Source organism: Chelmon rostratus, chromosome 11, assembly GCF_017976325.1.
Source record: "Chelmon rostratus isolate fCheRos1 chromosome 11, fCheRos1.pri, whole genome shotgun sequence".
Classification (NCBI taxonomy): domain Eukaryota; kingdom Metazoa; phylum Chordata; class Actinopteri; order Chaetodontiformes; family Chaetodontidae; genus Chelmon; species Chelmon rostratus.
In genome coordinates, this window is record NC_055668.1 from 25,555,872 (window position 1) to 25,627,960 (window position 72,089).

The window sequence follows — 72,089 nt, forward strand, 5'->3', positions numbered from 1 at the left end:
TATCAGAAAAAGAAAAGAGATTGCTAATTTCAGCTATCACTGATAAAGTTAGATTTTATGTGAAAAACACCGGTAGAGAGAAACAGAGTTATTCAGGGTTTGGGAGTTCCAGGTGAACTTGTTAAAGCCATAGCCACTCAAAGTACCCGTACTGTAACTGCATGAATAGATGGGCATCAAAATCCAGTTGGCAGCTCTGATAGCTGATGTTAGCTAAGGTTATGAAGGTTAGCTAAGGTTGCTGCCAGACCAGTATAGTCAGTTAGTTAGAAGTGAACTTGAACCCAGACCAGTTTCAGGTGAAGTCATGGAGGAGGAGTGACGTTTTCTCATTAGTACACAGATATGCAAATCACAGTCTCTCTGCCCCTCCCCACTGAGCAAGCAACGTCTGTGGACATCCAAGACAAGTTGATATCACGTCCGTCTGTCCAGGCTGAAATCTGGGCGTCCACGTGACATGCAGTCAATAAATGACATTGAGAAAAGAGTTCGGCCTGGCCTGATTTTAGATGTCTACAGACAACAAGAACTAGTCGAAAATAGACGTTCCAATAGGCCACAATCTGGATTTTCATATGACATCCAGAGTGAGTTGATAAATGACATTGAGAAAAGAGTTCGGCCTGGCTAAATTCTGGACGTCTACCAAAGATTAAAATAAGTTGAAAGGAGACATTCCGACAGGCCACACTCTGAATGTCCAGCGGCAAACACAGTTGGCATAGAATACTGACAAGATATCATTTGGACTTCCACTGACAACCAGAATCAGTTGGCAAATAATTAAATAACACTGAGAATTCAGCTAGGCCGACAAAATTAACATCAAACATTCTGACGAGCCACAATATGAAAATCTACTGACAACAGGCTAGTTGAGGAAGAGGGCATCCACTGACCAGAAGATTGTGAGACCTAATCGAGTAATATCTAAAAAAAAAATATATTTTCATGCAATGTATGATAATAACAGTCATAGGCTTTCCTGTAGTTCTTTTTGTAGAACAATATTTGTGTGTCTGTGTTTATGTATATACTGTATATGTATGTGTATATACTGTAAGACATATGTCTGACTGGTGATTTGGAAATAAATGTTCCTATATCTTTATGTGTGTATTTTTTGTCGTAGTTTATCTGCATAGTATTGGATTTTTTTTTTATTTACCCAAGATGGGTGAGGAACCGTACATGCTAACATCTTTGACTTTGATTTGCAGCCTAAATCTAAAACTTTTTTAAAAATTCAAAAAAGACAAAATATCTTCTTATATCCTCCAATAACACTCCAGGGTTGAAATTTTAAATTTCCAAGTACTTTAATAAGTGCCCTGTGAAGGGTTAAGTATGCTTAAGACAACACCCAAAGCCACAGTATGTTCTCCCTGCTGGCATCTGGCAAAAAATACAGATGCATCCACACAACCAACTACAGAGCAGCTTTCTTGCCCCAGGCAATGAGAGTCCTCAATTCATTGCCTGCATTTTGCTCTATAAAATAGTCTCTTTTACTTATCCTCCTATAGCATAAAAGGACAATGATAAATAAATGAACATTAAACTCCTAAATGTAGATTAAGTGTAACTATATTTTTTTTCTCACGGTTCAGCGTACAGTTTTTCAATTAATTTGTCTCATTTACAAAGTGCAGTGTTTCCTACTGAGGTAATTTGGTATGCAGATGAGTGAGCACTTCAACTTGAAAACAAACAAACAAACTTTGGTTTTCTACCCTACCCTTGAGGGTGCTGCACGATCGGTTCACTTATGAGGGTCCTTTTAACTGGACAAAAAACTATGACACTTTTTTTCTTGACATGTTCCAAAAAAAAGTGTGAATTAATTAATGTACTGTCACATTTAGATTTTGCTTTTTAAAGCATTTCAGGCTATATTTGTTTGAAAAGTACTACACAGTATCCATAAAGTTGAGTTGAATTAACCACGTTCATGTTCATGTTACCAGGCTGATAGCCATCCGCTGTGAAAAATAGTTCTAACTTTATGGTGATTGTAACAACATATTTTGGAGTCATGGCAGTTATCATTGCTTTTAACGTTTTCTTTTTTAACCTTTTATAACATGGTAGTGAGCTTTCTAGTCGACCCAACATTCCAGGAATGTATCAGTTTTTCTCTATTTCAGTCGCGGATGGCTATGATGATCTGCATGAACAAAGGCAATTTGCACAGGAGGCAATCCCGCCACAGGAAGACTTGCAGCAGGACTATTTTAAGGTCAGAAATTAATTAATAATTAACTTCACATAACTTTTAGCGTTCGTAACTGTTTGTAAATCACACGCGAGCTAGATAGACATTTTATCAAGTCCTATTGACTCCAAACGACTTGGAAAAATAACGGTTGCTTGTTTTTTAGGAGCCAGGCCACCTAAAACTTACCGCTTCTCATGACAGTTACAGCGTCAGGCCATTCAATGCCAATTTAATTTCTACCTAAAGCTGGTAAAGACTGTTATAAGTTAAATTTGATAGTTACTTGGCAGTTGGTGAGTACAGCTAAAATTACAACAGCAAGTATTTATTGAGTTATGTAATGCTGTCATGCCCTCCACCTCTGGCTCCGCCTAGTGGAGCATTCATTGCCTTGTTCATGCTTATTCTGACGAGCTGGAGGCGCACCTGTTCCTAGATCCTAGCACGTTTGTCCCTCTGGCTTGTGAATTGTTCTGCTCTAACCTTCGTTTGTGCTCCAGATTCCCTCCTCGCTGTATCATCTCACCTGCCATTCAACAACCTGTTCCACTACCTCTACTGGCTCCAGTCCACCTTCATCCACCTTCACCTCCCGCCATTCCAGTCCATCATCTCCGGCTCTCCTTACTAGTCTCCATGTGTGCTTGTGTTTAGATAGAGTTCGTCCTTACAATAAACGTAGTTAAGGGATATTCCTGTTAGTTATCAAAGTGTCTTGGTTCTGGATTGATTAAGTGTTTGATTGGTGGTTGCCCTTATAGGTTCCCACCAGCCTGTTAGAGGACTGTGTTTCAGTTAGTAGTATTTTCGGTTTATTAGTAATCTTCCTCCCCTTTCAGGGAATGAGCAGTATTTGGGAGAAGTGTTGCTGTTTGTATTCAATACTCACATACTTTTGCAGTTACACGGAACATCTCTGTTGTGCATGAGCACCCCTAATACACACAGACACATACATAAACACATGCAGCCTACCTGTTGACAACAACAAAAGGGATAGTTCCGCAACAGAGGCCCGGATAAGGACTGCAGCAGCTGAACACCTCAATCATGCATCCTGTAGAAAGCCAGCAGAAGGCTGACTTGTGCTTTCTCATCCATGCACAGTTAACCTTTTATTATGATTTCCTGCATCTCCAATTCCCTCATTTTATTAATTCTCATCTGTCTGTGTGTTCCATACTTCCTACAACTCATATATGTGCTCCACTGACTCCTCTTGCTGACATCCCTCACACAAGCCTGTCTGGTGTTTCCTGACCATTTTCAGTGATTTGTTTTGTGCACAGTGCCCCAACCTCAACCACAGACCTCACTGGTTTGCTTTTCTTGTGACTGACTGAAGGACTTCATACAGCACATGATGACACCAGCCTGTCCTCACCTACAAAATAATGGTGCAGGTCGACTGTGTAAACAGGTTGTTCCAGAACATATTTATATCCATTGTGTGGCTGCAACCTTTAGTGGCTGTAGGAATCCAAGTAACTCCACTTTCAGTCCCAGCTGCTTTACTCTGTGAATATTGTGAACTATTGTAAACTGAAAAAAATCAAATTAAAGGTGCATTAGGAAATAATTGTTGAATTTCTGTACATGCTTTAAGCATATGATCTCAATCTGCTCAATAATGCAAGTGTCATGAGACAACTTTTGTTGTGATTTGGGGTTATTTAAATAAATTGCATTGTATTATTTGCCTTAAAGCTGAAATGATGTTGTTTCTTTTGGGACCAGCGGTTAAAAACCAACAAAATATTGGGCAACAAAACAAGATGCTCAAAATGCATGAAGGCTTATGTTCTGCCTGTAAAGTAACTAAACTTGACACCAGCTATTTTCACCAGAGGGCATCAGTGCATCTTCAAAGTGGACAAGGTTTTTGTTTTTCCTGTCTATCTGAAAGTTCATGCCTCTTTTCAAAAACACTCAGCCAGTCAGTAGTTTAGTCAGTCAGACATCAGCAGGTGGGGAAGACAATCAACCAGTCCAACATGGCTGTCAACATCCCAGGAGTGATAGCTATGGTGTTTTTCTACCTGCTGGTCCTTGGTACCGGCATCTGGGCTTCTGTCAAGTCCAAAAGGGCACAGAAGAAAAGTGCAGCTACTGGGATGGAGATGGCCCTGCTGGGAAACCGGAGCATTAACTGCGTGGTGGGGGTCTTCACAATGACAGGTGAGGAGAGCACAGTTGACAGAACTAGGATGGAAACTGTAAAGCTCGGTATTCCAAATATTCATGATTATATCACTGGTATAAAAATACTTCACCAAGTTCCGACTCGAACAGCCCACAAAAGCATAATGAAATATAGGCTACAAAATATTAGAGATTAATCAGGTTGTTTAGTTTTCTAATGCAGTTTTAAAAAGCAGAGCTTAAAAATGTCTTTTCTATATAAAGCACTTGGTGCATGTGATTTCCTTGTTGAAATGCACTTGATACTATTTTTAAATCTATGTTATTGCTAGTCTTCAGTGGGGTGACAGTTCTATCATGTTATTTGTTCACCTTTTAAATGACTGTGGTGTGTGTTTTTAAACCTCACAGCATCAGAATGGAGTGGTTCTTTCTTGGTCAGATTTGGGCTATGCCTGACACAATTAATACCCACAGTTAAACCCATCAAAAGATGTTCAGAGAGAGGCTGAAAAAGGCTTATTTTGACTAATCAAGACCAGTGGTGAATCTGCGCCCATCGAGAAATTGGGAGACTCTGTTTTGCTTGTTTGAGAGTTTCAGAAATGCTGTTTTTTAGAGTGTGCACACAAGGCAATCATGCTTAAATATTAAATCTCAAATTTTTGACTGCCATTGTAATAAAGGATAGAGAGAATTTGGTGATTGCTTAACACTTCTATTTTAATCCTTAGTTTTATCTAATTTTTCTTAATTATCAAGTGTGTTTTATTCCCCATCATATTTTACATTAATTTTCTATCCCTGTTTTATGTTCATTCTATATGTTGTTGTTTTTTAATGTAAAGTACTTGGTGCATGTGATTTCTTTGTTGTTAAGCACTCAAGATTATTGAGTGGTTTTAGATTATTATGAGGAATGTGCAAATAGGGTTATAGTTGAGGTTGTTAAACAGAATTTAGAAACTCAAAGACAGAAGCACTTCACAAACAATGAATAATTCAGTTTTCTTGCACAATTAGATATAATCCTGATTATTACTTTTGTTCATGTGGACAAGATGGAAACGACTTCAAAAATCACTGTGACCCACTGTAATTCCACTACAAGTGCAAGACAGATATATTTTCGTTCTTTGGTGCTGGTGCTTTGAATGTGTGGAACAAAACATCTTGTCCACTAAATTACTGTGTGTCGCTGTGTGTTAATCAATCCTATAGCTTCGTGGGTCGGAGGAGCCTTCATTGTTGGCATAACTGAGATGGTGTACACTCCCTCCATGGGACTTACCTGGACAGTGGTGATATTGATGGCGTACAGCTTGTCTTTTATTATCAGTGAGTGTTTCAAATTACTTCTGAAAGGCTACTGTATGTCTGCATGTGTGATAAAAAAAAAAATTTATTACTGTATATTACACAGGATAAATATTGACCATGGCTACCTCATAACTTGACAATAAAAAATCCAATATGGCTGCTATACCAAAAACAAAATTAATCACACTTTGATCCAAATTTTAACCTCCAACACTTCACCCTGCGATTCTAAAGGGACCTAAGTGATTGCAAGTGAGGGAATGTTAAAGGGAAGTTGAACTGGAACGAATCTGTGTTGAGTAAACATCAGCAAATTGTTATTGCTGCACATACTGACCCGCAAAATTTATTGCATGTATGACTACATCCTCTCTGGAGGATGAAGTGTGCCACTTTCACAGCTGGTTATGCAGGGCTAGAGGGACAGGACAAAACGTAGCCAGAGGAGGCAGCAGGATGATTTCAATGATTTAATGACAGTATAGCTCACACAGAGGCACAGGTTGGCCGACAGGCAGATATTGTTGGTCCAGGTTCAGGTCAACATGAAGATAACAGTCACTCAAACAGAAAAGCAGGAAGCCAGAATGCAACAAACAAACTATGACAAACTGACAAGGGGTGAATGAAAATGGGCTAGTGACATACCTGGAGGACTGATGAGGAAAGGGGACAGGTGAGAAGGGGGGTGGGGAAGTTCAGGTAACTGCAGGGCTGATGAGAGAAGTGGGAACAGGTGAGTCTATGGGTGGGGCAGTCAGGTGAAAGCAAGGAAAGTCCAAAGGCATCTCGGCGGTGGTATGAGCAAGTGGGAGTCTGGCTGAGAGGAACAGAGAGGCAGACAGATGATTCATTGTCCTTTTAGTTAGAATTAGATAACGGTCTATTTCAAACCAAACATCGAGTGTGTAAAGTATTGTTCTTGCTACTCCGATTTCAACATATTTTGACTCAAATGTAGCTTAACCATGTCATGTCATCAAAAGAGATAGGATAATGTTCCCACACTGGGGAAAATAACTTGTTATAACAGCAAGAATAAAAAGGAGAAGGTAGACAAAATAACAAATAGACAATAAAAAAGACGCAAAATAAAATCAACTATTGAGGCTATGTACATTATATACAACAGAGTATGAGAGATATTGCCTTGTAAAAAATGGCTCATATTTTTTCATAAGCTCAGAATACTTAAAGTAATACTTAAAGAAAAGTACTTCTGGGAACAGCAGAAGATTGTAGATACGCATTTAATATCCAGGAATTGACATTAAAGACACCCTGCTGATGATCTGTTTCATAGTTTGGCCACAATATCAAACACTGACCATACATGGTCCAGGCAAATACATGGGTGGTGGTGGTATAATTTTCTTCGACTTTACATTTGAAAGGTTGAAAACAAACTGATATAAAAAAATACATTTGTCACTGGATATGATCCTTCTTCCACCTTGACTTGATTTTTATTCTAATTGTGATGTGGTCTGTCCTTTGTTAACTCAAGCTGGCTTGGTGTTTGCCAAGCCAATGAGAGAAAGAAACTGTGTGACGATGCTGGACCCTTTCCATGTCAAATATGGAAAAGTACTAACAGCTGGACTGAGCCTGGTTTCACTCATTATTGATGTGGTCTGGGTGCCCACAACACTAATTGGTTTAGGTACAGTACATCCAAATGCACTTTAAATATATATATATATATATATATATATATATATATATATTACATATACATATATTTGTGTGTTTACACTTCTTTTTTCAGTTCAGTACAATAAATATATACACAGATGTAAATTTCTACCTATTCTGTGTCGATATGACTAAAAACAATGAGTATATGTGATATAAACACAATGACTGATCATAAAGTTTCACTGATAATATGTGTTTGGTGTTTGACAGGAGGAATCATGAGTGTAGTCCTGGATTTGCCCTACTCTGTGTGCGTCTGGATCTCTGCTGCGGTTGCCATTATCTACACACTGCTGGGAGGCCTCTACTCTGTGGCCTACACAGATGTTATACAGCTTGTCCTCATATTCATAAGTTTGGTGAGTTTACTGTACTTTTAGGTTTTACACTGTCTGCCTCTGTTTTCTGAGGAACTTACACAAGGCATCAAAAACTCCAAAGCATGCCTTTAAAAGTTGTTCGTGTTCGACATTTGAATTTAGAGATTATTTGTCTCTGCAGTGGCTCTGTGTTCCCTTTGTCATGATGAATCCTCACACCATGGACATCAGCCAGACACTGATGAACAACACCTTACATGCTCCCTGGATTGGTAAACCAGAGCAGAAAAAGACCTGGATACTGATTGATGACTTCTTATTCTTTGTAAGGAAGCAACAATACAGCCTATATCAAATACAGTTCAGTGTAGTTTTAATAAGGTATCTTCAGAGAGATAATAATAATAATAATAATAATAGCAATAATAATAATAATAATAATAATAATAATAATATTTAAATAGTAGACTGTTTTTCATTGTAACTAAATAATCCGAGTGGTTGTAGGCTAAGGCTATTATCTGAAACAGTAAGTCTGTAAATGTCAAGGTTAAATGAACTATTCCACGAGTGTAATTGTAAAGTTTAAGAGCACAATGATTGAATTAACCCCCTATCTGTTTTACACTTCAGGCTCTGGGGTCTCTGGGGTACCAGTGCGTCCATCAGAGGACCTTGTCAGCTTCTTCCTCAGACACAGCCAAGCTCACATGCTTTGTTGCTGCTTTCATCTATCTTGTATTTGGGATACCCCTTATATTGCTGGGGGCAGCCACTGCATCCACAGGTATTTACAGCTTCTACATACTGGAGTAAACTGTGAAAACGGATTTGTATATAGTAAAGGCCAAAAGTTTGGACACACCTTCTCATTCAATGCGTTTTCTTTATTTTCATGACTATTTACATCGTAGATTCTCACTGAAGGCATCAAAACAATGAATAAACACATTTGGAGTTATGTACTTAAGAAAAAAGGTGAAATAACTGAAACATGTTTATATTCTAATTTCTTCAAAATAGCCACCCTTTGCTCTGATTACTTCTTTGCACACTCTTGGCATTCTCTCCATGAGCTTCAAGAGGCTTTCACCTGAAATGGTTTTCACTTCACAGGTGTGCCTTATCAGGGTTAATAAGTGGAATTCCTTGGTTTATTAATGGGGTTGGGACCATCAGTTGTGTTGTGCAGTCAGATCAATACACAGCCGACAGACCTACTGGACAACTGTTAAAATTCATATTATGGCAAGAACCATTCAGCTAACTACAGAAAAACGAGTGGCCATCATTACTTTAAGAAATGAAGGTCAGTCAAACTTGTAAAAACTTTTAAATGTATCCCCAAGTGGAGTCGCAAAAAACATCAAGCGCTACAACGAAACTGGCACACATGAGGACCGACCCAGGAAAGGAAGACCAAGAGTCACCTCTGCTTCTGAGGATAAGTTCATCAGAGTCACCAGCCTCTTTAATTGCAAGTTAACAGCAGCTTAGATCAGAGACCAGATGAATGCCACACAGAGTTCTAGCAGCAGACCCATCTCTAGAACAACTGTTAAGAGGAGACTGCACGAATCAGGCCTTCATGGCCAAATAGCTGCTAGGAAACCACTGCTAAGGAGAGGCAACAAGCAGAAGAGATTTGTTTGGGCCAAGAAACACAAGGAATGGACATTAGAACAGTGGTCTGATGAGTCCAAATTTGAAATCTTTGGTTCCAACCGCTGTGTCTTTGTGAGGCACAGAAAAGGTGAACGGATGGATTCCACATGCCTGGTTCCCACTGTGAAACATGGAGGAGGAGGTGTGATTGTGTGGGGGTGTTTTGCTGGTGACACTGTTGGTGATTTATTCAAAATTGAAGGCACACTGAATCAGCATGGCTACCACAGCATCCTGCAGCGAAATGCCATCCCATCCGGTTTGCGTTTAGTTGGACGACCAATTACTTTTCAACGGGACAATGACCCCAAACACTCCTCCAGGCTGTGTAAGGGCTATTTGACCAAGAAGGAGTGCTGCAGCAGATGACCTGGCCGCCACAGTCACCGGACCTGAACCCAATCGACATGGTGTGGGGTGAGCTGGAGCGCAGAGTGAAGGCAAAGGGGCCAACAAGTGCTAAACACCTCTGGGAACTCCTTCAAGACTGTTGGAAAACCATTTCAGGTGACTACCTCTTGAAGGTCAAGCCAAGAGTATGCAAAGCAGTAATCAGAGCAAAGGGTGGCTATTTTGAAGAAACTAGAATATAAAACATGTTTTCAGTTATTTCACCGTTTCTTCTGAAGTACATAACCCTTCAGTGAGAATCTACGATGTAAATAGTCATGAAAATAAAGAAAACTCATTGAATGAGAAGGTGTGTCCGAACTTTTGGCCTTTTCTGTATTTTGATCATATAAACAAATGAATGATTTAAAGGATAACTTCCGTTTTTTACAACCTGGACCTTATTTCTAGCATTAAATACGACCATTTACTCACCCAGACAACTTTGGTGGCATTTGGAGTCGTTTTGAAGAAATTAGCACCAGAGGAGCGGTGCGTATATCCGTATAATGCGAGTACTCGGGGCATCCATGCGCAGCCTCTATATAACGCATAATCTGCCTTGAGACGTCAGATGTTGATAACATGCCACCACGGGCTCAGAGCGGAATAGCACCAGCATATCATAACAAAATATTGGAATATGAAAGAGTTTTGCCACAGATTATGCGTTATATAGAGGCTGCGCATGGATGCCCCGAGTACTCGCATTATACGGATATACGTGCCGCTCCACTGGGGCTAATTTCTTCAAAACGACTCGATATGCCACCAAAGTTGTCTGGGTGAGCAAATGGTCGTATTTAATGCTAGAAATAAGGTCCAGGTTGTAAAAAACTAAAGTTATCCTTTAACATTTGCATTAAAAGTCAACTGTCCATCTAGAACGTCTGTGTACAGCTTTAAGGGCACCCACCATTCCCTCCACTGATGTCTCCTTGAGCAAGGCTCTGAATAGGTAGATCTGTCTCTGCTGGTTTCCAATCTCTTTGTGGAGGGGCAGGAACTTCCTCTGAGGCATCAGTAAAGCAATAATCAACAAATCAAAAACACTTAATTAATTAACCCAAAAACAAATTAAAAAAATATAGTTATCTGCAGCAATTCCAACACATCTCAGTTCAGCTGAAAATAAATATAAAAATTTAAAGAAATAATGTGGTGCCCCACTTTGTTGGTGATCCAAACTGTGTTTAAGCCTTAACACTGCGTAACAAAAAATTGTCAATTCTCTTGTATTTTACGAACTAGTGTTCAAGAAAGAACAAGACACAAAGAAACACCCACATCTTGACTTTGACATCAACCTGGTCACAGTGAAGAGTGATGCAAATTTATGTCATCTGTTGTACCAGTCAAAAGTTTGCTGTGGTCGTCATGCTGGTTACTTGTGCCTTGAATTTGGAATAAATTGCCAGCAGTTTCCCACACAAAGCATCCCCACACCATCAGTCCTCCTCCTCCATGGTTAACAATGGGAAAAACACATGCAGCTACCATCTGTTCACCTTTTTGTAGGCCCATGCAGTTCTCTTTTTCTTGATTGTCTCCCCCTGTAGTGGTTTCTTTGCAGCAATTTGACCATGAAAACCTGAATCACACAGTCTCCTTCAGACTGTTGATGTTGAGATGTGTCTGCTACTTTAAATCTGTAAAGCATTCATGTGCACACTAAGTTGAGGTACCAATAATTGATGATTTCTGAGACTGGTAACTAAAATGAACTCTTGGTCTTCCTTTCCTAGGATGATCGTTGGGTTTCCTCAGAGCTTTTGATGCTTTTTATGACTGTGTTTGAAGATACTTCAATGTTTGACTGACCTTCATATCTTAAAGAAATAATGGCTTGTCACTCCTCTTTACATAGTTGTCAAATAGGACCATTTACTGTATCACAAAACTACACAGCTGACAGTCTCAAATTTAGATTCATAAGAATTATGAAGGCAAGAAATTATACTTAGACAAGTTTTGACTAGTCACACATGTTAACTGAAAATCATCCCATCTACCTCATAAAGCTGGCTGAAGGAAATGAATGAATTTTGTTGTATTTCCATAACGTTAACAGAGAAGTCATAGTTTCTACATGGTTAAATACACAAAATTAGCACCACAATATAAACTAGTATCATCTGCATAAAGATGAATTTGATGCATTGTAGAGACAAAACACCATATCAATTGTAAATCGGAGAGGGCCCAGAATGAATCCCTGTGAAGCAGCCTGACAAACAGCCATAATTAACAGTGCGAGTGCCTAGTTTGACATAGATGTCTTCTTTCACCCATCTTTCAAACCATCTGTTTTTCCCTGGCCAAAATATGTAGACTAATGTGCTGAAATGAGTGTCCCTTGTCCTTCAGATGTAGGTGGACTGCATCTTGGCCTTAGGTGTTGGCTATTCTGTGTTGTGCAATGTACTTGTGAAGGGGTTAATTTGTTTCCCGAATGTCTGTCCAATCTGTGCGGTCCTTGCTGCATTACACTGCATACACCACATTGCTCTGTTTGTGCCTGGGTGTTTTGTCCTTAGGGTCGATAAGCTTCTGCCTCAGGGTGTTACTGGGCTTGAAGTGCACAGGGATGTGGTGCTTGTTGAAAAGTTTCCTGATTTTTTCAGATACTCCTGCTATGTACAGTATGATGATATTGTTCTGTTTGTTGTCCTTTTCTACTCTTTCTATGCTGTCTCTTTTCGTGGTCCTGATGAAGGCCCAGTTTGGGTAACCACGCGTTCTAAGTGCTTGCCAGATGCATTTTTGCACCTTATCCTTGCCTTTTGTCCTTGTGGGCATGTTCTGAACCCGATGGTGTTGGGTTCTGAAAACAACTACCTAATGCTCAAGTGGGTGGGAGAATCAAAGAGCAAATTAACCTTTGTGCGTGGGTTTTCTGTATACTTCGATGTTGAGGCTTTTGTCATTCTTGACCCTTATTTGATGTTCGGGTCAAAATTGACCCGTTTTCAAGTTTAGGTTTGTAAAAAGTACCATTTGCATTTTTGTACTGGAACGAGGCTTCATCTAATCCTCAGACACAACTAGTTTAATGCAACAAAATTCATTTTCACCATTTTAGTACTGGCTGTTGTATGCATCACTTAAAAGCTGTGGGTTGCTGTGGATCAAATATGGCTAAATGTGCCCCAGAACACACACACATGCACACACACAGAGACACATGCAGACGCACACACACACATAAACCCCCTTCACCTTAGGTGAACTCAAACTTTTCTTGATACACACACACACATACACCCCCTTCACCTTACGTGATCTCAAACTTTTTTTGATACACACACACACGCACACACGCACACAGACACATGCAGACACACACACACATACACCCCCTTCACCTTAGGTGAACTCAAACTTTTCTTGATACACACACACACGTACACACACACACACATACACACAGGCTCCCTTCACCCCACGTGAACTCAAACTTTCTTGCAGCATATTGACACATTTTGAATTAAAAAAAAATAAACATTGGCATATATAAACAGGGTTTGAGTGAGATATTATCAGTTGCATTCTGTTGGAGCATCAGTCAACATGAGCAAGAGGTATGGTGTTTATGAGGCGCTGGATCATATCTTTGGCCATGACAGTGATCCTGAAGACAGAGAGGAAAGTGAAGCTGAGGAGGATGTGTCTGAGGATGAAGATGAGGTTCAGTATGACCCTGAACAAGACCACACATCCGATGAGGAGGACCCAGATGGCACAGATGCTGAAGGAGAGGTCTTCAAATCAAGAAGAGGTGACATTTCATGGTCATCAAGCCCTCTTGACACTCAATGCAGGGCAACATCCTCAAAATGACTCCAGGGCCTACTAGATATGCTGTGTCACATGCCCAAGACATCAAGACAACGTTTGAGCTGTTCTTTCCACAACCTCTTCAGAAGATCCTGCTGGAGATGACGAACATGGAAGGGAGAAGAGTGTTTGGTGATAGCTGGATGGACATTGACAACACGCAGCTGGATGCGGACATGGGACTGTTGCTTCTTGCTGGGGTGTACAGATCCTGTAATGAAGCCACTGCCAGCTTATGGGATGGTGAGTCAGGCCGCTCCATTTTCCGTGCCACGATGTCACTTCAGACCTTTCACGTGTTGTCAAGAGTGCTCCGCTTTGACAATAGGGAGACAAGAATTGCTCATCATGTGAATGACAAAATTGCTCCCATCAGGGATGTTTGGGACAAATGGGTGGAGAAATTGCCATTCATGTACAATCCAGGGCCAGAGCTGACAGTGGATGAACGGCTAGTCCCTTTCAGAGGCCGCTGTCCCTTCAGACAGTATATGCCAAGCAAGCCTGGAAAATATGGCATCAAAATCTGGTCAGCATGTGATGCGAACAGCTATGCATGGAACATGCAAATATACACAGGGAAATCTGCCAGCGGAGTGACAGAAAAGAATCAGGGGTCAAGCGGGTGGTCCTGGTTATGACAAAGGGCCTTTGGGGGCACGACATAACTTGTGATAATTTCTTCACGTCATATGATCTCGGGCAAGAACTGCTGAAGAAGAAGCTTACCATGGTGGGAACTGTCAGGAAAAACAAACCTGAGCTTCCCCTTGCTCTTCTTGAAAGAAAGGACAGAGTTCCTTTCTCCTCAAAGTTTGCATTCTTGGAGAGAACCGCAGTTGTGTTGTACTGTCCGAAAAAAAACAAAAATGTCCTTGTGATGTCCACTCTCCACAGGGATGCTGCTGTGAGCAGTAGGGAGGACAAGAAGCCAGATATTATTCTGGATTACAACAAAAACAAAGGAGGAGTTGACAACCTGGACAAGCTCACTGGTACATACACATGCAAGCGGAAGACAAAAGACGGGATGTTTCTGCATACAATGCATATGTGGTATGGACAGAAATGAATCCTGGATGGAATGCTGGAAAACCCTTCAAGAGGAGGCTTTTTCTGGAGGAATTGGGTATGTCTCTGGTCAATCCCCACATTGAAAGACTGCAGCGGCTGCCCCGAGCCCAAGTCTCCGTCAGTTTGGTAAGAGAGCTTCAGGCTACACACATACCAGAATCCTGCAATGGGAACCAGGCAGGGGATTCCAGGGGGAGCAAGAGAAAAACGTGCCAGTCCTGCCCCTGCAACAAGGACAGGAAAACCAGCACCACTTGTCACACATGCAAGAAATCCATTTGCAAGGAGCACACTAAAACCATCACATACTGTGATTCATGCATGTAAACAACACACACATACGCACACACACCACACACGAAATATGATCTCTCTAAGCCAAATATATGGTTCAGACACAACACATTGTTTTTCAGTGTTAGGTTTATGGTTCATACACAACTACACACATCTGCCTGACAACATATTGTTTTTCAATGTTCAGTTTATGGTTCACACACACGCACGCACACACACACAAACACACACACACACACGTTTTTAAATGTTCATTTTATGGTTTAATTTTCAATTTGCACTTGCAATTCTGATTAAAATAAAAATAGGTTTATGAAAAGGAATTGAATTTTTGTCTTTATCCTATCATAAATCTATGTGGGTCGGTTTTGACCCATAACACCACAGATGTCAATTTTGTCAATCATTTTGAATAAAAAAAAAATCAGATTTTTTTTAGGTAGGTGTACTCTAATATTAGTTTACAAGACATGGATAATATAATTACTCATTTTATCACTATAGGAAATATAATTAGTAAATTTAAACAGTTTTTGTAATCAAAAATGAGTGGTATATTGTAAGATGAAAGGACTGTGGAGCCAAGAAAAAAAAGGAAACAGTGTTTCCATGGATATGAATACATACTAAGTTAGCTATGAGGTGAAAAAGAATATTGGATGATAACTAGTGTTTTTAATAATTTTCAGGCTGAGTTAAAAAACTGGTCAAATTTGACCCGCCAACACAAAAGACATGGGCAGCTTTCTAACACATTACAAGGCTTAATGTGCACTGCGTTATCCAAAAAGGTCAGACTGTTTCCTTGAACATCCTCCCGAGTGAACTTTATGTTGCTGCCCACTGCATTGATCTGATCTGTGAAAGCCTTCACTTCCTGTGTTCTAATTTTGACCCAGGTATCATTCATGTACCTAAACTTTTGGGATGAACTGGCATGGGAGTAAGAGCGGAGATCCAGAAAACTTGTGGATTACAGAAACAATCTGAGTTTCAATTTGAGATACAGACAACACAGGATCATTCCTAATAGCTTACACCTGGGTTCCACCGTAAAAGGCCACAGAGCTGACAGAATTATTCAAAAGGCTCAGTATCAACTGCTCAATGAGAGAGTGGGACAGATTCATTTCACCATTGACACACTCAAAGTTGAGAGTAAAAAACAGACTTCACAGCACACCAAGAGCAAGGAACGACAGACATGCAAATTTCAAACATTACTGACACGACAGAGCAATTTCCATGCAGTGGAACTAAGCTGGAGGAAAAAGGATGACTACATGACACAGCCTGACATCCATGAGGAGTGGGTAATGAACCTGTCACCCAACTGTAAAAGGATGTCTTAGCCAGGGGACTGAACTTTGCATTAACACCAGGACAGATACCGGTGGAAGACCTCATCACGACCGCAGAATCAGGCATCAGAAACAACAATTCGGCAGATAGAGAGAAAAACTCAAATTGAAGGTATCAGCCACCCTTTCCAGTGCTAAAGCACCACCTTCCAACCTCATCTTTCAAGATGGGAAGGTACTGACATGACTACAGACACAACAAACACTACAAACACAGCTGACTACCATGCTAAGGTGGCCAATCTACTCAGCGACACAGCCTACCATGAGACACTTAAGCGAGATCCCATCAGAAGCTATAAGAAGAAGGTAATTAACAGCTGACAGCTGCTGGAAAAGGAGAAAACCATTGACTGATTATATTACCGCTTGTACCCTGGGGGAGATACTAGTTGCATTTGTGGACTCCCAAAAATACACAAGGAAGAGCCCCCCTCAGACCCATCAGCAGCACCATCAACTCAGTTACTTACAACATTGCCAAACATCAAGCCAGCATCCTAGCTCCTTTGGTTGGCAACACTCCACACCATATCAAAAACTCCCTAGACTTTGCCAACAAGGTGAGAAATTTGAAACTGGACTGAGATGAAACCATGGTATCCTACGATGTCACTTCACTGTTCACAGGCATTCCCACCCTGGAAGCAATAAAGACTGTTAGGGAATGACTGCAACAGGACAGAACTCTCTCTAACACAACCAACCTCACCCCAGATCACATATGTATGTATGCATGTCGGCACATGGAAGACACTTGGGTCAAAATAAGAACACAGCAAGGGGAAGCTTTCACAGATCACACAAATGTGGTGGACAGCAATATAAAATTTACATGGTAGGATGTTAAAGGAAACACTCTGGCCTTTGTGGATTGTGCAATGCATATTGAGGATGACAGAAGCCTCAACATGGAAGTTTACAGAAAACTCATGCACACAGATTGATATTTGCTCTTTGTTTCTCACCACCTCTGCAGCATAAACTGGGTGTTATCAGAACCCTACACCAGCGGACTCAGAACATGGGACAGAAGGCAAGGATAAGGAGCAAAAATACATCAGGTAAGCACTTAGAATGTGTGGTTACCCAAACTGGGCTTTCATCAAGACCGCAAAAACACACAGAACAGAAAGAGGAGAAAAGGACAATAAACAGAGGGCATACAAACAAACAAAACCCACATCCGCCAAGGAGGACAGATGGTTAAAAAAAGGAGTAAAAGAAGCCTTCAGTAGCCATCAGTAGCAAACAAAGTATAACAAAACTCTAGGCTTATTCTACATACACCATAAAAACTATGAAGAAAAGGCGAGACACAGACTGTAGGCTCTGATGAAGGATTGCTTGTTTTGCTGCTCTTTAATAATGAAGAGCAAATTTGGAACAATGTGTGTGGTTATTAAATTCAAATCTCCCATTACTGTGTGTGGGGGAGACACAGCAGCGCATTCTGACAGTATCTGGTCCAGCAGCAGGATCAGCCTGTTGGAGAGCGCAGGGAGCAGATCGCGTCACGATCGTGTGATCCTGGCAGTTGTGCTGATATTTGTGCTGCTGTAAAGTTGATGATTTGCAGGTTGGATTAGTTGCAGATGTATATTTTTGTTGGCCGGGCAGGTGGATTGTCGTTACTAACTTACACCACTGGCTAGGCAGGTCTGTGATCCTGCAAAAGGATAAATACCAGAGACTTCCCACCAGTCAGTTAGAAATGAAGAAGCCTCTTGGAAGAGAAGTGAAATGTCTTTTAGAACCACAAGAAAGTCCAGTTGCCTTTGGAACCGCTCAGGAGTACCATGGCCTGGATGAATGAGAATCTTCACAGACAGCTGAGTAGAACCAGTAGGCTCGTCTTAAAATCAGTTAAACAGATAATGGGAGCCTTTTTTGAGTCTTTCCCTCTTTTGTGTCCATGCCTCAGACTGGAACCAGACTACCTATGGTTCTCCTTCTCCATATGAGCGTGGGGAAGCATCTTTCGTTCTGCCCATCGCCCTGCAGCACCTCACCCCGCCCTTCATCTCCATTATTGGTACTGGATGTGTGGCTGCCGCTGTGATGTCATCAGCTGACTCCGCTTTGCTTTCTGCAGCTTCTGTCTTCACTGTTAACATCTACAAGAACATCCTGAGGCCTCAGGTGAAAGATACACTTGTTTTTTTCAATCTACTACAACCCTGTTTCCAAAAGAAGATGGGATACTGTGCAAAACGTAAACAGGAAAACAACCTGATGATTTGTAAAATACTGAAACCCCATATTTAATTGAAAATAGCACAAAGACAACACATCAAATGTTGAGAATGAGAAATTTAATTGTTTTTGAAAATTACATTATTCAACTTGCATTTGTGGATGCAGTGATGAACTGTATTCACAGACGATGGTTCTTCTTCCCCTTATCTCTTCCTCAGGCATCAGACAGAGAGAATCAGTGGGCAATCCGTGCTGCTGTGGTGGTCGTGGGCTTGGTTGGTACATCACTCACCAACCTGAAAAACAGCGTCATAGTGTTCTGGTTCCTTGGTGGTGAAATGACCTACATTGTAGTCTTCCCTCAACTCGTCTGCGTCCTCTTCTTTAACATTTCCAATGGTTACGGGGCTATTATGGGCTGCCTGGTGGGAGTTGTGTTAAGATTACTCAGTGGAGACCCATCTCTTGGGTTACCACCAGTCATACACTTCCCAGGATGTACTCTTGAGGATGGGGTTTATGTCCAGTACTCTCCAGTCAGGACCATCTCCATGCTGTCTGCCATTGCTGCCATCTTGTTGATCTCCTACCTGGCTTCTGTGCTCTTCAACAAAGGCATGCTTCCTGAGAAGTGGGATGTGTTCAAAGTGAAAGTCCAGCAAACAGCACAAACACAGACACTAACAGATGCTGCCACAGGACATAACGAGAATGAGAAACTGAGCAGAAACAACTCTGAGGCCGAGGCTTCAGAGCCAATGATGAGCACAAATTGTTAGCCTCCCTGTGTTTACAGTCGTATCTGCTGTCTCCAAAGATAATATAGACCAGTAAATAATAATGTAGAGCTCAAAGGGCGTCACAATTTTTTGGATCCAAAACATAAATGCATTGTTAAAAGTGTATAATGTGCTTCAACATGGTGCCCATTCATTCATCAAAGTTGCTCTCACAGCTCATTCACACTGATTAGGAATTTTCTCTTTCTGGTGGGCTTCTATGTTGTGTGGTTCATGCACATGAACATTAGTTTTTGTCCCTGTTCTGAAAAGGTCTCATAAATATGAAATACACAAGCCACAATACAAATACACAATATGATAATACAATAAAACAGCAATGTTTAACGTTTGTTTGCATTCATATGTCCTGTTTTTGTAATTGCGATTTCAGGTAAATGCGATTGTGTTGCAGGGTCATTTTGTTTTTTGTGTTTCTGGGTACTGCACCTGTCCACTGTGACACAGTTATTGCAAGGTGTACTAAATACTGAAATTGAGAATATGGTCCCAATTCAGTGTGCTCAATATTGCGTTGTTATCGTGTAATGATATAATAAAAAACACATCAGACATTTCAACTGTCTGCTACAATAGATGAAAATATTTTATTATCTAAAGTGGGAATTTAAAACAGGAGTGTGATTTTTGAAATGTATTAATTCTTTTGTTCAAACTGCCCACCGTGGGTATATATTGTGATGCACTCCCAAGCCAGATGATATATGTAATCTCTCCAGTGTGTCCTAGGTCTATCCCAGGGCCTCTTGAAGCTGGATGTGGCCAGAAAACTGATGGAAGTGACCCAGGAGGAATCCTGTTAGATGCCCAAACCACCTCGTACCTCATCTGGCTCCTTGAGATGTGGAGCAGCAGTTCTACTTTGAGCTTCTTCTGGATGTCTGAGGTCCTTCACCTGTTTCTGGAGCTGAGACAGCAGCTCATCCTATGGATGAAACTCATTTCAGAGTCTTGGAAGACCATAGGTAAGGTTTGGAACGTAGATTGATTGGTAAATCGAGAGCTGAGCTCCCTCTTCACCACAATGATTGCTGATGATGCACCTATCAATGGCTGGACTAAAGTGGTAGATCAGTGCTGTCAATGCTGCAATGCTACTTGATCCCCTTCATTTGGGTCAACTACTCACTCCGAACCATGACCAGTCTTTTCCCCCCCTCTGCTTCATCCTCCTCTGCTTCTTCCCTGTTTGAGAATATGACTTCAAACATACATAACACATAGAAGTCGTGAAAAACAAAAACAACAAATGCTTATATAATGACCAACTATGCTCAATGTTGCCCTCATCAAACACGGTAAAGCTTTTAGTTTGTCGCAACAGATTCTTATTCTCAGTTTATTTTAACCATTTTGAAACCGATATTCTGTCTGAACCTCTTCAACCAGGCAGGTGCTGGCTGTGCTATGGTCTGACCTGATTTCTGTCTCCACTGAGATGATAGTTATCAAAATAAAGCTGTACTTCTAATAGAGAGAGCACATTATTCAGACCTTGAGGCAACATTTAGCAGGAGAATAAACTGAATAAAAAAACAATGGAAAGTTTCTCCTCTCTTTCCTGCTAATCTTGGTTTTACTTGCTGCCTCTTCGTCTTCTTCTCATATTTTTCACTTGGCTGTCCAACCTGTGAGTGTGAAGTTACAGAGGGGTGGATGGTCGACCCAGTTTTCTAAAATTATACTTGGGTTCTAGCCACTACATTTCACAAATACTGCAATGTGATGTAATGATTATTACAGCATCTGACCAGAGCAACTTTCTGAGCAGTGGACAAGATTAACCTCACTGACTGTCAGTTTTACTGACTTCATCACATTTTCTTCCTTTTTTGTGTTCGTATGTTGGTGTTCTGTGAAATTTCAATTCGCGATGCAAATCCAACATTCAGGATATATCTCTTCATTCTTCAATATGCTCTTGGCTCTTGTTGGAGCCTGGAAGATGGAAAGTTACAATGGAAAACAAATGTGTTCATTGTCAAGGAAAGGCAACACACTGTACTTTAAACTGAGATTCGACTGGAGATAGACATTGTGATGAGCCTGGTTTTACCAGTCCTGGCTCACTGATGTTTAGGACAACATGAAAATTTCAGTCAAAAAACAATTTTCATCCAAGAAAAAAAAATATTCTGAGGTTTCAGGTGAGTGCTTCTGCCACTGCTGTGTGACAAACTTGGAAAAAAAGAGGAAAAAAAGACACAGAGACATGGATGTAGTCAGTATTTTGAAGCATGTATGGATGAATGACAGGATATGTGTGAGTATTGTGCAAAACCCAGAAAAAACTAAAAAGGTGTGGAGGACATGAAGACATTCAGTTAAATTTTAGTTGTCTCAGGATGCTACAGTGCTGAAGAGAAACCTGGGATTGTTCTTATTTTCCTTGATTAGTGTAAAGTAATAGGCTGCTCTGGCACTGTGGAGGGCTTTCCTGTATTTTTTAGGACTGTCTTGCCAGTTTGAAACAAAATACTTCCAGATTGATGGAAAACCAAGGCTCATTATCATCATTATCAACATCCACACAAACATTAAAATCACCTACAAGAATTACTTTGTCTGCTTCAAGGATGAAATCTGATAGAAACTCAGAGAATACAGAGTAAGGACCAGGAGGGCGGTACACTATAACAAATTAAACTGGCTGCAGTGTTTTCCAGGTTTGGTTTGAAAGACTAAGAACAAAGCTTTCAAATGGCAAAAAGGCTTTTGAGTTTCGGTCTAGGGCTGATTGAGTCAAAAATGGCTGCAACTCCACCTCCTCGGCTGCTGCATTGAAGACATGTTGATGCTAACAGAGCACAGCCTGGGACAGCAGCCCTGCACCTCTCACTCAAAGGTTGTTTGTTGTGACATGATGGAGCTCTGGGATGATTACTGGGGTTCACTTTCAGAAGGATTTTGAAAAAGGATGTTTAAAGTGTCACAACGTGAATAATTACTGCCTACACAAAATCTTCATTGTTAATTTTCTGTAAAAACTTTGAATTTCACAGATGTGTTACATGGCTTTGTGAAAAAAACAGGCATATATCATTGTTTATTTAAACTGAAAAAAGTAATTAAAGCTGCAGTAGGCAACGGTTGTTGGATTTCTTTGCAATAAAGCACATGATCTCAATCTGCTCAAGAATGAAAGTGTCATGAGTCAACTTTTGTTGTGATTTTGTGTTATTTAAATAAATTGAATTGGAAGTGAACTGGAGTGAATTTTATGATTGACTTCAAGATTATGTGCCTTAAAGATGAAATGATGTTGTTTCTCCTGGGACCAGTGTCCCAATGCATGTTGGTTTATGTTCTGCCTGTGAAGTAACTCAACCTGAAACCAGCTATTTTCACCAGAGGGCATCAATGCATCTTTAAAGTAGAGGAGGTTTTTGTTTTTCCTGTCTGTCTGAAAGTCCATGCCTCTTTTCAAAAACACTCAGCCAGTCAGTAGTTCAGTCAGTCAGACATCAGCAGGTGGGGAAGACAATCGACCAGTGCATCATGGCTGTCAACATCCCAGGAGTGATAGCTATGGTGTTTTTCTACCTGCTGGTCCTTGGGACCGGCATCTGGGCTTCATTCAAGTCCAAAAGGGAACAGAAGAAAAGTGCAGCTACTGGAATGGATATGGCCCTGCTGGGAAACCGGAGCATAAGCTGGGTGGTGGGGGTCTTCACGTTGACAGGTGAGGAGAGCACAGCTGACGAAGCTAGGATAGATGATTGTCAAGGAAATGATTTACAAAAGTATAAAAAAAAAATCCTTTAAGGTCTTTTCATGGCAGGTGCTACATCCAAAATGTCAGGAACAGTTTCCAAAAAGCAACAATATATTATGAATAAAATGTCTGAACATTCATATAAATATCTGTGAATAAATTCTGCAGTAAGCTGTATCATTAGGATGAAAACACAGCAGAGTTCTTCCTCAAACAGCCCACAAAAGCCTTTATGAAATATAGGCTACGAAACATTAGAGATTAATCAATTGTTGTAGATTGTTATGAGGAATGTACAATCCTGTCAGGATTGTACATTCCTGACAGGATTGTCAGGAATCCTGAATCCTGAATTTGACTACTGAATTTGACTACTGAAAGAACTAGATAAGAAAAACTCACAACTCAAAATACCTTCCTAGAAAACAGAGAAACAAGAATCTAAATAACAAAAATAAACAGAAAGTCACTCTTTATCGAGGAGAACAAATCGGCAAGGCTATGAACTAAGAAAAGAAAACAGAAACTAAGTTATTAATGGAACAAACAAATGACACGCACAACAGAACTTTGACCTGGGAAACTCAACACAGCTAGGGAATGGCAGACAACACTAAGGGTACACTACACGAAACAACACATGAACACGAACGAAGACAAGAACAAGACGATAAACTAACTAGAACTGTGGCGAACTAAAGACAAAGACGAACCAAGGAACAACTCAGACTTTGCCTCAGTGTGACTCAAAGTCCAAGTCCAAGAAGTCCAAAAGTCCAAATCAAACAGGGTGTGTGGAGTGAGATCTGGAAGAGGAACTTAAAGTCAATGCTGAGGCAAAGTTTCTCTGGAGGTCTGGCCAGTGGCCAAAAACCAAGGCGAAGACCCTCTGGAGGTCTGACAGGTGGCCAAAGACCACTGCGAAGACCCTCTGGAGGTCTGACAGGTGGCCGAAGGCAAAGGCAGCACCCCTCAGGAGGCCGACGGCGAAGGCGAACCCCTTCTGGAGGTCTGGCAGGTGGCCGACGATGAACGCGAAACCCCTCGGGAGGCCGGCGGCGAAGGCGAAACCTCCCTTGAGGCCTGCGGCGAAGGCGAAACCCTTCTGGAGGCCGGCGACGTCCAACACAGCTGGAAGCTGGCGATGAGGCCACAGGACAGGAGGCCGGCGTCGGGACCGCAGGGCTGGGGACCAGCAGCAAGGCAACAGGACAGGAGGCCGGCAATGGAACAGCATGGCAGGAGACCGGCGTCGAGGCAACAGGACAGGAGGCCGGCAACAAGGCAGCATGGCAGGAGGCGGCAGCGTCACTGGCGACGGCGTCACTGGCGACGGCGGCGGCAGCAACAGCGGCGGCAGCTCTGGCAGCAGCAACGGCTCTGGCGGCGGCAGTGGCAGCAGCAACGGATCTGGCGGCAGCAGCGGCGGCAGCACTGGAGGCGAGGACAGCTTGGTCACTGGAGACGAGGACAGCTCGGGGACTGGAGGCAGCTCGGGCACTGAAGGCAATGGTGGCTGGAGCTCTGGAGACGACGGGAGACTAGCAGGCTGATGGCTAGCCGACCCCTTCAGTCGTCGGGATCTCCGCTTCCTCCTTGCAGGTGCTGGCTGGATTGCTGGAGACGAGGGCAGCTCGGGTACTGGAGACGACGGGAGGCTAGCAAGCTGCTGGCTAGCCGACACCTTCGGTCATCGGGATCTCCGCTTCCTCCTCGCAGGAGGATCGGGAACTGGCGGAAATCCCCAGAACCGGGCACCCGGAATATAGTCCTCATCAGAGCTGTACAGTGGATCAGCTCTGTACAAGACCTGAGACCTTCCCCGAGGAGGATCTTTTGAAAACCACCGGTGGTCCCCAGTATGGAACATCCAGGAGGTCATCTAAGTCTAACTCTGAGTCGGACGAGAAACTTATGTCCGCTGGGTTCATACTGGTCGGGTCGTTCTGTCAGGATAGCGGGGACTAAGGGGAACTGAACCCAAATGCAGACACACAAGGGGGCGCTAGGTTCAATAAATAAATTTATTAAACTCAAGGAAACAAGACAACCAAACTCAGAGGGCTAATGGCTAGCGACACACAAGGGTAACAGAATTTACACAACAACGACACAACACAGGGAAAGACAACACATTACTACAAGACACATGAAAGCAAGGGACGAGACTATGAATAAGTAACAATGAATACAATAAAGAACACAAAACGCTCCCGAAGGAGGAAACACAAAGGGCTATGGAAAACGGAACTGACTACTGAAAGAACTAGATAAGAAAAACTCACAACTCAAAATACCTTCCGAGAAAACAGAGAAACAAGAATCTAAATAACAAAAATAATCAAACAGAAAATCACTCTTTATCGAGGAGAACAAATCGGCAAGGCTATGAACTAAGAAAAGAAAACAGAAACTAAGTTATTAATGGAACAAACAAATGACACGCACAACAGAACTTTGACCTGGGAAACTCAACACAGCTAGGGAATGGCAGACAACACTAAGGGTACACTACACGAAACAAGAACAAGACGATAAACTAACTAGAACTGTGGCGACCTAAAGACAAAGACGAACCAAGGAACAACTCAGACCTGAACAGAAACATGGACATGAACAAAGGTAACGCAACAAGAAACACAACTCGGACAGGACAAAGGAATCACAATGACAAACACTCACTTACTGGCTAGGACTATGAAAAGGAATCAAGGGCAACAAGGATACATGGACTTGGCTATGAAACACAGACAACGACCCGACAAGGACAAAGGGGAAGACACGGACTTAAATACACGAGGGAGGAACACTAATGATGCACAGGTGAAAACAATCAGACAATCACACGGGAGGGAAAACACAGGAAGTAAAGCAACACAAAGACACATGACATGAACCTTCAAAATAAAACAGGAAGTAGCAAAACCCAGGCAAAGATGAGACACAATGGGGAACTTAACAAAATACAAACAAGACAGGGCAAGGGTACAGACTAAGTCAATACATAACTCTAACATAAAACATGGCATGACTGAGACAACACTAACTAAATGAGGCAATGGCAAGAAACGTCAAGAGAAACTAAACAAAACCGCCGTGCATGGCACGGGTCATGACAAATCCAGGTCAGAGTTGAGGTTGTTTTCATTTTAATTATTCCCAAGTTGTTTTTATTCTCCGTCTCATTTTGCATTCATTTTCTATCCTTGTTTTTACATTCATTCTATGTCTTGTCTATGTGAAGCACTGTTTTGCATGTGATTTCCTTGTTGGGACACACTTTACACTTTACTATTGCTGTTAATCAGTGGGTTCACATGTGTATTTGTCTCACAGCACCACAACAGTTGTTGCAGTTGGCAGTTTTGGCCTGTGCCGACACATAAAATACCCACAGTTAAACCTGTAATAAGGCTTATTTTAGCTAATCAAGACCAGTGGTGAATCTGCGTCCATCAGGAAAATGGACTCTGCTATTCTTGTTTGCTTCAGTGCGGTGATTGGTAGAGTCTGTAGACAAGGCGAAATACTTCCTGAGTGCTAAAGATAAATTTGAGATAAGTAGAATTATGTTTTGTTTACATCAGACTCAACAAGACAGCAAGACTTTTCCAACTGTTTGCAAAACTCTTTGACAAAGAGTTGTAACATTTTGTCTCATAATCAAGGCTGGATAACAGACTGGGCAAAGTGGCCAACTGTCACAGGCCCCAAAACCTCAGACCCCAGGTTCACTGTGGAACAGTTTGTCATATTTTCATGAACTGCAAATTTTGTACAAGTCAAATATAGAAGATATGTTTGCAAAATAATAGAAATGGTTCAATTTTTGCAGTGACTTCTCTTCACCCCCACTGTTATTATTACATTTTAATTATTATTACAGGATTTTCTGCAGTGACAAAATGGTATGATTATGACATCATGAGATGATTCTTAATTATCAGCCAAGTTTTTGTCTTCTGTCCAAATAGCTGCTGTTTGTCCACTAAATTACTGTGTGTTGCTGTGTGTTAATCCCCCCTGTAGCCACATGGGTTGGAGGAGGCCTCATTGTTGGCACAGCTGAGATGGTGTACACGCCCTCCATGGGACTAATCTGGGCACTTGTGATGTTTACGGGATACAGCTCGTCTTTGGTTATTGGTAAGAGTTTTAAACAACATCTGACAGAATACTGTACATCTGCATGTGCAAAAAAGAATATGGGCTTGGCCCAGGCAAACCAGTGTGGAATAAAGCAGGTCTAAAGGAGAAAAGAAAGCTTGTAGTGGAACAGGTGCGTAGGCAGGAGGAGTTGTTAAGAGGGGCAAAAGCAGTTGGTCAAGCCAAACAGGGACAATGGTTGAATTGGGAAGGTGTTGAGAAGAGGAAACTTAGTTGGAGGGACCTGTGGAATATGGAGGAAGGCCGTATTAAATTTCTGATTGGGGCGACATACGATGTGTTGCCAACCCCGCAGAACCTAAGTCTCTGGGTACAGGGCGATCAATCGTGCCCACTCTGCTCAGGTACAGCAAGTTTAAAGCACATTTTGTCAGGTTGTAGAATTAGCTTATCACAAGGCCGGTATACATGGCGGCATAATCAGGTGCTGAGAAGCTTAGCCGCAGGCATTGAAGAGAGAAGGAAGCAGGTGAATTCTGGAAGTTCTAGAAAGGAGAGGTTAGATGTGCAGTTTGTTCGAGAGGGGGAGAAAAATAGAGCTGCTAAGTCAGGGAGAAAGCAGGTAGGTGGCTGCCTGGTAGGGGCTGATGATTGGCAAATGCAGGTCGACTTGGGAGGAAAGCTAGTTGTGCCCCAGGAAATAGTTTATAGTAATCTGAGGCCGGACATTGTCTTATGGTCCATGAGTAAAAAGACTGTGTATTTTATTGAGTTAACAGTCCCTTGGGAAAATTCAGTGGAGGCAGCTTATGAAAGGAAGAAGACTAAGTATGCAGATTTAAAGACAGAATCTGAGCAAAGGGGATGGAAGACCAGGGTCTGTCCGGTTGAAGTGGGGTGTAGAGGTTTTGTTGCAGGGTCAGCTGTTTCACTGTTGAGGGAGCTGGGAGTGCATGGGCAAAATTTAAGAAAGACAGTGAGGGAGATGTCAGATGAGGCTGCTAGGTCTAGTCAGTGGATATGGATCAGGAGAAATAATAGTAGTTGGGGGGTGAAATAGGGACAGTGGGGGGGGAGGCAGAGGACATGCATGCCTAACCCGGCAAGAGAAGAGGTTAAAGTCTGAACAAGACACCTCTCCTCTTCTCTGCTTCCCCCGCCCCATCTTCTCGCTCTGCCAATAGGAAGAGAACCAGGAAGAGGAAGTTTAGATAAGGTGGGGGTGTGGCCAGCTAGAGTCTCTCTTTGGGACCATGCAGCCTGTTCAGGTGAGTTTGCGTGGTAAGATACAGAGTTGGCTTGTTTTTTGATCTTTTTGGTTGTTTTCCTGTTTTGTTTGCTTCTTGAAGGAAATGTTAGGGTTTGTTTTCCTGCTTTGTTTGCTTTTTGAAGGAAATGGTAGGGTTTGCTGCTTCTTGAAGGAAATGTTAGAAGAGGCTGTTAAATCTAGTCTGTGGTTTAGGCCTCCACCTTCAGCACCCTCTAAATTTTCCAACCCCTACCCGAACAAGGGTCTGTATCCAATCCTTACTTTCATCTTTTGACTCTACCTCTTTATTTTCTATCCCCTACCCGAACCAGGGTTTGTATTCCCACCCCGCTTTTTCTTGGTGCAGTTGGTGAGAGGCAGGGGTAGATGATGGTAGTGTGGCAATCGGCAGTTACATGTGGCATTTAGGCCTGTGGTAGCATTGTAGCAGCTAACAATAGCTAAAGCGGTGAGAGTATGATAGTATCTTAGCAGTTAGTATTGGTAGCTAGCAATTAACATTAACAGAATAGGTGAATCTAGCTTTATTGTCTTCTTCTGTTCCTCTTAGCAGGTAGCGGTTAGCACGTAACATTAGCTAAATGGTAGCATCGGAACTGTATTGTCTTCTTCTGTTCTTCCTAGCAGTTAGCATTAGCATTAGCAATAGTTAAATGGTAGCATCGGTACTGGCCACTACCTGGAGCATCTCTGGGTCAGTTGAACGTGGCGGTGCTGTTTGGATTGTGTCGGAGCAGTGTGAACTGGCACTAGGGGGGGTGACTCTGGGACGCCGGAGTTCACTGCCTAACCTCCTGGAGGTGTAGTGGGACTAAGTAGGCGAAACACTGTTGAAGGGAGGTTTCCACCTGATGACCCCCAGAGACGTGTTAGGAATCACTGCTCTTTGGCAGGTATAGAGGCAGATTAGAGCGCCAAGGTTCTTCACTGAGAATGAATCCTCTTTTTGAGCACAAGTATCTTGTGTTTAAATTAACTAAATAGCCAATTGATCTAAAAGATTATGAATTGGTGTAGATTAGAACTGATTAATAATGACCATGGCTGCCTCATAACTTGACAATGAAGTTAATTTAAACACAAGATACTTGTGCTCAAAAAGAGGATTCATTCTCAATTAAGAACCTTGGAGCCCTAATCTGCCTCTATACCTGCCAAAGAGCAGTGATTCCTAACACGTCTCTGGGGGTCATCAGGTGGAAACCTCCCGTCAACGGTGTTTCGCCTACTTAGCCTCACTACACCTCCAGAAGGAGGCAGAGAAACTCCGGCGTCCCAGAGTCACCCCCCCTAGTGCCAGTTCACACTGCTCTGACACAGCACTGCCACGTTCAACTGACCCAGGCCTGTTTAGGAGATGCTCCAGGTAGTGGCCAGTACCGATGCTACCATTTAGCTAATGCTAATGCTAATGCTTATGCTACTGCTAACCGCTACCTGCTAAGAGGAACAGACGAAGACAATAAAGCTAGATTCACCTATACTGTTAAAGGATAACTTTCGTTTTTTACAACCTGGACATTATTTCTAGCATTAAATACGCCAATTTACTCACCCAGACATCTTTCGTGGCATTTGGAGTCGTTTGGAAGAAATTAGCCCCAGAGGAGCGGCGCGTATATCCGTACAATGCGAGTACTCGGGGTATTCATGCGCAGCCTCTATATAACTCATCTCATCTCATCAAGCCATTCCTTCACCTGCAAAACTTCTTTTGTTTTCCAGTGTCGCAGTACGATCCTGCAACCAGTAATAAGTGCTGTTCTACACCATATCGACGAAAGTCATCCTTTAATGTTAACTGCTAGATGCCAATGCTAACTGCTATGATACTATCATACTGCCACCGCTTTAGCTATTGTTAGCTGCTACAATGCTAGCACAGGCCTAGATGCCACATGTAACTGCCAATTGCCGCACTACCAGCTACCATCATCGACCCCTGCCTCTCACCAACTGCACCAGTAAGAGCGGGGTGGGAATACAAACCCTGGTTCGGGTAGGGGGTAGAAAGTTTAGAGGGTGCTGAAGGTGGAGGCCTAATCCACAGACTAGATTTAACAGCCTCTTCTAACATTTCCTTCAAGAAGCAAACAAAACAGGAAAACAAAAAAGAACAAACAAGCCAACTCCGCGTGGTGGTCCCTCGATTTGTAAAGGGACCTAAGTGAGTGAAAGTGAGGGAATGTTTCAACAGTTAAAGGGAAGTTATCTGCAACTTAGTTGTGTGTAAACATCAGCAAATTGTTGTTGCTGCACATACTGACCTGCAAAATTGAGTGCATGTCTGCCTTCATCCTGTCTGGAGGAAGTAGGATGACTTCAGTGATTTAATGAGGTATAGCTCACACACAGGCACAGGTTGGCCAACAGGCAGATACTGTAGGTCCGGGTACAGGTAAACATGAAGATAACAGTCACTCAAACAAAAAAGCAGGAAGTGCAACAAACACACTATGACAAACTGACAAGGGGTGAACAAAAATGGGCTGGTGACATACCTGGAGGACTGATGAGGAAAGTGGGGACAGGTGAGAACAGGGGTGGGGAAGGTCCGGCAACTGCAGAAGGAGAAGACAGAAAACAGTATATATTGACAAAAAAGATATGAAATAAAATCAACTGTTAAGATATTAAGCTATTACAAGTTTTATTGGGAACACAACAGGAAATTGCAGATGAACATTTAATATCCAGGAATTAACATTTTCTCTGTTTAATATTTGTTTCATCCCTATCCTTTGTTAAATCAAGCTGGCTTGGTGTTTGCCAAGCCAATGAGAGATAGAAACTGGTTGACGATGCTGGACCCTTTCCATGTCAAGTACGGAAAAGTACTGACAGCTGGACTGAGCCTGGTTTCACTCATCAATGATGTGGTCTTGTTGCCTGCAACACTAATTGGTTTAGGTACAGTATATATGAATGCACATAATATTTGACATTGAATATATTTGTAACTGTGCATTTACACTCCCTTTATCAGTTCAGCATAATAAATGGATGTAAATTCCTACCTATGCTGTGTCAATGTGACTTATGACAATGAATATGAACTGGTGATATTAACACAATGACTGGTCCTAAAATTTCACTGATATTTCACTGTTTGACAGGAGGAATCATGAGTGTAGTCCTGGATTTGTCCTTCACTGTGTGCATCTGGATCTCTGCTGCAGTGGTCATTATCTACACAGTGCTGGGAGGCCTCTACTCTGTGGCCTACACAGATGTTATACAGCTTGTCCTCATATTCATCAGCTTGGTAAGTTTGCTATAAGTCTTGCACTGTCTGCCTTTGTGTTCGAAGGAACTTACACAACTTACATTTTTATTTGTCTCTGCAGTGGCTCTGTGTTCCCTTTGTCATGATGAATCCTCACACCATGGACATTAGCCAGACACTGATGAACAACACCTTACATGCTCCCTGGATTGGTAAACCAGAGCTGAAACAGACCTGGATACTGATTGATAACTTCTTATTCTTTGTAAGGAAGCAACAATACAGTCTATATCAAATACAGTTTAGTGTAGTTTTGAGAAGGTATCTTCAGAATAATGATAAACAACAATTATTCTAATAGTAGACTGTTTCTATTGAAACGAAAGAATCAGCTCTGATCCTCACTCCTCAGAGCAGAAATAAGAGCTTTGGGACTGCCGGCAAAATGGCGGACCATAAGTACTTCAGGTTCGAGTGAGGATTGAGGGGCGAGGAAATGAGATGCACCCTATCCTTTTCATTTCATTGAATGAATTCCTGAGTGCTACTAGCAGGCAGATATTTTGCAGCATTTACGTGATGCTGACGCCACACAAGCAATTGAATTAACCATCTGTTTTACACTTCAGGCTCTGGGGTCTCAGGGGTACCAGTGCCTCCATCAGAGGACCTTGTCGGCTTCTTCCTTAGCCACAGCCAAGTTCACAGGCGTTGTTGCTGCTTTCATGTATCTTATATTTGGGATACCTGTTATACTGCTTGGGGCAGCTGCTGCATCCACAGGTATTAACAGCTTCTACATACTCTCAGGCATCAGCAAACCAGCAATTAACTAATCAAGAATTGCCAATTATAACTAATCATTAAGAAATTTGCCAGATTAATCATTAAGAAAAGCAAGAATTGAAATGTGGTGCTCCAAACTGTGTTTGAGCCACAACAAACAAAAAAGGTCAGGTCTGAAAATACGAACAAGTGAAGTAGCAGACACGAAGAAACACCCACATCTTAACTTTGATATCAAACAAAGATTAATTAATATCCCTTTGATATTAAACCTGGTCACGGTTTAGATTGATGCAAGTCATAGAGTTCTCACATAACCTGTGCACCTGTTGGCTGCTTTGCCTTCACTCTGCAGTCAAACTCATCCCATAATATCTCAAGTGGGTTTGTGTTCGGTGATTTGTGGAGACCAGGTCATCTGATGCTGCACTCTGTCCCTCTTCTTCTTGGACAGGTAGCTCTTTCATAGCCCAGTCGAGTTTTCTGGGTCATTGTACTGTTGGAAGACAAACAACAGTCCCACAAAGCACAAAGCAGATGGGACAGCATGTCGCTACAATCCTCCTTCGAGTAATCTTTAAAAAGGCCAAGAGTCCAAAGCCATCTTAGAGCACAGTGCTGTTGAAGATAAATGACAGTGAATGAGCTCACACTGATAATGTTTACAAGCTGATGTTTACCAGATAACATTTGCTTGTTCAGCACTTATGTGTTATTATGCGAACATTTCACCACACCTCTTTTCTTGGATGGATCAGGGTGTTTTTGATGTTTTCATGTTTCATTCACTCATTGATCAACACTTCACGCTCTTCAGGAGAATATTCTTAGATTTCATGCATGAGAGTGGAGGCCCAATTATCAAGGGTTGCCTATATATTAATGCCAACCGTGTGAAAGGTGATTTGAATGACCAGCCTTGGTAAAAAGATCAACTGGCCCCACCCTGCTCCTTATATCTTTTCACACGGTGCTTAGTTCATAGATTAGTAGAAACAGTAGGCTCATCTTAAAATCACTCAAACAATCATGGGAGCATTTTTTCAGTCTTTCCCTCTTTTGTGTCCATGCCTCAGACTGGAACCTGACTACCTATGGTTCTCCATCTCCATATGAGCGTGGGGAAGCAGCTTTCGTTCTGCCCATCGCCCTGCAGCACCTCACCCCGTTCTTCATCTCCATCATTGGTACTGGATGTGTGGCTGCCGCTGTGATGTCATCAGCTGACTCCATTTTGCTTTCTGCAGCTTCAGTCTTCACTGTCAACATCTACAAGAACATGCTGAGGCCTCAGGTGAAAGAATACACTTGTTTTTCAATCTGCTTCATCACAATGAAACAGTTGACGAAACGCCTGATGGCTGTTGTGAAGGTTTGACGTTTATTTTGAAAGAGGGGCAATGGAGTTCAGTACAGTATAAATGGAGTGAAATGATTTGATGGAGAAACAAAGGCTCTTCTTCCTCTCTTTTCTCTTCCTCAGGCATCAGACAGAGAGAGTCAGTGGGCAATCCGTGCTGCTGTGGTGGTCGTGGGCTTGGTTGGTACATCACTCACAAACCTGAAAAACAGCATCTTAGTGTTCTGGTTCCTTAGTACCGAAGTGGCCTACATCATACTATTCCCTCAACTCGTCTGTGTCCTCCTCTTCAACATCTCCAATGGTTACGGGGCTATTATGGGCTGCCTGGTGGGAGTTGTGTTAAGATTACTCAGTGGAGACCCATCTCTCGGGTTAGCACCAGTCATACACTTCCCAGGATGCACTCTTGAGGACGGGGTTTATGTCCAGTACTCTCCAGTCAGGACCATCTCCATGCTGTCTGCCATTGCTGCCATCTTGTTGTTCTCCTACCTGGCTTCTGTGCTCTTCAACAAAGGCATGCTTCCTGAGAAGTGGGATGTGTTCAAAGTGAAAGTCCAGCAAACAGCACAACCGCAGACACCAACAGATGCTGCCACAGAACATAACGAGAATGAGAAACTGAGCAGAAACAACTCTGAGGCCGAGGCATCAGAGCCAATGATGAGCACAAATTGTTAGCCTCCCTGTGTGTACAGTAATATCTGTTCTCTTGGAGCATAATATAGATTCGTCGGTACTAGTAAATAGCCCAAAGTGCATCACACAAATTTCTCACCGTCTGCATGTTTTGGATACAGAGAGGTATTTGAATTCCTGACTGAATCCAACCAGCCATCCATTCCTCCATCCATCCTTTCATTGTGGTGGTAGCAGTCAAGCAAGGTAGTCCAGACGTTCCCCTGTCCTGTAACGTTTTCCATGTGTTGTGATACACTCCTGAACCAGATGAGATATATAATCTCTCCAGAGTGCTCTGGGTCTCCCCATAGCCTCCTCAGAGCTGCACAACTGCAACTCACTCCCAACAATGGCCTGAGGACTGGAGGTGCTGACTCTCATCCTGACTGTTTTACGGTCAACTGAAAAGTGCTCCAGTGAATGATAAAGGTCACGGTCTGACAAAGCCAACAGAACAACATCATCTGCAACTTGTCCCAGTGGGACATCTTCTGCAGAGAAACACATAAAATCAAATACACCTCAAGTCTTTCCATTTGTGATTTTATCAGGCACTTTTATCTTTGATGTTTGTATTTTCTCCTCCTGTCTTTTCTGGCCACAAATTCTGCATCATTCACTTCCATTTTAGTGACAGCAATGTTTTCTCTTTTAACTTTAGTTGCCACAGTCTTTTCCCCCCTCTGCTTCATCTTCCTCTTTGCCCTCACTGCTGAAGAATAAGATATTGAACACACATAACATGTGAACATTTCTGGTAATACTAAATGGCAAATGCTTATATAATAACCAGCTTTGCACAATGTTGTCCTCATCAAGCAGGGTAAAGGTTTTAGCTTGGCAGGGCAGATTGTAGTTCACAGTATATTTTAACCATTTTGAAACAGATATTCTGTCTGAACCCCTTCAACCAGGCAGGTGCTGGCTGTGATGTGGTATGACCTGATTTCTGTCTCCACTGAGACGATAGTTATCCAAAATAAAGCAGGATTTCCAATAGAGAGAGCACATTTTACAGACCTTGAGACAGCATTTTGCATGAGAGTAGCAGAATAGAAAAACAATGGAAAGGGTTTCCTCTCTTTCCTGCTTTGCTTTGTCTTTCTTGCTGCCTCTTCTGCTTCGTCTCATATTTTTCACTTAGCTGTCCAACCTGTGAGTGTAAAGTTCCAGAGGGGTGGATGGTCGACTTCGTTTTCTAAAAATATCCTTGGGTTCTAGCCACTGCAATTCACAGATACTGCAATGTGACGTCATGTGATGATAAATTCAGCTTCTGACCGTTTAACAGAGTAACTTTCTCAGCGGTACACAGGATTAACCTCAACAACTTCTAGTTTTACTCACTTTAATCATATTTTCTTCTCATTTTGCATTCATATGTTGGTTGCTGTTCTGTATGAATAATGTAAATGCAAATTCAACATTCTAGATATATCTCTTCATTCTTCAATATGCTCTTGGCTCTCGTTGGAGCCTGGCAGATGGGAAGTTACAGAAGAAAAACAAATGTGTTCATTGTCAAGCAAAGGCAACACACTGTACTTTAAACTGAGATAAGACTGGAGTTAGACATTGTGATGAGCCTGGTTTTACCAGTCCTGGCTCACTGATGTTTCGGACAATGTGAAAATTTCAGTCCAAAAACAATTTTCATCCAAGAAAGAAAATTAGTCTGTTGTTTCAGGTGAGTGCTATTGCCACTGTTGTGTTGTCAACGTGGGTGAAAAAAGAGAATAAAAAAAGAGTGCACTCATAGACACAAAATGTTCCAGAAAAATCTATTTCATTAATAAGAATGGAGCCTGGAGATACAGATGTAGTCAGTATTTTGAAGCAGGTGTGGATGAATGACAGTGTATATGTCAGTGTTGTGCAAAACAGACAGACTAAAAAGGAGCACGTGAAGGACATGAAGACATTCAATTCAATTTCAATTCATTTCAATTTTAGTTGTCTCAGGACGCTTTTCATATAGAGCAGGTACAAACTAAATTCTTTATCTACAGAGACCCAGTCCACAACAGTCAACAAAGTCTGTGATGACTTCCCTGTATTCCAAATCGTTGGCTGTATCCTCGGAGAACGTCTGGAGGTCGCAGCTGGTTGTTTTGTGTCTGACGTCCGATGTGTAGAGGGTGAAGAGGAAAGGGGAGAGCACAGTACCCCGCGGAGCCCCGGTGCTGCAAACTGCCACATCCGACACACAGTCGCGAAGCCTCACATAGTGTTGTCTGTTGGTGAGGTAGTCGATGGTCCATGCAGCCAGGTGACAGTCTACTCCGGCACTTTCCAGCTTCCCCCTCAGCAGTGATGGCTGGATTGTGTTGAAAGCACTGGAGAAGTCAAAAAACACGATCCTCACTGTGTTACCAGTGCTCTCCAGGTGGGAAAGAGAGTGATAGAGCAGGTCGATGATCGCGTCTTCCACACCAATGCCTGATCGGTACGCAAACTGTTGGGGGTCCAGCTCTCTGCCCACCAGGTGACGAAGATGGTTAAGTATAATCCTCTCCAGTGTCTTCATCAGGTGGGAAGTTAAGGCTACAGGCTTGAAGTAGCAGGGCTCCCTGGGATGCACAGTCTTTGGCACTGGAACCACACAGGAAGTTTTCCACAGGGCAGGAACTCCCTCCAGGCCGAGGCTCATGTTGAAGATGTGCTGAACAACTCCGAAGACCTGATCTGCACAAAGATTTTGAAAACGGATGTTTAAACTGTCACAATATCCACACACTTACAATATCTATAGGAGGTGTTAATCAATATCACTGTCATTACATATCTAATTGCAAATTGTAACTAACTGTTGAACAGGGTCACAGCTGGTGGAAAGAAACTGTGTGTCTGGTTGTTTTGGCATTCAGTGATCTGTTGCACCTACCAGAGAGGAGAAGTTGCAACAGGTTGTGTCCAGGATGGAGGGGTCTGCAGTGATAGTTCCAATGTGGAGGTGTGTAAGTCCTGAATGGAGGACCGGTTGGCACCAATGATTTTCTCAGCATTCCTCATAATCCATTGCAGTCTGTTCTTGTCCTGTTTGGTGGCAGACCCAAACCGGACATTATCCCTGTGATGAATGGGATCAGCTGCTGAGTTTTGAGCGAAGGATTTCTGGGATGATGCTAACGCAGAACTGAACTTTACAAACATGATTCTTCCGTATGTCCCTGAGTGGTTGAGGTGTTGCAGGATGCAGTTCAGTCAAGTTTTATCTTATCTTATCTTATCCAATAAAAAAGGTAGCAGAAGGCTGACTTGTGCTTTCTCATCCATGCAATATGATTTCCTGCATCTCCAATTCCCTCATTTTATTAATTCTCACCTGTCTGTGTGTCACATACTTCCTACAACTCATATATGTGCTCCACTGACTCCTCTTGCTGACATCCCTCACACAAGCCTGTCTGGTGTTTCCTGACCATTTTCAGTGATTTGTTTTGTGCACAGTGCCCCAAACTCAACCACAGACCTCCCTGATTTGCTTTTCTTGTGACTGACTGAAGGACTTCATACAGTACATGATGACATCAGCCTGTCCTCACCTACAAAATAATGGTGCAGGTCGACTGTGTAAACAGGTTCTTCCAGAACATATTTATATTTATTGTGTGGCTGCAACCTTTAGCGGCTGTAGGAATCCAAGTAACTCCACTTTCAGTCCCAGCTGCTTTACTATGCGAATATTGTGAACTATTGTAAACTGAAAAAAAAAATCAAATTAAAGGTGCATTAGAAAATAATTGTTGAATTTCTGTACATTAAAGCACATGATATCAACCTTTTCAGTAATGCAAGTGTCATTTGACAATTTTTGTTGTGATTTGGTGTTATTTAAATAAACTGTATTGTATTATTTGCATTAAAACTGAAGTGATGTTGTTTCTTCTGGGACCAGCGGTTAAAAACCAACAAAACATCAGGCAACAAAACAAAATGATCAAAATGCATGATGGCTTATGTTCTGCCTGTGAAGTGACTCAAGATTCAAGATTCCTTTATTGTCATTGAGCTTGGCATGTCAATGAAATTTGCATTGCAACCCCCATGCTAGAAACAAGATAATAAGAGAGATAAGAAAGATTTTAAAATAAAAATAAGATACTAGAATAAAGTAAACCAACATGCAGTTAAAATATTTGTAAATGCAATAAAAATATACCAGAAATGAAAATATAGATTCAAGAGATTCAAGATTCAAGAGTCTTTATTGTCATTGCGCATGTCAATGAAATTTTCATTGCAACCCCCATGTTAGGAACAGATGGTAAGAAAGATAAGAAGACTAGAAAGAATAAAATTAAGATACTACAATAAAATAAAATAAACCAACATGCAATAAAAATATTCGTAAAGCAATTAAAAATATAACAGAATGAAAATATACTAAGGCAATAAAATATACTAAACAATAAACAATAAAATATGGAAGTGAAATGTGCAAACAGAATAAAATATACAAGCAGAATAAAATATACACAGTGAAATGTACCGACAGAATAAAAAAAATACACAGTGATATGTACCGACAGAATAAAATATACCAGTGGACAATAAAATATGCCAATGAAAATGACATGTGCCAATATACTAAAATGTATATAATTATAGTATATGTGTGGACCTAAAAGTTAAGGACACAGAAGGTGCAGGTGGAGGTAGAGGTGTAGGTGTAAAGTGCGGTGTGCAGTGGTTCACAGTTCTCACAGTCTCTCACTGCAGTGAGGGGCTGCTGGGGGTGATAGCTCTAACAGCTCTGGGGAAGAAGCTGTCCCTCAGTCTGTTAGTGGTGGTGCGGATGTTCCTGTACCGCTTTCCTCATGGTAGCGGTACAAACAGTCTGTGGCCCGGATGGCTGGGGTCCGTGGCGATGGATCTTGCCCTCTTCCTATAGAGAGTCTAGGTCAGGAAGGGGGCAGCCCACGATGCCCTGTGCAGTTTTAACCACCCGTGCCAGTTGTTTCCTCTCCTGTGCCGTGCAGCTGCCATACCACACTGTCACACTAAGGCAGAGGATGCTTTCAATTGTGACCCTGTAGAAATTGACGAGCAACCGAGAGGAGAGTCCAGCTCGTTTCAGTTTCCTGAGGAAGAAGAGCCTTTGTTGTGCCTTCTTCACCAGGCGGGAGGTGTTCATGGACCAGGAGCTAAAGTCTACAAATAGCATCCTGACATAGGTGTTGGGCTGCTGCAGGTGGGTCAGGGCTGTGTGCAGGGTGATGGAGACAGCATCCTCTGTGGACCGATTCCCTCTGTAGGCAAACTGAAGGCTGTCTAGATCCGAGGGGATGAAGTCTCTGATGAAGTCTCTGATGTACCTGAGAATAATCCGCTCAAAGCACTTCATGATTACCGGGGTCAGAGCAACAGGCTGGTAGTCATTCAGGCAGGTGATGGATGTCTTCTTCGGTCCCGTAATGATGGTGGAGGACTTGAGGCACTCAGGAACCATAGACAGCTACAGGGACAGGTTGAAGATGTCCAGGAACACTCCTGCTAGCTGGTCAGCGCATGTCCTCAAAGTCTTGCCTGACACCTTATCCGGTCCTGCAGCTCTGCGGGTGTTGATCCTCCTCAGGGTGGATGTCACCTGGTGCTGCTCCTCCAGGCGGGGTAGGTGTGCAACTTCTCTGCTGCCTGATGTGTCGAAGCGGGCAAAGAAGCTGTTTAAGGTGTCAGGCAGGGTGGGGGTCGTGGCTGGCGAGCTGAGTGTTCGGCTTGTAGTCCGTTATACGAAGACAATGAAAAGATACGAAACAATAAACAATAAAATATACCAATGAAATGTACCAACAGCAGCTGAAATATACTAAAATGTATATACTGAGTGCAAATGGCTGACTATTTAGTTAAGCGTGTGTGTACCTAAATGTTAAGTACACAGAAGGTGCAGGCGGAGGTGAAGGTGTAAAAGTACAACTCAACCTGAAACCAGCTATTTTCACCAGAGGGCATCAATGCATCTTTAAAGTGGAGGAGGTTTTTGTTTTTCCTGTCTATCTGGAAGTCCATGCCTCTTTTTAAAAACACCCACCCAGTTAGTTGTTTAGTCATTCAGACATCAGCAGGTGGGGAAGACAATCAACCAGTTCAAAATGGCTGTCAACATCCCAGGAGTGATAGCTATGGTGATTTTCTACCTGCTGGTCCTTGGGACCGGCATCTGGGCTTCTTTCAAGTCCAAAAGGGAACAGAAGAAAAGTGCAGCCACTGGAATGGATATGGCCCTGCTGGCAAACCGGAGCATTAACTGCGTGGTGGGGGTCTTCACAATGACAGGTGAGGAGAGCACAGCAGACGAAGCTAGGACAGAAACTGTATCACTGGGAATTCCAAATATTCATGATTGTATCATTCGGATGAAAACACCACACCGATTTGCTACTCAAACAGCCGACAAAAACCTAATAAAATATGGCCTACAAAATATTAGAGAATAATCAGTGCTTGTACATTATAATGAGAAATGTGCACACAAGGTAACTGTGAAGTTGAGGTTGTTTAGTTAACTGAAGCAGAGTTTAAAACACAAAAAAATCAAAATAGAAATCTACAGTTGCACTGTCTCTATTTTCATCTTCTCTATCTTACTTACTATTTGACTCTTACTGTAAAGTGCTGCTACTCTACGAAAGCATCATTCAACTTCAAATTGTCCTCTTCTGTGCCCCCCTGCTTCTTTAATAATTTGTCAGCCGCCACCAAATTATACACAAGATTACTGGCCTCCCCACCCCCAACCTCCCAGACCTCAACAGCACAGCCACTGCATGCAGAGCACACACTGTACTTGGCCCCAGTCACCCCCTCAACCCAAACTTTGTACTCCTCCCATTTAGTTGGCTTTTCAGGTTGCTAGCATGGAAGAAAGCGAAGTTCAGCAGGAGTTTTGTCCCCTCTGCCATAACAGAACTGAACAGGTCATCCTGACTTTTAGTGTTTGTGCACGCAAAGTATAAGAATTTGCATCAGTGTTGAATCAGTCGAGTTACATGTATTTGTGGATTCTTGAGGCTGTATGGAAGGTAGAAACAATTTTCTTTGGAAAATGACAAATAAATCTAAATCTAATCTCATCTAACTCTTCATCTTATTTCACACTCATTTCTATGTATGTTTTCACCTTCATTCCATGTCTTGTCTATGTGAAGCACAAAGTTTTGACTGCCATTGCACAGGTGATTTCTCATCACCTGCCTGTTTTATTTTCTGCCACCATCCCGTGTTCTGTTGTTGCTGCTTGTCCACCTTCTCGTCATCGTCGTGTTATCAGCACCAGCACTCACGCCCAGTTCTCTGCACTATTTAAAGACTCTGTGTTTTCCAGTGTGGATGGGTTCGGGTCCGTCTGTGCTGAAGAGCTAACTACTCTTTTTAACTCTACCTGCAGCAATATCCTGAACTCCATTGCTCCTTTAAGAATTAGTCGTCCTAAAGCACATCATGAACCATGGATAACTGACTCTGTTCGTGCTCTCAGACGCTCATGTAGATGTACAGAGAGAAGGTGGAAGAAGGATAGGCTGCAGGTCTCCTTTGAAATTTTAAGGGACTGTCTTCTAGAGTACCAGAGAGTTGCAAAATTAGCAAAATCCACTTACATTTCAAACCTAGTTTCTACTAACATTGGAAAACCCAAAGTTCTTTTTAGTGTTTTATATTCAATCGTGACACCTCAAGATGCTGCCTGCGTTGTTCCTACTTCCATCCTCTGTCATGATTTTCTCAGCTTCTTCACTGACAAAATCACTGCTCCTTGGTCTATCCCTGTCTCTACTGACCCTGACCCCTGTGCCCCTCCACTGTGCCAAGCTGCTTTTAACCAGTTTGAGCCAGTGTCTTTGTCTGAGTTGTCTGAGGTTGTTCATGATTTGAAGCCTACTACCTGCTCTTTAGACAGCATTCCCAACAAGTTTTTAAAGGGGGTGTTTGACTCGGTAGGGTCGGTGCTTCTGGTGTTGGTAAATGCCTGTCTCAGTTCAGGTAGTTTCCCATCACCTTTTAAACAAGCTGTTGTGCAGCCCCTTCTAAAAAAACTAATCTTGATCCCTTTTTGCTCTCCAACTTCAGGCCTATCTCCAAACTGCCCTTCCAAACAGCGTCTATGAGAAGTTTCAGTCTGGGTTCAGAGCCCGTCATAGCACTGAAACTGCTCTTTTAAGGGTTTTTAATGAATTGATTGTAATTGTTGACACCGGGTGTGCTGCTATTCTGGTTATATTAGATCTGACAGCAGCCTTTGACACAGTGGATCATGAGGCCCTTTTACTGCGCTTAGAGCATTGCGTGGGGATTAAAGGTACTGCCCTAAAGTTTTTTCGCTCTTACTTGACAGAGAGAACCTTCTCCGTCCATCTGGGTGTTCTCTTCAGGCTTGGCCCCTCTTTCTTGTGGGGTTCCCCAAGGCTCCATTCTAGGCCCTCTGCTTTTTGTTCTGTACATGCTGCCCCTGGGTTCTATCTTTCGCAAGCACAATGTCCCTTTCCACTCCTTTGCAGATGACATACAAATATATTTTCCTCTGAAAGTAGATTGTAAAGATTCTCTGCAGCCTCTGCTATCTTGTCTGAAAGTCATTAAAACATGGATGAAAATAAACTTTCTTAGCTTAAACAACAATAAGACAGAGGCTATTGTGTTTGAAAATCCAAACGTCCTGGACTGCTCAGCCAATTTTCTGGAGCACCTTGCACCTAACTGTCGCTCCTATCTAAAGAGTCTTGGTGTGACTTTTAACAGTGCTTTTAAATTTGATAAACAGATCTCTGGTTAAAGGTGCTTTCGCCCCCAAGATCTGGAAAGAATGGTTCATGCATTCATCACCTCCAGGCTTGGTTATTGTAATTCCCTGTATGTGGGCCTAGACCAGTCCTCTATCCAGCGCCTGCAGCTTGTTCAGAATGCTGCTGCTCGCTTACTGACTGGAACAAAAAAGAGAGAACACATCACACCGGTGCTGTCCTCCCTGCACTGGCTTCCAGTCCACTTCCGGATAAATTTTTAAAATCTTGTTGTTTGTTTTTAAGGCTTTGAACGGTGTTGCTCCTTCTTACCTAAACGACCTTCTTCTGTTGTATAAGCCAGGGAGAGATTTAAGATCAGCTGAGCATCTGATTTTAGCTGTCCCTAAATGCAGGCTTAAAACAAAGGGGGAGCGAGCTTTTGCTGTTGCCGCCCCAAAACTGTGGAACAGCTTACCACCCCAGATCAGATTAGCTTCAAGCCTTGGGATTTTTAAATCAGCTCTGAAAACTTACTTTTTCTCACGAGCATCCCACAGAGCTTGAGATTGTACATACAATTTTTTATTGTCTTCTGTGTTTTATTTGTTTTATGTAATGCCCTTTTATCATGTACAGCACTTAAGTCAACTGTGGTTGTTTTTAAATGTGCTTTAGAAATAAATTTTGATTTGATTTGATTGCAGTAAAGGATTAAGAAAATGATGGTTAACACTTCAATTTTCGTCCTAAATTTTATCTTTTTTTTATAATTATCAAGTGTGTTTTACTCCCTATCTTATTTAACATTAATTTTCTATCCCTGTTTTATGTTCATTCTATATGTTGTTGTTTGAAATATCTAAAATTATTGAGTGGTTTTAGATGATTATAAGGAATGTGCAAATAGGGTTACGGTTGAGGTTGTTTTATTTCCTAAAGAGTTTTTATTAATTAAGAAAGATTAAATTGAATTTTCTTGCACAATTAAATACCATCCTGATCGTTACATTTGTTGTATATGTAGATGTAAATGACTCCAAAAATCACTGTCACTTGCTGTAGTTGCACTAAAAGTACAAGACAGATATATTGTAGTTCTTACTAAATGCTGAATGTAAATAAGATCGAAAAACATTACTAAAAATTCATTTTTAGACTGCGCTGAAACTCAAGATAAATTTGAAATGAGCAGAATGATAAGTCAAAATCCTTATGGTGTCTCTAGCCTTTGAGTCCTGTAGCAACCAAAAACGTAATAACGGCCAATAATGTAATAACTACCAATAACGTAATAATTTTGGCAATTTTAAATCTAATAAAACCAATAATGTAATAACTTGCCAATAATGTAATAAAACCTTTGAGCCAATAGCGTAATAACTTTTTGCCTTTGAAAATGTAATAACTGGTGCTGATAATGTAATAATATTATATATGACTGCAGTTCATGGGAATAATAAACTTTTTTGTGCAGTTCACTGAATTAAAATAAGTACAGTGGACAAATTTAAGATTTATATTGATCAGATAAAATGATATTTGATCCTGTAAGATCCTGTGATGTCATCCAGGTGTTTAACAGAGGGTTTAGCACAACTCTATGATATAACAGCCGATAGATCACATCTGGACTCTGTGAGGAACTGGAGCTGTTATAAAATATATGTTTATATTGTTGATATATATCTCATCAATTAATATCCATCTAATGTAAGCTGATGGAGGATATTCACTTACACTCCAAACCTCTTCATTAGCTCTCTCTCTCTCTCTCTCTCTCTCTCTCTCTCTCTCTCTCTCTCAAAGTTTCTTTTAAGTATTCGTGTCTTTGAATCAAAGTGTCTTTTAAGTATTCGTGTCTTTGAATCAAAATGTCTTTTAAGTATTAGTGTCTTTGAATCAAAGTGTCTTTTAAGTATTAGTGTCTTTGAATCAAAGTGTCTTTGAATCAAGGTGTCTTTGAATCAAAGTGTCTTTTAAGTATTAGTGTCTTTGAATCAAAGTGTCTTTGAATCAAAGTGTCTTTGAATCAAGGTGTCTTTGAATCAAAGTGTCTTTTAAGTATTAGTGTCTTTGAATCAAAGTGTCTTTGAATCAAGGTGTCTTTGAATCAAAGTGTCTTTTAAGTATTAGTATCTTTGAATCAAAGTGTCTTTGAATCAAGGTGTCTTTGAATCAAAGTGTCTTTTAAGTATTAGTGTCTTTGAATCAAAGTGTCTTTGAATCAAGGTGTCTTTGAATCAAAGTGTCTTTGAATCAAGGTGTCTTTGAATCAAGGTGTCTTTGAATCAAAGTGTCTTTTAAGTATTAGTGTCTTTGAATCAAAGTGTCTTTGAATCAAGGTGTCTTTGAATCAAAGTGTCTTTTAAGTATTAGTGTCTTTGAATCAAAGTGTCTTTGAATCAAAGTGTCTTTTAAGTATTAGTGTCTTTTAAGTATTAGTGTCTTTGAATCAAAGTGTCTTTGAATCAAAGTGTCTTTTAAGTATTAGTGTCTTTGAATCAAAGTGTCTTTGAATCAAAGTGTCTTTTAAGTATTAGTGTCTTTGAATCAGAGTGTCTTTTTATCAAAGTGTCTTTGAATCAAAGTGTCTTTTAAGTATTAATATCTTTTTATCAAAGTGTCTCTGAATCAACGTGTCTTCGATTGAAGAGAGAGAGAGAGAGAGAGAGAGCTAATGAAGAGGTTTGGAGTGTAAGTGAATATCCTCCATCAGCTTACATTAGATGGATATTAATTGATGAGATATATATCAACAATATAAACATATATTTTATAAAACAGCTCCAGTTCCTCACAGTCCAGATGTGATCTATAGGCTGTTATATCATAGAGTTGTGCTAAACCCTCTGTTAAACACCTGGATGACATCACAGGATCTTACAGGATCAAATATCATTTTTATCTGATCAATATTAATAATGAGAGAGATCAGGCAAGAGAGAGAGAGATAGAGAGAGAATCTAAATCTTAAATTTGTCCACTGTACTTATTTTAATTCAGTGAACTGCACAAAAAAGTTCATTATTCCCAAGAACTGCAGTCATATATAATATTATTACATTATCAGCACCAGTTATTACATTTTCAAAGGGTTTTTAAATACTAGGCCAATAAGGTAATAACCAGCCAATAATGTAATTACGTATTACATTATTGGCAAAAAGTTATTACGTTATTGGCTCAAAAGTTTTATTACATTATTGGCAAGTTATTACATTATTTGTTTTATTACATTTAAAATTGCCAAAATTATTACGTTATTGGTAGTTATTACATTATTGGCCGTTATTACGTTTTTGGTTGCTACAAGCCCTTTGTCAATTAAGTCACTTTGAAGTCATAAGTGAGTCTTTGACAAGTGGTAGGAGCAAGTCGTCACTTTATGACTGCTGCCACCTAACTCTAACGAGGTAAACAGAGGAATCCTACTGTTTACTTCAGACTCACCAAGACAGCAGGAGGTTTGAAACTGTTTGTAGAACTCTTTCACAAAGAGTTGAAACATTTTGTCTCATAATCAAGGCTGAACTGAACAAAGTAAAAGTGTCACAGGGCCCCAAACCTACGACCCCATGTTCACTGTTTGACGGTTTTTAATTTCATGAACTGAAAATCTAACAAGCCTAATAGGGAAGATATAATCAATCCAAATTAATAGAATTGTTTCAATTTTTGCAGTGACCTCTCTTCACCCTCACTGTTATTATTACATCACACAGATTGATTTGAATGTCTGAAACAAAACATATAATAAATATTTTTATTTGGTTTACGAATAAACTTCTTGGAAACATTAATTTGGACAACAGGATTTTCTACAGTGAAAAAATGGTATGATTATGACATCATGAGATGATTCTTGTGAAAGTTTCTTAATGATGATGAATTATCAGCCAAGCTTTTGTCTTCTGTCCAAATAGCTGCTGTTTGTCCACTAAATTACTGTGTGTTGCTGTGTGTTAATCCATCCTGTAGCTACATGGGTTGGAGGAGGCTTCATTGTCGGCACAGTTGAGATGGTGTACACGCCTTCCTTGGGACTAACCTGGGCAATCATGATGTTGATGGCATACGGCTCGTCTTTTCTTATCAGTAAGAGTTTCAAATTGCATCTGACAGGCTACTTTATGTCTGCATGTGTAATAAAAAATATAACATTTTAATCTAAAAAATATGAATTACTATACATAAAAATGGCTGATTAATGACCATGGCTACCTTGTAACTTGACATTAATGAAAAAAAATCACCTGAATGTTGACATGTTGTGCTCCCGGTCAGTAACTTGTATTCATCACCGTTTCAACAGTCACAATTCTTATTTACAGAAGATAATTAGCCACTGTTGCTCAAATGCTGAAGAGCTCCAGCATGGCTGCTCTTCTAAAAACAAATTAATCTCCACACCTTTGATCCAGCTTTTCTAACATTGTGATGTGGTCTGTTCTTTTTTTAAATCAAGCTGGCTTGGTGTTTGCCAAGCCAATGAGAGAGAGAAACTGTATGACGATGCTGGACCCTTTCTACATCAAGTATGGAAAAGTACTAACAGCTGGACTGAGCCTGGCTTCTCTAATTATTGATTTGGTCTGGCTGCCCACCTCACTACTTGGTTTAGGTACAGTACATACAAATGCACTTTACATACATATTCATTTGTAATTGTATGTTTACACTGCCTTTATCAGTTCAGTACAATACATGTATGGATGGAAATTCCTACCTTTGCTGTGGCGATGAGTTGTGGGAGTGAGTGACTACAATAAATATGAACTGGTGATATTAACACAATGACTGGTTCTAAAATGTCACTGATAAAATGTGTTTGACAGGAGGAATCATGAGTGTAGTCCTCGATTTGTCCTTCACTGTGTGCATCTGGATCTCTGCTGCGGTCGCTATTATCTACACACTGCTGGGAGGCCTCTACTCTGTGGCCTACACAGATGTTATACAGCTTGTCCTCATATTCATCAGCTTGGTGAGTTTGATATACTTTTAGTTTTTACACTGTCTGCCTTTGTGATCAGAGGAAGTTACCTAAGGCATCAAAAACTCCAAAGGATGCCTTTTAAAGTTGTTTCTGTTTAACATTTCCAATTTTATTTGTCTCTGCAGTGGCTCTGTGTTCCCTTTGTCATGATGAATCCTCACACCATGGACATCAGCCAGACACTGATGAACAACACCTTACATGCTCCCTGGATTGGTCAACCAGACCTGAAAAAGATCTGGATACTGATTGATGACTTCTTGTTCTTTGTAAGGAAGCAACAATACAGCCTATATTAAACACACCTGAATTTATTTATAATTATATTTTGCTTTCAAATTGATCCTAAATTAAGAGGAGTTTGTTAATTTTTCTGTAGCACATACAATTGAGACAAATTTAGGTATGATGCAAATTAGCGACAACAGGCGTTAACGCTTAAATGCAGTTTTTTCAAAATTCACAAAAGCCATTCAAAATTCATTTATTTCATCAAAACAGCTGCAAAATTGGCTTACAGTCATTACAGTGTAACAACAACACAACGGATGTAGTTTTCACTTTGCAACCAGTGGTTGCAAAAGGTTCCTAGGAGTGTGTTAATATGCACAAACCGGCTTTAGAGGAATGCATGCACGATTCAGCTGCAATGTGGATTACAGCGGTATGATGCGAATTCGCGTCAATCTGCATTAAGGGGTTATAAAGGTATCTTCAGAATGAAGATAAATAACAAATATTTTTATAGTAGACTGTTTTTCACTGTAACTAAAGAATCAGAGTAGTTGTAGGCAAAGGCTATTATCCGAAACAACATCTCTATAAATGTCAAGGTTGTGACTGTGTCTATCCCTTTCATTTGAATCAATGCTTCAGTGCTCATTGCTTTATAGACATTTTGCAGCATTTACCTGATGCTGACGCCACACAAGCGATTGAATTAACCACCTATCTGTTTTACACTTCAGGCTCTGGGGTCACAGGCGTTCCAGTGCGTCCATCAGAGGACCATGTCGGCTTCTTCCTTAGCCACAGCCAAGCTCACATGTGTTGTTGGTGCTTTCATCTTTCTTGTTTCTGGGATACCTCTTATACTGCTTGGGGCAGCTGCTGCATCCACAGGTATTAACAGCTTCTAGGGTACTGTGAGTGTGAGTGCTGATGTCTGTGTATTACTTTTAAACCACCTGCAGGCAATCCTCCTTTAAAAAAGCCAAGAGTCCACAACCATCTTAGAGCACAGTGCTGCTTGACGATAAATGACAGTGAATAAGCTCACATTGATAATGCTTACATGCTGATGTTTACTAGACAACATTTGCAGCACCTTAGTGTTAGTCTGCCAACATTTCACCACACCACTTTCCTTTTGACAAATGGATCATGGTGTTTATGATGTTTCCATGTTTAATTCACTGAGTAATCAATATTTCAGGCTCTTCAGGAGACTATTCTCAGAATTCATGTAACAGAGGGGAGGACAAATGATAAAGGGTTGCCTATATATTAGTGCCAACTCTGTGAAAGGTGATTTGAATAACCAGCCTTGGTAAAAAAGATCAACTGGCCCCACCTTGCTCCTTATATCTTATCACACAGTGCTTAGTTCATACCTTAGTAGAAACAGTAGTCTTGTTTTAAAATCAGTTAAACAGATAATGGGAGCATTTTTTCAGTCTTTCCCTCTTTTGTGTCCATGCCTCAGACTGGAACCTGACTACCTATGGTTCTCCATCTCCATATGAGCGTGGGGAAGCAGCTTTCATTCTGCCCATCGCCCTGCAGCACCTCACCCCGTTCTTCATCGCCATCATTGGTACTGGATGTGTGGCTGCCGCTGTGATGTCATCAGCTGACTCCGCTTTGATTTCTGCAGCTTCTGTCTTCACTGTCAACATCTACAGGAACATCCTGAGGCCTCAGGTGAAAAAATGCACTAGTTTTTTTTCAATCTGCTTCACCACAATGAAAAAACTGAATAAACCACAGTTTGCTTCTGTGAAGTTGTCACAATTATTTTGAAAGAGACACAATGGAGTTCAATACAGTATAAATGGAGTAAAATGGCTTGATGGAGAAACAAAGTATGAAGAAGAGTGAAGAAGACTAGAGGGAGGTATGAGAAAGCAGGATAATCTCAGTCATTTGCTGTTAACCTGCTCTTCTTCCTCTCTTTCCTCTTCCTCAGGCATCAGACAGAGAGAATCAGTGGGCAATCCGTGTTGCTGTGGTGGTCGTGGGCTTGGTTGGTACATCACTCACCAACCTGAAAAACAGCATCTTAGTGTTCTGGTTCCTTGGTGGTGAAGTGGCCTACATCATACTATTCCCTCAACTCGTCTGCGTCCTCTTCTTCAACATCTCCAATGGTTATGGGGCTATTATGGGCTGCCTGGTGGGAGTTGTTTTAAGACTGCTCAGTGGAGACCCATCTCTCGGGTTAGCACCAGTCATACACTTCCCAGGATGCGCTCTTGAGGACGGGGTTTATGTCCAGTACTCTCCAGTCAGGACCATCTCCATGCTGTCTGCCATTGCTGCCATCTTGTTGATCTCCTACCTGGCTTCTGTGCTCTTCAACAAAGGTGTACTTCCTGAGAAGTGGGATGTGTTCAAAGTGAAAACAGATGCTGCCACAGAACATAATGAGAATGAGAAACTGAGCAGAAACAACTCTGAGGCCGAGGCATCCGAGCCAATGATGAGCACAAATTGTTAGCCTTCCTGTGTGTACAGTAATATCTGCTGTCTACAAATATAATATAGACCAGTAAATACCTGAGCAGAGCTCAAAGTGCATCACACACATTTTTGTATCCAAAATATAAATGCATAAAAGCGTATAATGTGCTTCAACATGGTGCCCATTCATTCTTCAAAGTTGCTCTCACAGCTCATTCGCACTGATTAGGGATTTTCTCTTTCTGTTTGGCTTCTGTGTTGCGTGGTTCATGCACATGAACATTTGTTTTTTTCCCTGTTCTGAAAAGGTCTCATCATTATTAAATAAACAAGCCACAATATAAATACACAATATGATAATACAATAAAACAGCAATATTTAACGTTTGTTTGCATTCATATGTCCTGTTTTTGTAATTGCAATTTGAGGTAAATGCGATTGTGTTGCCACATAATTCTATTTTTTGTGTTCCTTGGTACTGCACCTGTCCACTGTGACAAAGTTCTTGTCAGTGTTAATAAAGATCCTTTAATAAGGTGCTTAGGCAAAAAAGTAGTTAAAAAAAGACGCTGAGGATAACAAAAGAAAAAAACAATACTTTAACTAGACACTGTCATGACCCATGCTTTCCACGCCGGCCTTTTTGTGAAGTTTCCCCTTGTGTGTTGTCTTTGTCTGGGTTTTGCCACGTCCTGTTTTATTTTTGAAAATTCATGTTCGCCTGTGTGTCATTAAGTGTTCCTCCCTTGTGTATATAAGTCTGTGTCTTCCCTCCTGTCTTTGTTGGGTCGTTGTCTGTGCTACCTTGCTGTCTGCGTTTCCATAGTCATAGCCATAGCCCCCACAGTGAGTGTTTGTCATTGTGATTTCTTTGTCATGTCTGAGTCATGTTTCATGTAAGTGTTTCTTGGTTGTATAATCTTTGTCATGTCTGTGTCGCATTTCATGTAAGTGTTTCATCGCTGTGTTTTCTTATTTCATGTCTGTGTCTCTGTTCATGTCTGTGTTATCCCTTGGTTTGTCTGTGTTCATGTCCGTGCCACGTTCCCTGTGAGTTTTTCTTTTATTGTATTTTCCATAGTCTACTTTTGTTGTTTAGTTACTGCTTGATAGCCGATTTTCAGTTCATTGTAGTCTTATCCGTTTTGTTTGTTGTTCTTCATCGTGCCATTTTTCCTCCGTGTTTTCAGAAGTGATCTTTTGTTTCTGTTATTTTGTTAGTGTAGTTCTTAGATCTTTCATAGCCGTTTGTTTCTATCTCCTTCGAGAGCGTTTTCTGTTCTCTATTTTATTTTGATAGTTGTTCTTAGTCTTGTCCCCAGCTCTGTTGTGTCTCGTGTTCATGTGTGGTCATTCCCTGTGTTGTTTCATTGTTGTGTGAATCCTTTTTCCCCTAGTGTGTCTTTAGTCATAGTTCCTAGTACAGAGTTTTGGGTTTCCTTGGTTTATCTTTGTGTTTAATAAACTTGTTTATTCTTGAATCTACTCCCCTGTGTGTCTGCATCTGGGTTCTCTCATAGTTCCCCCATATCCCCACCTCCTGACAGACACAGGGTAGTACGAGAGGGGAACAAGCTGAGCAAGGTCATGCAACATCTTCTCACCACACCCTTCGGTTCCGAACCATTTATTATTGGCACAAGGCAAGGCAAGAGCCACTCGCCTCTATAGCTCAAAGAGCGTAGCTCAATAATTCGCAAAGTTATATGCAAAAAACTGTGAAGAATTTCCCTTAAGAAATGAATGGGAAATTTCCTCGAATTTCAGCCTTTTTCAATTGTCCGCTGCTTCGCCATAATTTCTCCTAGAGACTTCATTCAAACTTTAAAACTTAGATAATTTTGTCGGGTCGAAATCAGCCAGTGAGAAATCGCCTGATTTTTTTTTCTAAAAGATCCGTAAAATCCAAATGGTGAATAGGAGACACATAATTTTTGGATCTTTTTGTAGACAAACCTTTCTTCTCTCGCCAAAGTTCAATTTTAAAGGGTTAGCCCCCACCAAATTTAAATAAAGAGGGATCTTGCACCAGCTGCCCTGCTCTGCTGCTCCATTTAAACCCATACAATCTTGTTTTCTGAGTCGCAGCCTGCCGGAGTGTGTCTTTTTAAATCGACCATTTAGTCATTTTTCTAAAGAATATCTGAACATAAAACACACGTACATCTGGCCCAGACTTGTCTGCATCTCACAGAGTAATCGGTTTTTTGATAGCAGCTCACAAGTTGTTCGGAAGAAACCGACAGCGAAAAAGTAGCTGTTCAGGAACAGGTAAAAAGTGGGACAGATAGAGAGGTAATTTTCAGCAGGTGGGCAGAGCTTACACACGCACACACATACACATTCAGACACACATATACCAGACACATCTCCATGTAGGAACTGGTTGGGCTGCTTGTTCAAAATACTTGGGACAATTTGATAAATGTGTAGTTCAAGCAGACACACACACACAAACAGACGAAGACACACATGCGCAGTCACACACAAATACAGTTAAATATGCACAACGCCTCTATTAGCACCGTTAGCATTAGCACCGTTAGCTCTGTTAGCACCGTTAGCTCTATTAGCGCCGTTAGTGTTACCTCTGTTAGATCTGTTAGCATTAGCTCTGTTAGCGCCATTAGCATTAGCGCCGTTAGCTCTGTTAGTAAAAGGAAACTTTGGATGATAATAGAGATGGTTCATTTCCATTAAATTCATTCAAGTTTATTGATTCAGTTAATAAGACCAGCAGCCCCCTCGTGCCACTGTCAAAAAGATGTCTTCTCATTAATGAAAATGCATTGCATGAATAGCAGAGCAGGGTTGTGTTAGCTGTCATGGGTTGTGTTGGTTTGATATAGTGTTTACAGTTGTGTGCCTGTGTGTGCATGTCTGTGTTCTGAACAGCCCTACAATGGGTGATAAAAAGTAAAGGAAAGAGAAGTAATGGAAAGTATAGCTAGGGAGATGAGTTAGGAAAACGTGATGAATTGAGAAAAAAAGAAGAATTAATAATGATAAAGATAAAAAAGGACACAAATGCTACTCCTATTTTTTAATGCTGCTACTCCTACTTCCACTGGCACTACGAATCATTACAATAATGATTCACAAAAAAATGAACAATGAAAAATTATATATATAATATATATATATATATACAGCTGTCCTCAAAATTATTCATACTCTTGCCAATTCTTGTGATTTTTTAATTTAGTGACGAAATATTACAAATTTTTTAAGTTTGTGTATCAGTTATATGCAGACAATTGAACGAATGACAACAATATAAAATTTAAGAAAATATTTATTTAAGGGGTATTTTATTGATGGATTCCCAAAAAATGCAATGTTCAAAATTATTCATACCCCTGACAATATTTCAACAAAAATGTACCAAATGTGGTTATCTTTGTCCAGTAGTTACTTTAAGGTGTCACAATGGAATAAACCCCTTTAACACTGTTGACCAAATGTTAAACACTGATTTAAAAACAAAAAACCCCCATCCTTCCAGAAGAGTATAAATAGGGGAAAAGTGCTCAGGTCATTCTCAATTTCTGGTCATCATGGTCAAGAAGAAGGAGCTCAGCGAGGACCTATGTCACCGTCTTGTATGTGCCTACAGTGAAGGAAAGTGTTAAAAGGCCATTTCCAAGCAGTATGATGTCCCTGTGTCAACCGCCCAGAGCATCATCAACAAGCACAAGAGGTTCAACACTGATAAAAACCTCAGTGGGCATGGCAGAAAGCGTAAGGTGTCCTCTAAACTTGCCAGGAAAATCTGCCGAGAGGTCAAGAACAACCCACAGACCACAACCAAGGCCCTAATTGAAATGCTTGACCAGGCAGGGACACAGGTGTTACGGCCTACCATCGAGCAAGTTTTGCACAGAGGAGGTCTCCATGGACGTACACCTCGGAAGACGTTGTTGCTCAGGAAGAAACATCTGGAAGCTCGTCTGGCTTTTTCTAGACGTCATTTGAAGCGTGATCCCAGCTTTTGGTCAACCATCCTGTGGTCTGACGAGACAAAGTTGGAGTTATTTGGCCATACGGATACTCAGTATGTCTGGAGAAAGAAAGGAGAAGCAGACCGAAGAACACTGTGCCCACTGTCAAGTATGGTGGTGGAAACATAATGCTATGGGGATGTTTCTCCTCCAGTGGCACAGGGAATCTCGTCAAAGGTCCAAGGAACCATGGAAAAGGAGGATTACATCAGGATCCTTGATGAAAATGTGAAGGAATCTGCTGAGAAACTCCAGCTTGGCCACAACTGGATGTTCCAGACAATGATCCTAAACACACTGCCAAGGTAGTGAAGAAATGGTTCAAAGACAATGATGTCAACGTCCTAGAATGGCCAAGTCAAAGTCCTGACCTGAACCCCATTGAAAACTTGTGGCATCACTGAAGACCAGAGTGATGGCTAGGAAACCGACCAATCTGACCTAGCTTGAGGCTTTTGCCAAGGAAGAGTGGGCCAACATCCCACAGGAGACATGCAGGAAGCTTGTGGACACGTACAAGAATTGTCTAGAAGCAGTCATAAAGAACTATTAAAGAAAGACAAAGGACGAGGGTATGAATTAATTTGAACATGGCATTTTTTGGGAATCCATCAATAAAATACCTCTGAAATAATTTTTTTTTATTTTATTTTGTATTGTCATTCTTTCAATTGTTGTTTACATATAACTGGTACACAAACTTGAAAAATTGCATTCATTTCATCACTAAATTAAAAAATCACAAGAATTAGCCAGGGTATGAATAGTTTTGAGGACGGCTGTATATATATATATCGGTACAAAAACCATAACAAATGAATTATTTAAAATTGTAGCCTCACATGAAAATTTGTGTAAATCAAACTTCAATTATTCATTGTTGCCTTAAAATTCACAATTGACTGAAAAAGTACACAAGGGTTAGGTCAAGGATTATCCATTGTTCTAATGTAGTAAAAGTCAGTGAGGGAACTTAACAAATGTCTTGAAATTTTATGTTTAGCTTTAAGTTTATTTGTCACTCCAAATCATTCATGCATGAAAAACTGAAGCCAAAATGATATTGTCAAGATGCTCAAACATACATAGTGAAATGCATGATAAGTTCATGGATGCTGGCCAAGTAACTGAAACAAACAATGAAACCAGAGGGTGTCAATTTATCTTTAAGGTGGAGCAAGTTTGTTTTTACTTACTGACTGACTCTCTCTGTCAGATATCAGCCAGAGGGGAAGTCATTCAACATATCATCTGTCAGAATAAACAGTTATCTTTACTTCATTCACTTGTCTCTTCTGATTGACTGACTGACTTGGCCACCAAGTGTTGCCAGAACAGCCTCAGTGTGCCTTGTCATTGACTCTCCAAGTCACTGCAACTCTACTGGAGGGATTGAACACCATTCCCCTGAAAGAAATTCTCTCATTTAGTATTTTGATGATGGTGGTGGAGAGCGCTGTTTGCCATGTGTGTTCAGTTGGAGTGAGATCTGGTGACTGCGAAGACGACTGCATATGGATGGAGGCACGGTCATCCTGGAATAGACCACCCCATCAAATCGTAAAATGTTTCATCACAGGATAAAGAAGATCCCTCAGAACAGCTTTGTATAGATTTTCAGTGACCCTTCCCTCTCAGGGAACAAGTGGACCCAAACATTGCCAGCAATATGCCCCACAGAGCATAACAGAGATCGCCACACATGCACTCTACAACTTGTCCAGAATATGAAAAATTACTCATCTGACCACATCACTTTAGTCACATTGCTGTAGACCAGTGCCTATAGTTTTTGCACCGGTGAACTCTCAAATGTGTGTTCACCTTTGTAATGTGGAGTTTATGCACTGCAACCTGACTATAATATCTCTCTCTCTCTCTCAATGAACTGTTCTTCCTGATACAGGCTGATCATATCCTGCATTGAAATTGTCAGTCACCTGAGGAAGAGCTGCTCTGTTTTTGCTTCACACTATCACACGAATCACAAGCAACGCAATCATCAAATATGCACCGTTGATCACAATGCTTGGGTAACGGTCACCAGTACCTCAGGATATTTGTAAATCCTGTTTGATTACTATGCAGGCTGCAGGCCTTCTGTCAATACAGCTTAAACAGATAATGAAGATTAACCCCTTGACACATGGATTTATTATTTATTTATTTATATTCAAAAAAAATGTTGTTTTTTCTTTCAAATTGATCCTAAATTAAGAGGAGTTTGTTAATTTCTCTGTAGCACATACAATAGATATAAATGTACGTATGATGCAAATTAGCGCCAACAGGCGTTCATGCTTAAATGCAATAAAAAACTTTTTTTTTCAAAATTAATAATTTTCTCTTTGGAGATTCATAAAGTATCTATTTATCTATCTATCTAAAAGCCACAAAATTATTTACAGCTATTTATATTATAGCACCAACTAGAATAGGGTTCAAACAAACAGCATATGTCCACTTTTTTCAATGCTTAAATGCAGTAAAAACATCTTTTTTGTGTATTCAAAATTCATGTATAGACTGGACTGGAAATCCAACACAGAGACTGTGTACAAGAAGGGGATGAGCAGACTCTACTTCCTGAGGAAACAGATCCTTCAACGTGTGCAGCACAATGTTGGAGATCTTCTACCAGTCTGTGGTTGCCAGCGCCATCTTCTCTGCTGTTGTATGTTGGGGCAGCAGCATCAGAGCCAGCAACACCAACAGACTTGATAAAATCATCAAGAAGGCTGGCTCTGTACTTGGACTCAGACTTGAGTCTTTTGAGACTGTGGTGGAGAGGAGGACGCGGAATAAACTGCCATTTGCTTTTGATATTCTTATTTTGATATTCATTTGCATTTGATATTCCTTTTGTGCAATACTTTTTACTACTGTTGACTATTTGGCTATTTTATTATTATGTATATAATCTTTTTACTGCTCGCTATTTTTTATATTTTATTATGTATAGTTTGTTCTTTATAGTCTTATTTTCACTTATTTCACTGTGTGTAATGCTGCTGCAGCACTGCAATTTCCCAGCTTGGGATAAATAAAGTATATCTATCTATCTATCTATCTATCTATCTATCTGTCTGTCTATCTATCAAAACAGCCACAAAATTGGCTTACAACCATTACATTGTAACAACAACACAAAGGATGTAGTTTTCACTTTGACCGGTCCGTTGAGAAACCATTAGAATTAGACCATTAGAAGAATGCATGCACAATTGATGATGCGAATTCGCGACAGTCGGCGTTAAGGGGTTAATATCTTGCATAGACTTTGCACGCTTCCGTGAGGTTCGTGTTGTAGCAAAAGTGCATATGCAAGGTGAAGAAGTCAGAATCCACAAATAGTCTATTCAATTACCCACTTCAACAGGAAAACAATGAATTTTATTCCACAAAAAATAAAAAAACAAACGTCTGACCTGTCTTTCATTTGCCAAATTGAAGGAGTCAGATCCACAAAGGTGAGACTCTGAAGTGTTGCCATCTTTAACTTTGGGTCCTCTTCCTTTCGATCTGAGTTGCTGACAAGAAAACAATGATTAAATGTGTGTGTGTGTGTGTGTATATATATACATACATACATATAAATATATATATATATATATATATATATATATATAAAGTACACAAGGGTTAGGTCAAGGATTATCCATAATGTAGTAAAAGTCAGTGAGGGAACTTAACAGATGTCTTGAAATTTTATGTTTAGCTTTAAGTTTATTTGTCACTCCAAGTCATTCATGTATGAAAAACTGAAGCCAAAATGATATTGTCAAGATGCTCAAGCATACATAATGAAATGCATAAGTTCATGGATGCTGGCCAAGTAACTGAAACAAACAATGAAGCCAGAGGGTGTCAATTTAGCTTTAAGCTTATTTGAAGTTTATTTGTCACTCCAAATCATTCATGTATGAAAAACCAGTACCTCAGGATATTTGTAAATCCTGTTTGATAACTATGCAGGCTGCAGGCCTTCTGTCAACACAGCTTAAACAGATAATGTGTCACAACACAGGTTTCAGAGGCTCAAGTGCAGACTCAGATGCGGCAGACACAGGTTGGACAAAATACAGTTTTTTTTATAACAGAAGACGCTATGCAGACAGGGCATAAGAAAAACCCAATAAGACATAAACTACTAGTGCCCTCTAATGGATGGGAAAAGACTATACTAAACTGAAAACCAACACACTCTTCTAACAGTCTGGTGGAGAAATGACCTAATGAAAACTGCTTCATCCAACAAGAACCAAAATTCTATAATTACTAACAGAAAATACCTAACCTAGGTTTTTTAGCAGGACGAGCTAAGAACTTAACGCAATATAAAGAACTAGGAGAGAGAGCCGGAGAGTACAGACTAGGTTTTTGTTGTTGCAAAAGTGCATATGCAAGGTGAAGAAGTCAGATATCCACAAATCTGAAAAAACAAACAAACACTGAAATAACACTTGTGTTATATACAGACCATACAGGAAGGGTCAGATCCACAAAGGTGAGAATCTGAAGTGTTGCCATTGAACCAGTTCAGGTAAAACTCTCCACCATGGCTTCAAGAAACACAATCGTGTCCTGCTAGAAACTGACTGGTCTTCAGGTGAGAGGATTGTACTCCAGCAAAATAATCCCTCTGCCAGTGACCTACTCAAGAGAATTCCTCCCTGTAAATCATATCATAATCATATTCCCACACCAGAGACTGCAAAGGCATGGCATCATCTTGAACACATTGCAGATGAAATCGCTCCTCAGCAAAGCTGTGATGTTGGCCTACTAATTGGCTGCAACTGTCCTTAAGCCCTTGTGCCAAGACAAGTGGTGCCTGGTGAAGAAAACCAGCCCTTCGCACTGAGACCAAGTAATTGTGAAGTAAGTGATACCAGGCTTTCAGTCTTCTTCAAATCTCACAAGCAAAGTGCACTATGTTTATAGAACACAAATCAATTAAGTTATCTCACCCACAGATGTTGTCAAGATGCTGGAATCTGAGTTCGCTGAAAGAGCTTCAGATCATAGCACCATAACACCATCTCCTAACAGGTCCAGATCTGACGAACACCTTGGTGGGAGTCCTGTGTCATTTTCAAAAAGGTCCTGTGACGCACATGTGTGATGTGGAACGCATGTTCCACCAATTCCTTGTGATGGCAGAAGACTGACATTATCTAAGATTCTTGTGGTGGGAGAATGGAAATCTTGAAGCCCAAACTTCCATCTATCACATGAAAGTCCACCTGTTCAGTGCCGCCTCATCACCTGGCTGCGCCAACTATGGACTGAAACACCTTGCAGCTGAAGGCCAAGGATGCTTTAGTGTGGACACCATCAGGTTCATCCAGAGGAACTTCTGTGTTGATGATGGTTTGTCAAGCCTAGCTTCTGAAACCCAAGCTATCCAGCTAGTGAAAGAAGCTAGAGAGTTGTGCAGCACAGGCAAACTCCGGCTTCATAAATTCATTTCTAACAGCAAAGAAGTCCTTGCCACGATTCCCAAAGAAGAATGTGCTGAAGCTGCCAAAGACCCGGACATGGCACTAGGAGAGCTACGCATGGAAAGAGCGCTTGGGGTACAGTGGTGTGTGGCCTCTGATGAGTTTCAGTTCAAAGTGATCATCAAAGAAAATCCACTTACCCGAAGAGGAGTCTTGTCTACGGTTGCTTCAGTCTATGATCCACTCAGATTTGTGACGCCCTTTATCCTAGTGGGAAAGCAAATCCTACTGCAGATGTGTGGTGACAAGCTCAGCTGGGATGACGTCTTACCTGATGACCTTCGACCCCTGTAGGAGTTTTGGCTCTAAGACCTGCAAAATCTTGCCAGTGTGAAGATCAAGAGGTGTTATATTCCACCGACGTTCAAGGTCGAGTGCTACGAGCGCCACCATTTTTCTGATGCCAGTGTGTCAGGCTATGGAGAATGCTTGTACCTCAGAGCAGTCAGTGTGTCAAGTGAAGTCCGCTGCTCCTTGGTCATGGGAAAGTCGAGAGTCTCCCCTACTAAGGTTACAACTATACCAAGACTTGATCTGTCAGCAGATATGGTCGCTGTTCGCATCAGTGAAATGCTCAAGAAAGAGCTTGAAATAGATTGCCTACAGGAATTCTTCTGGACTGATTTAATGGTTGTTCTTGGATATATGTGTTCATTGCAAACTGCATTGAGCGCATCAAGCAAAGCACAGTCTGCACAATGGAGGTACGTGGCTTCAGAAGATAATCCAGCAGACCAGAGGTCAAGAGGTCTTACAGCAGAACAACTTGCAGCTTCTAACTGGTTCACCGGTCCAGACCTTCTTTGGCAGAAAGAGCTATCAAGTAGAGTAGTCAAGGTAGAAGAAATCACAAGTAGTGACCCAGAGCTTAAGAAAGCCCAGGTTCATGACATGCAAACAAAGGAAGTAAGGTCGCGGTTAGATCGCTTACACAAGTTCTCTGACTAGTCCAGAGTGGTGAAAGCCATTGCCAGACTGAAACGTTGGGCTAAGAAAGCTAAAGGCCTAAAGCCAAGGTCCTGTGAAACCCCTAGTTTAGAGGAAAGGAAGAAAGCAGAGTTGGCCAAACTGGTTCAACAAGCAACACTCTCTCAAGAAATATAATGCCTCTAGCGGCATAAAGTCACACAGATCAAAGTAAGGGCAAACAAGTTGCACAAGTTAAGTCCGTTCCTGGAGGAGGTATCCTCAGATTTGGAGGTCGTTTAACTCATGCTGCCTTACATACACATGTGAAGCATCCAGCAGTACTGCCAAGATACAGTCATGTGTCGACATTACTCATCAAGCACCATCATGAGAGTGCATATATATATAAAATACAAAAAATGAATTATTTAAAATTGTAGCCTCACATGAAAATTTCTGTGAATCAACTTAAATTATTCATTGCTGCCTTAAAATTCAGAATTCACTGAAAAAGTACACAAGGGTTAGGTCAAGGATTATCCATTAACAGAAACAAACAGAATAAAAGTGCAGCCACTGGAATGGATATGGCCCTGCTGGGAAACTAGAGCATTAACTGGGTGGTGGGGGCCTTCACATTGACAGGTGAGTGTCAGGCCGGGACTTGAATGAGGACTCAGGTGCAGAGTTAAAGTTTCGCAGATTTATTTCACAATAACCAAAGACCTCTTCGACAGGCGTGAAAACAATGGCTATGAAATTACTCTATATCTATGTCTCCCTAGACAAGCTAGCGGTCAAAACACAAAAGGAAAAAACTTTAAATAACATATAGCGCTCAGATAGGAGGAAGCATGGCTATGAAACTTGGAAAACAGAAATCGCTCCAGAAGGAGGAAAAATACCAAGGCTATCAAAATGACCAAACTGAACCAACAAAAGAAATTCATTGTAAAGATATCAAAATAAACTTCGCTCCTAAAACACGGAGGAATATCAATAATAATCTTAGTATATAAATAGAAAAGAAAACACTCACAAGGAGGACAATAAATTGGCTACAAAATATTTAAGAAAAAAAAACAAAGGAAAAGGAACACAAAAACCAAGGACTAGACGATGAAATTTAAACAAACTCTCACTCTCGCTCACGAAGAGGATCAAAGGCTTACTATGACAATAGATCTGTGGCTGTGGAGCTATGACGGGCTCGGGTGAAACGACCTTAGGACAAAAATACACTGGCACAAGACAAGGGAGATTTAGACTATTTAAACACGTGGGGGGTAATAGTTAACATGTGGAGACAATAGGTAATCAGGCTGACACACCGGTGACACATGAGGGAGGGCAAGTGCTCTGAAACGAGAGGAAAGTTAGGGTTTCAAAATAAAACAGGAAATGACAAGATAAAAAACCCAAGACGAGACCAACCTCACCACGGTGTGACAGAACCCCCCCCCCCCCCCCCCTCTGGAACCGGCTACCAGACGGTCCAGGCTGTTCAGGATGCTCTTTATTAAAATCTTCAATGAGAGTCTTGTCCTCTATGAAAAGGGAGGGAACCCACTGTCTTTCTTCTGGGCCGTAACCCTCCCAGTCCACGAGGTACTGTATGCCCCGGCCCCTGTTGCGTACCGCCAACAGGCGATTCACCTTGTACACGAGACCCCGATCTAACATCTCAGGAGGTGGAGGGGGTGGGAGGGTAGGGACCATGGGGCTCTCCTTGGCTGGCTTAACCTGGCTGACATGGAAGGTGGGGTGGACCCGGAGAGATCGTGGTTGCCCCGATGAGCCGACAGAATTCCCTCCAGAACTGTGACACGAACTGGGGCCTGACACAATGTCTTTAGGAAATCCGTGAATTTTGAACACATCGTTAATCATGATCTCAACCGTGTCTTTGGCTGACGGGAGCTTGGGTAATGCAATAAACCGGGTCATTTTGGAAAATCTATCGACAACGGTGAGGACTGTAGTATTACCTTGGGAGACTGGGAGCCCCGTCACAAAGTCCATGGATATGTCAGACCACGGTCTGGAGGGAATAGGCAGGGGTTGCAACAGACCCGTACATGTTTCTAGCACAGGCCGAACACGCCTCAACGTACTCCCGGACCTCCGGCTCCATTGATGGCCACCAGAACCTGGCAGGAAAGCAGTGAGGAGTGAGCCCAGTGAATCACCTGTGGGCGCAGATTGAGAGGGACAAACAACCGATTATCTGGGCACCCACTAGGTGGCGGGGTCTCCCCATTTGCCTGCTTAACCTTCTTTTCGATCTGGCAAGTTACCACTCCCACCACACAGGTCCGTGGAAGGATGGGCTCTGGTTCATTGGCAACAGGCTCAGGGTCGTAGAAACGTGACAGAGCATCGGGTTTGACTTTCTGGGACCCTGGCCTGTAAGAGAGAGAGAAGGAAAAGCGGTTAAAAAACAGCGCCCACCTGGCCTGGCGAGAGTTTAATCTCTTGGCTTTGAGAATATATTCCAGATTTTTGTGATCTGCCCAGACAATGAACGGGTGCTCAGCCCCCTCCAGCCAGTGTTGCCATTCTTCTAGCGCCACCTTCACCGCCAGCAGCTCACGGTTGCCCACGTCATAAATCCTCTCTGCCTTGGATAGACACCGCAGTGTGGCTGAAGAAGTACATGATGATCAGGTCTGTCTCGTCTTGGGGTTTTGTCTTGTCATTTCCTGTTTTATTTTGAAGGTCTAACTCTCCTCTCATTTCAGAGCACTTGCCCTTCCTCATGTGTCCTGTGTGTCCGCCCCGATCACCTGTTGTCTCCACCTGTTCCTCATTACCCTCCATGTGTTAAATAGTCTGCGTCTCCCTTGTCTTGTGCCAGTGTGTCTTGGTCCGAAGGTCGATTCACCTGAGCCTGTTTTGTCCATTGCTATTGCATAGCATCTCCTAAACAGGCCTTGGTCAGTTGAACGTGGCAGTGCTGTTTGGATTGTGTAGGAGCAGTGTGAACTGGCACTAGGGGGGGTGACTCTGGGACGCCGGAGTTCACCGCCGAGCCTCCTGGAGGTGTAGTGGGACTAAGTAGGCGAAACACTGTTGAAGGGAGGTTTCCACCTGATGACCCTCAGAGACGTATTCGGAATCACTGCTCTTTGGCAGGTATAGAGGCAGATTGGAGCTCCAAGGTTCTTCACTGAGAATGAATCCTCTTTTTGAGCACAAGTATCTTGTGTTTAAATTAACTAGACCAGTAAATACCTGAGCAGAGCTCAAAGGGCGTTGCACAAATTTTTGTATCCAAAACATAAATGCACTGTTAAAAGTGTATAATGTGCTTCAACATGGTGCCAATTCATTCATCAAAGTTGCTCTTACAGCTCTTTCACACTGATTAGGGATTTCCTCTTTCTGGTGGGCTTCTGTGTTGTGTGGTTCATTGCACATGAACATTAGTTTTTCTCCCTGTTCTGAATAGGTCTCATAAATATTAAATAAACAAGCCCCAATACAAATACACAATATGATAATACAATAAAACAGCAATATTTAACGTTTGTTTGCATTCATATGTCCTGTTTTTGTAATTGTGATTTGAGGTAAATGCAATTGTGTTGCAGGGTAAATTTGTTTTATGTGTTCCTTGGTACTGCACCTGTCCACTGTGACAAAACTGTTGCAAGGTGTACTGAACACTGAAATTGAGAATATGGTCCCAATTCAGTGTGCTCAATATTATGTTGTTATAGTGTTATGATATCATAAAAAACACAACAGACATTTCAACTGTCTGCTACAATAGATAAAGATATTTTATTATCTAAAGTGGGAATTTAAAACAGGAGTGTGATTTATGAAATGTATTAATTCCTTTGTTCAAACTGCCCACCATGGGTATATATTGTGATGCACTCCCAAGCCAGATGACCTATATAATCGCTCCAGTGTGTCCTAGGTCTACCTCAGGGCCTCTTGAAGCTCGATGTGGCCAGAAAACTGAAGGAAGTCACCCAGGAGGAATCCTGATAAGATGCCCAAACCACCTCGTACCTCAGCTGGCTCCTTGAGATGTGAAGGAGCAGCAGTTCTACTTTGAGCTTCTTCTGGATGTCTGAGGTCCTTCACCTCTTTCTGGAGCTGAGCCAGCAGCTCATCCTATGGATGAAACTCATTTCAGAGTCTTGGATGACCATAGGTACGGTTTGGAATGTAGACCGATTAGAAAATCGAGAACTGAGCTCCTTCTTCACCACAATGATGGACAGATCATTGCTGATGATGCACCTATCAATGGCTGGACTAAAGTGGTAGATCAGCGCTGTCAATGCTGCATTTTATCCGACATATACTTAGATACTTGGACCATTACATTTGGGGCAACAACTCACTCCGAACCATGACCACAGTCTTTTTACCCCCTCTGCTTCATCCTCCTCTGCTTCCTCACTGTTTGAGAAAACGAATTCAAACATTCATAACACATGGAAGTCGTGAAAAATAAAAATGGCAAATGCTTACATAATGACCAACTATGCCCAATGCTTTCCTCATCAAGCACAGCTTTTAGTTTGACCCAACAGATTCTAATTCTCAGCTTATTTTAACCATTTTGAAACAGATATTCTGTCTGAACCCCTTCAACCAGGCAAGTGCTTGCTGTGATATGGTATGACCTGATTTCTGTCTCCACTGAGACGATAGTTATCAAAATAAAGTAGTGTTTTTAATAGAGAGAGCACATTTTACAGACCTTGAGGTAATTTTTAGCATGAGAGTAGCAGAATAGAAAAACAGTGGAAAGTTTCTCCTCTCTTTTCTGATTATCTTCGTATGACTTGCCGCTTCTTCCTTTTCTCTCATATTTTTCACTTGGCTGTCCAACCTGTGAGTGTAAAGTTACAGAGGGGTGGATGGTCAACCCTGTTTTCTAAAATTATCCTTGGGTTCTAGCCACTACAGTTCACAGATACTGCAATGTGATGTCATGTAATGATTAATACAGCATCTGACCAGAGCAACTTTCTGAGCAGTGGACAAGATTAACCTCACTGACTGTCAGTTTTACTGACTTCGTCATATTTTGTTCTTTTATTGCATTCATATGTTGGTTGCTGTTGTGTGTAAACATGAATTTGTGTATATAAAACAGAAATTCAACATTCTAGATATATCTCTTCACTCTTCAATATGCTCTTGGCTCTTGTTGGAGCCTTGCAGATGGATAGTTACAGAAGAAAAACAAATGTGTTCATTGTCAAGGAAAGGCAACACACTGTACTTTAAACTGAGATAAGACTGGAGTTAGACGTTGTGATGCGCTGGTTTTACTAGTCCTGGCTCACTGAGGTTTGGGACAACATGAAAATTTCAGTACAAAAACAATTTTAATCTAAGAAAGAAAAGTAGTCTGTGGTTTGAGGTGAGTGCTTCTACCACCGTTGTAACAAACTTGTCCACTCATTGACATAACACATTCTGAAGTCCAATATAATTAATTTAATTAACAAGAATGAAGCCTGGAGACATGGATGTAGTCAGTACTGTAGAGCGGTATGGATGAATGACAGGATAAGTGTGAGTGTTGTGCAAAACCCAGACAAAACTAAAACAGCATGGACAACATGAAGGCACGTTGATGCTAACCTCTCACTCGAGGGTTGTTGGTTGTAACATGATGGAGCTCTGGGATGATTTCTGGGGTTCACTTTCAGAAGGATTTTGAAAACGGATGTTTAAAGTGTCACAATATCCAAACACTTATAATATGTGTGGGAAGTGTTGATCAATGTCACTGTCATTACATATCCAATTCCAAATTTACAATGTGGAGAGATTTATGTTAAAGGTGACACTGAGTGCTGAATGTTTAAGTTAAAAACTATACATTTTTGGTTGATAAATGGCCATTCGGCGGATGTTTTGTTGTCAGAGGTTTCATGACACTGTATGACAAGCTAACTGTTGAACAGGGTGACGGCTGGTGGGAAGAAACTGTTTGTGTGTCTGGTTGTTTTGGCGTTCAGTGATCTGTAGCGCCTACCAGAGGGGAGAAGTTGGAAAAGGTTGTGTACAGAATATGGGGGGTCTGCAGTCATGGTTCCTTCTCGTTTCCTCAGTCCGAAGGTTTAAAACTCATGAATTCCTCAGTTTCCTGAGAAAGCAGAGCCTTTGTTGTGCCTTCTTCACCAGGCAGGAGGTGTTCATGGACCAGGAGAGATCAGATGTGATGTGGAAGCCCAGGAACTTGATGTTGTCCACACGGTCCACCACTTGTCCGTCCATGAGGAGGGGGGCATAATCCTTTTTTCTGGACCTCCTGAAGTCAACAATGACCTCCTTGGTCTTCTCTGTGTTCAGCACCAGGTTGTTAGCTGAACACCACTGGGTGAGCTGGTGTATCTCCTCTCTGTAGTGGGTTATAAATAACCAACACAGTTATAATAAAGCTGGCAAGGAAAAAGAAAACCCTCTGTCCCAATGTTAACTTTTCTTGCGTGGGGGCCCTTTGTTGGTTAGCATCAGTGTACCAGTGTCTATTTCATCTTACCACACAGTCAGCGAGGGAAGGGGAATCAGAAAACCCTGTACATGTTCAGAAACAGTGGTTCGGTTTGGCTCGCCACCCAGTTCACATTGGGAATCTTTGGTCTTGAGATCTGGGAATCGTCCTTGGATCTGGGACTGAACTTCATTCAACCCCAGCAGGAAGTACGCCAGCCTCTGAGGGGGAATGGCTCCAACCTTTTTCAGTTGATGTCACCAATACACCAGAAAGGACACCTGGGTAAAACAAAACCTGGGGGAAAAAAACCCTGACCTGTAGGTAGGCCAGACAAGATCCAAATTGCTTGTTACATTTGTAAGGGACTGAGAAAATTTTGTTTGAAAATAAATGTTTTAATGTAAAACAGATAGAACAGGTTGAGCAAATGTTTTAATATAAAACAGATAGAAAATGTTGTGATTTATTGTGTTTTAACATAAAAACAGTCACCCCCTTTTTTTATTTTTAAGATATCACATTGAGAACTAACTAACTAAACTGACTCAACTAGTGTGAAGTTATTCCATCCCACCAGTAGATGGAGCGCTAACACTTCTGTGGGTCAGGCTGAGAGATATTTCTGCAGGCCCAACAGAGCGTGAGAAATAAAATGGTGCTTGCTTTATGAAGAAAGACGTTCATCGATCGTGTCTCTCCTCATTGATCCACAGGTACTGAGAAAACATGTTTAAAACTCTTGTTCATACTTATACAAAGATGAATGATTAGGAAACTGTTTTGCTTAGTTTGTGTTGATTTGGCAACATATCTGTATCGTTTTGGTCTGCAGTTCATGTTGGGATTACAAACGCAATTCAGTTGATAGTCTGCTTCAACTCCATGCCCCTCACAGTAATAATTTCTCATCTTGAAATGTGGGTTTGTGTGTTGGTAAAAACGTGTAACTACTTAATCTGTGTTTAAAATTAGTTCAACTGTAAGCTTTGCACAAGTTTTGCATTTCTGTTCAGTCACCACTGCCACATTTGAGATTGGGCCACATTTTACGTTGATTGTGTCTTATTGACAGAGTCTTTAAATGGATAATATTAAGGTAAAGGATTGGACAAGGCAACAAGCAAACTTCTATTTTTGTCATGAATTTGATATTTCGACATATTTTGAGTTATGTTTAGGTCATGAGACAATTCAGTTTATTTTTTTGTGTGATGAACTGAGGAGAAAAGACAGAGTGAATGATATGGAAAAATTTTGATGTGTGTCAAACAAATAAAATGGTGTTGGCTTTATAAAGATGTTCATCGATCTTGTCTCTCCTCATTGATCCACAGGGTTCATTCTGTGTATCACATGTTCCGGCCCAGATACCTCTAGGTCTGGAGCCAACATAACTAACAGGCATTAAGGCATCATGTGCTTAATTATCCCTTGCTGCACCTGTAACAGTGAAAAAATGCACGAAATATTCACCTCTTTAATTTCTATAACATGGAATAAACACAAATAATTCAAATAATCTCTTCAATATCTTTCCATCTGAAGTAAACAGAGCTAGAATAATAACATCCCTGAAGTTTACATGTAACATTAAATAATCACGCCACAAGTGGGTTGGCCCAAACTAATATTAAGATATTAGGAACCCAGTGGTGCCATTAGCTTCAGAATAGTGCCAAATTGTCAGCACCATGAACACATTCAACATAGTAACAGCTGCCCAACCAACCAATCAAATAAAAATTAAATAAAAATGAATTCAATGAGTTCAAGGTGTCATGTCTCGTCGTGTTTGAGGTTTTGAGTCCAGCCTCAGTGTGCCTGATCGCAATGTCACAAGGGATGATTATTATGCTAAGAGGTATGTTTAGATTTTATTTTATCATACTAGAGCCTGGGCTACTCCAGCATAATGTCACTAAAAAGTGAACTTGAACCCAGACCAGTTCTATGTAGAAAAACACTGGCACAGTGAAACAGACTGAACATGCAGGTGGTTTGAGAGTTTCAAATCACGCTGTATGCTAAGTGAGCTTTCATGTCAGATGCTTTGGAGCAAACCTTGGTTCCAGAGGAGTGACGTTTTCTCAGATATGCATATCACAGTTTCTTTGCCCCTCCCCTCAAACCCCTCTTGTCCACGCCACAACGGTGACAGAGAGTTGAAACTGTAAACAAACAAGTAACATTAAAAAACAAAACAAAACACTGACAGTGAAAAAGATCAACATGAAGAAAATTCAGAAGATATCAAGACCGCTCAGGCACAAGGGTATTGGACTCAAATGCATGACTCAGAACACCAAGGGTAGAAAAAGCTTGCAGGCTGGTTTTAATAACAAAAACTCATGTACATACAAAGATGAACAAAAGGTGCTTGGTTATAAAAAATACAAACAAAATACGCCAAGGATAATTTCAATATCAAAAACTACGGAAATCAAAAACTTTCTAGGCAAGGCAAATTTAGCAAGGTAACGAGACAGGGTTGACTAGGATCACAAGGTTCACAAGACAATCTGGCACAGGACAAAGGGAGACGCAGACAGTATGTTCACGAGGTAACAAGAAACTGGTGGAAACAATTAGGACAGGGTAGAAAATCAGACAGGCGGGAAGGACACCAGAAAGTCAGTGGTCTGAACCGAGAGGAGAGCTAGGTTTCACAATAAAACGGGAAGTGCAAGACAAAACATGATGCCAGTGAACCAAACACATCAACAGTCATGACTAGACATAATAGTCCCCCCCCCCCAAGACCTTTCCTCAGGTCCATATCTCTCCCAGTCTTCAAGGTACTGTAAGCCCCGCGCAACAAGGAGTTTTTTGACCGTGTAGACTGGACCTCCATCCACCAGGCGTGGAGGTGTGGGTAGCTTGGTTGCAGCTACCAGCAGGCTTTCCTGGACCGGTTTGATTTTGGAGACATGTAATGTAAAATGAACTTTCATGGATCTGGGGAGCTTCAAATGTATAGACACAGGGTTAATGATTTTAGATACCTGAAATGGACCCACAAACCTGGGTGCCAATTTTTGTGAGTGCACATGAAGTGGAAGATCCTGCATCGACAGCCAAACCTTCTGGCCCTGGACATACTGGGGTGCCGCCCTGCGGTGGCGATCAGCTGCTGCCTTCACCCGTGCCTGTTTTCTGAGCATCATGTTTCGTGATGCCGCCCAGATGCGTCAACACCATCTCACCAGGGCATTGGCTGAAGGAATGGCTACCTCTTGCTCATTTACTTCCAAAAGGGGAGGTTGGTAACCATAGACACATTGGAAAGGTGGCATACTGGTGGCTGTGGTAGGGAGGGTGTTATGGGCATATTTCACCCATGTCAGGTGATCGCTCCAGGAAGTCTGGTTCTGGGATACCAAGCAGCAAAGACAAGTCTCTGATTCCTGGTTCAGTCTCTCCGTTTGGCCATTAGACTCCAGGTGGTAACCAGATGTCAGACTCACCGTGGCCCCCAGCATATGACAAAACTCTTTCCAGAACAGTGAAACAAACTGTGGCCCTCGGTCTGATACAATGTCTTTAGGCATACCATGAATGCGAAATACCTCTTTAATCATCACTTCAGCTGTTTCTTTGGCTGAAGGCAACTTGGGCAAGGCAATGAAATGTGTTATTTCAGAAAATCTGTCCACTACTGTGACGATAGTGGTGTTACCTAGTGAGGCTGGTAGTCAGTTCACAAAATCTACTGAGAGATGGGTCCACGGCCTCTGGGGAATATCTAATGGCTGTAGCAGACCCATGGGATTCTGTCGTGAAGCCTTATTCCTGCAAGAAGTCTCACATGCACGAAAATATTCAAGAACATCTTTTCTTAAGTTGGGCCACCAGAACCTCTGCCTGAACACAAACTCTGTACGTTTAACCCCTGGATGGCATGCGAGAAATTAAGTGTGTGCTTTTTGAATGACCTGTGACCACAGCCGAGCCGGTATGAATAACTGGTCGCTGGGGCACCCCACAGTGGAATTTTCACCCTTACTGGCCTGTTGCACCTCATTTTTTATCTGCCAAGAAACCCCTCCTACCACACAATTCAGTGGTAGGATTGGTTTGGGCTCCTCCAGTCAGTTCCGGTTTGCATAGACATGACAGCACGTCTGGTTTGATGTTCTGAGAAACGGGTCTGAATGACAGTGTGAACCGGAGCTGACTGAAAAACAGCACCCATCTGGCCTGCCTGGCATTAAGTCTTTTTGCCTTTCTTATATAGTCCAGGTTCTTATGATCTGTCCATACCAAAAAGGGTTGTTCAGCTCCCTCTAACCAATGGCGCCACTCCTCCAGAGCCATTTTTACAGCTAG

The 72,089-nt window shown here is 41.4% G+C and overlaps 3 protein-coding genes across 3 annotated transcripts; all 3 read left to right on the top strand.

Annotated features, from left to right (window-relative positions):
• The first annotated feature begins 4,215 nt into the window (after window positions 1-4,215).
• LOC121614309 (high-affinity choline transporter 1-like) lies at window positions 4,216-19,303 on the top strand. The gene is made up of 8 exons (XM_041948126.1): window positions 4,216-4,399; window positions 5,585-5,701; window positions 7,191-7,346; window positions 7,592-7,740; window positions 7,883-8,026; window positions 8,335-8,488; window positions 18,250-18,467; window positions 18,743-19,303. Exons 1-8 carry the CDS (start codon window positions 4,216-4,218, stop codon window positions 19,301-19,303), a joined length of 1,683 nt encoding a protein of 560 aa, XP_041804060.1.
• A 3,519-nt stretch (window positions 19,304-22,822) lies between these two features.
• LOC121614310 (high-affinity choline transporter 1-like) lies at window positions 22,823-34,472 on the top strand. The gene is made up of 8 exons (XM_041948127.1): window positions 22,823-23,006; window positions 27,069-27,185; window positions 31,171-31,326; window positions 31,533-31,681; window positions 31,764-31,907; window positions 32,272-32,425; window positions 33,505-33,722; window positions 33,912-34,472. Exons 1-8 carry the CDS (start codon window positions 22,823-22,825, stop codon window positions 34,470-34,472), a joined length of 1,683 nt encoding a protein of 560 aa, XP_041804061.1.
• Window positions 34,473-40,567: 6,095 nt separating this feature from the next.
• Window positions 40,568-50,910, top strand: LOC121614311 (high-affinity choline transporter 1-like). The gene is made up of 8 exons (XM_041948128.1): window positions 40,568-40,751; window positions 47,174-47,290; window positions 47,661-47,816; window positions 48,031-48,179; window positions 48,317-48,460; window positions 49,160-49,313; window positions 49,897-50,114; window positions 50,380-50,910. Exons 1-8 carry the CDS (start codon window positions 40,568-40,570, stop codon window positions 50,908-50,910), a joined length of 1,653 nt encoding a protein of 550 aa, XP_041804062.1.
• Window positions 50,911-72,089: the final 21,179 nt, after the last annotated feature.

Coding starts and splice junctions, on each gene's coding strand:
- LOC121614309 (XM_041948126.1), top strand. CDS start 4,216: ATGGCTGTCAACATCCCAGGAGTGATAGCTATGGTGTTTTTCTACCTG. Junction 4,400..5,584: donor GGGGGTCTTCACAATGACAG/GTGAGGAGAGCA, acceptor TCAATCCTATAG/CTTCGTGGGTCGGAGGAGCC. Junction 8,489..18,249: donor GGCAGCCACTGCATCCACAG/GTATTTACAGCT, acceptor TCCATGCCTCAG/ACTGGAACCAGACTACCTAT.
- LOC121614310 (XM_041948127.1), top strand. CDS start 22,823: ATGGCTGTCAACATCCCAGGAGTGATAGCTATGGTGTTTTTCTACCTG. Junction 23,007..27,068: donor GGGGGTCTTCACGTTGACAG/GTGAGGAGAGCA, acceptor TCCCCCCTGTAG/CCACATGGGTTGGAGGAGGC. Junction 31,908..32,271: donor TTGATAACTTCTTATTCTTT/GTAAGGAAGCAA, acceptor TTTACACTTCAG/GCTCTGGGGTCTCAGGGGTA.
- LOC121614311 (XM_041948128.1), top strand. CDS start 40,568: ATGGCTGTCAACATCCCAGGAGTGATAGCTATGGTGATTTTCTACCTG. Junction 40,752..47,173: donor GGGGGTCTTCACAATGACAG/GTGAGGAGAGCA, acceptor TCCATCCTGTAG/CTACATGGGTTGGAGGAGGC. Junction 47,817..48,030: donor CACCTCACTACTTGGTTTAG/GTACAGTACATA, acceptor TGTGTTTGACAG/GAGGAATCATGAGTGTAGTC.